This window comes from Mesitornis unicolor, unplaced genomic scaffold (assembly GCF_000695765.1).
Source record: "Mesitornis unicolor isolate BGI_N332 unplaced genomic scaffold, ASM69576v1 scaffold21062, whole genome shotgun sequence".
NCBI classification, from domain to species: Eukaryota; Metazoa; Chordata; class Aves; order Mesitornithiformes; family Mesitornithidae; genus Mesitornis; species Mesitornis unicolor.
The window spans coordinates 1-68,388 of record NW_010167442.1 but is presented as its reverse complement, the minus strand read 5'-3'; the positions used below and the strand labels follow the sequence as shown (position 1 = coordinate 68,388).

The 68,388-nt window shown below is 43.1% G+C and overlaps 1 protein-coding gene across 1 annotated transcript; it reads left to right on the top strand.

The window, feature by feature from the left end:
* The first annotated feature begins 25,120 nt into the window (after nt 1-25,120).
* On the top strand, nt 25,121-61,700 carry CLMP (CXADR-like membrane protein). Its single transcript, XM_010178704.1, is given in 8 exon segments — nt 25,121-25,470; nt 25,472-25,509; nt 55,789-55,946; nt 56,616-56,817; nt 57,642-57,809; nt 58,165-58,287; nt 59,846-59,987; nt 61,406-61,700. Coding segments are annotated over 8 exon segments (1,233 nt in total). The 5' UTR covers nt 25,121-25,363.
* Nucleotides 61,701-68,388: the final 6,688 nt, after the last annotated feature.

Sequence of the window (68,388 nt, the reverse complement as noted above, 5' to 3'; positions counted from 1 at the left end):
TGCTAAACAGTAAAACAGTTCCTCTTCAAAATAATCTAATGAGAAAGCTTCCAATGTGATGCCAGAAAAGCAATTGCATTGAGCATATGGGGAGAGCATCTGCCTCGAAAGCTCAAGCTTTCCTCGTCTTTCTAGAATATAAGCACAAGAAACATTACCCAGCCCCATTCTGGAAGCACCGAACCCTATTGGCTGTCACGAGTCTACATGGAGATGCAAACCCCAAAGCCACCACAGTTGACAACTCATAATGCCTTAAACTTCAAGACATGTGCTTAGGCAACAAGAGTTATTAAATACCTGGAGCATCAGCGTGACCATTCTTAAAAACTGGGCTGTTGATACCTATGCAAACCAAAGCAGTTTCTTACACCTTAGATGCCTTTTTTCTAACTCTCATTTCACAACAGTGAAGCTGAAAGAATGCGGCAACAGTCACAGCTGCTCCTACCTTTTCAATCAAGTCACTGAAACAGCTGATTATAATATTTTTCAACTCTTGTGGCCTCTGCCATGGGGTTATTTAAGCATGCCTACTCCGGATAGATATTTACAAACATAACTTAAATCTTTGCACCTTAAAATAGCTAGGGAGCAAAGAGTTCTCTGGATGTGTTAACTTTGGCATCTATTTTTATTGCCCAAATTATAAACCAAGGACACCAGCTAACTATAACAGTCACCAAAAGACTGATTACTTTAGCACCAGTAACATTTTGGGATTTGCAATGTTATAATAATTGTTCATCATTTATTTCCCTGTACTATATTGTTTCATAAAAAAAATCTTCTTAAGCATAGACACATACAGAGCGTATGATAAAGAAAAAACCCTTTCTTTCAATATTAATCTATTATTTCTTCAAGTCTTATACTGCAAGTACTTGCTTTTATCTGCCCAGAAGGAACCCTGCAGCTGTGAAGCAAATTCAAGTTCCAGAGATACCCAGTTTTTGCTATTAAATGCATTAGTAACCATGAGTTTTGGAAAGGAGAGAAACCATGTAACAAATGAATACAACTCAAAACCTGGAATGAAGTATTTGGCTAAAACATCATAACATTTGCAACCATAACGCTTAAACTCTGATTCACAGCAGTGAAGGGAATAACAGATAAACCTCAGATACTCGAACAAATCTCATTTTTCTAGGACCTACCCTTTCTCACAACCCTGCAGTTACTACTTCACTTCACACTCCTGCTTTTTTGGGACAGGAAAAAGGCAGCCACCAAAACCAAATGCTATTTGTAGCAGCAGAGGCAACTGGGAGGTCACTAGGACATCAAGGAAGCAAAAACTGTAGCAATAATATATTATTTACTGGTCAGAATAATAGAACAGGAAACTTGAACTCAGGCCTCTTGACCTCTAACAGCCAAGATCTAAGAGTCTCCTTTTTTTACCGCAGGAATTTTGCTAAACACCCTGAAGCCACAGCCTCAGCAGATAGCCCTCCAACACCCCCCAATCTGCGGGTCTTTCACGCCCAGCAGCATCTCACACACTCCCGGACCTCGGCACACAGGACAGATTCAGACAGGAAAAAGAAAAATTACCTATTTATAAGGTGCTGTATCCCGCACAACCACCCCTGAGAGCTGAGAAGAGGAAAGCAGAGGAGACTCCCTCAAGCACGAGGCGACCGCCAGGAGCTGCTTCCCGCCCTTGCCGCGAAGCGCACGCGAGACCCCCCCTCCGTGAAGCGGAGCCCACCCGCAGCGGTGGCCCCAGGATGAGGGGCCGCTCTCCGGGCGTGCTAAGGGGCGACCCCGGCCCTCCCCACCTTTTTCCTCTATAAACGGTGTAAAGTTACCTGGTTCCCGGAGAGGCGCTGCACCGCAGCATCCTCCCGAAGAAGAGAGGGGGCAGCAGATTGTAGGACCCCCGCGGAGCTTTCCTTACCGCGGCTGGGCAGGGCGGCACAGGTGAGTCCTCTCAGCTCATCACAAGGAGCAGAGGTCTCACAGCTGTGCCCAGGCTCCCCGCTAAGGGCAGGGGGAGGAAAAGCTTCAAAGCCACCCATTCCTCAGGCTTTTTTTACCCCACACCTTGCCTCCAGCAGTGACACTGCCTCACACACAGGTCGTCGAGCGGACCATTGCAGTCCTGCATCCCTCTGCTGCAGCATCTCTGGCAAACCACGTTCTTGCCAGGCTGAGCACCTACAACCCTCATATCTTGCCATCTTACAGGAAACCCTACTGACTGTTCATATAGGGAGTTTTTTTGGAGGGAAGGTTTCCAGCAAAATGCATTGATTGACCGCTAATGCCTTGGCTCAGAGACTGATCGTATTTTTCAGTAGCAATGTTTTTTGTTGGAATTCTCCATTACACTACACAAATATTTACCAAATGAAAAACCTTGGCTGGTTTTAACATAGTTTTTTCGTTTGGTTTGTGTTTGTTTGGTGTGAGTTTTTTCCTCCTTTGTTGCCACATTGCACCCCCGAACTAGCCACAAGTGAGTACAAACCTAGCCTACCCAAGATACAAGAGAGGAAAAAGGCTTGCATTATACCCATTGCCCTCCAAGCCTGCAGTTCCACAAGTGCCTTTCCAAGGCCCTCAGAGCACCCAGTGTTTCAGGGCACCTGCAGAGGAAATTAGTAGTTTTTCTAAATTGCTAAACAAGTATTCATATAGCTCTGTTTCTTATTTAAGTCAAAGCTGCTATTGGCACTGGGAAGGGTGAATAAAAGAATCATTTTTAGGTAAAGGTTACTGTAAGCTAGATGTGACCTGCTGTGTGCCACCTGGGGAGCCTTGACAGAGTCAGAAATAGAATTCTGCTGAATTCCTAATATCTTCCCTTAACTGTTTGATCATATTGCCATGAGCTTGTAACTTCTTGCAATGCATCCAAGCAGTAATAAGAGCCATGTCCAGCCAGAAACTAGAATAGAGCTAGTGTGTTACTGTTCCTTTTTCTTTTATTTTGGAAGAAAGGCAGGGGAAAGTTCCTATTTAAAAAAAAAAATCCTTCTTCCTTTCATTGATGCAGACATACAATTCCCTCCAGTCACTACAGGATGATGTGCACAACTTGAATTTTAAGCTTTCCAATAAAAGAAAATTGTATGCATGTTCATGACTCCATTACCTAGATCTACATTATCTGAACACCTGTGCTCCAAGGCTTACATTATTTACTCCTTGTTCACCAAATAGAAAGCATTAGTATTTCATAGTTTCCTGGGGTAATGTATTGTAGCCTGTTGAACAGCAAAGTAAAATATTCATAGCAATCATTCTGTGCAAGATCTATCAGCAAACAGCTCAGGGGAGGGAAAAAGATGTGGTGGCATTTGCCAGTGTTCCCATTCACTGCAACAACATGCTTCATCCAGCAAAAACAAAACCTAAACCAAAAAAGCCACACAAGATATGCTAGCAGCTTTTTTATTTACCACCTAGTTCAATTGTATTTTTAGGCCCCATTAACAGTGTTTGTATATACACTTGGGTCACACTGATCTTTTACCAAGACCATTTTCTAAGGTGAAATGCTCCAAAGAGCACAAGCATAGACTGTCTGTAGAGACAGAAAGTACAGAGTCACTCTCCTAAGACTTCTTGCTGTGATTCGCTTTTCAGCATGTCCTTCCTTCTGGATTTGTGCTTTGTTAGATACAGAACAACTTCCAGGCTGACAACAGGTTGGATAGCAGTAAGCAATAACTAAAATGTGTCTCCTAGAATTGAAAAGTCAAGGTTTTCAGCCAGTTTTCAGTACATAGAAAGAAAACTAGTAGGAGATTGAGCATCTGGGGGTCAGAACATGCAGCAGGCAAGACCAGCAGCACATTACTTCTGACAGGTTATGGCAGCAGCAGGTCTGCCAGACTAGAACAATCAAAATTAGATCCAGTACAAAGGCAACTTATGGACTTTCATATGAAGATCTCATGCTAAACCCTTTTTTCATAGCTACAGGCTCTGTACCAGACATAGAAGGATGAATTCTTTTTGCTGGTATTATCGAAACTCATGTTCATGCTGCAATCTTTCCCTGCTAGCCTTTATTACACAACCACATCCAGTGCATTCCCAAAGGCTAAATTTCCCATTTTATATCAGGCAGTGGCAGATGCCAATCTGAATGGGGAGAAGAACTGCTATCACATCATGTGGAGTGAGAATATGTGTTAGTTTGATAGTTTTCTGTCTTAGGCTCCAGCTCTTCTAGTCTCCTTTAGTAAATCCATGCCTTATCTAAGTTTATTTACATACAATGGAAAAGGCATGAGCTTTACTACATAAGCCATAATGTTGCCCTGTAAGAAACTGAGAGGCAAGAGAAAGGCATGGCATACTAAAGGGTGTTGGAGGGGAAGAGCTATCCTTAGAGTACCAAGATCGTAACATAAAAGCTATAACTGAGCTAGAGGCCTCCACCAGGACATAGACTTACCACACAGGAGGTAGTTTGTGTTATTTCCCCGGGAGACACACAGGATTTCCCATCCTGAACTGTCAGGTGGCATAGCGACACCACATTGAGAAGCTGCCACCCAGAGGTGGCTGCCACTGTGCATAAGTCTCAAGACACCTCTACAAAGTATTTTGGGATTGCGTTCAGGTGACAAGGTCGGTATAAATCCAAGTTTATATTCACTTCACCTACAAATCCCTCCTCTGTTTTCAGACCACCCGGGCATGTCAGGTCTCACTTACTGTGACCTCTACTGTGGTCAAGGAAAGCTTCTCTGTAAAGGATCTATCTACACAAACCTCACTGCACATCTAAGGGGTGCTCTGATTCATCTCGTTTGTGCTTTAGTCCATGGTTTTCTAGCCTGGAGAGCATATCCTTATGTGTCCTGGGCGGCAGAAATTTGTTCACTTTTTCATACTAACCTTACAAGCCACCTAATTTCAGAGCAAGCTGTTGACTTCCTTATTTCCATCAAGAATTTATGCTGCCTTCCACGTTCAATCAACATTTTCAAAGTGCAGCTTGAATTACTAACCATTTGGAAGGCAAACTGATTGCTACTGAGAACACCCGATTACTATAAATCATCTGTTCTCTAGCAAGACATTGCTGACAACTGGTAAGCCAGATTTCAGGACTGAATACCAGAAGCTAGCAGAACAGAAAAGGGAGTATTCAAAAACAGAGGCAGCAAACCACTTGACACAAGAGCATGATGCTATAAATACAAACTCATACCATTGTGCAGACATGCAAACATTCCTAAATGAAATATCTGCTTAACATCCTAACTCACACTACCTAGGCTGTTTTCATAAGTGAATATCACTGCTCAACTAGAGATGTCAAAGGTCTTTACAAGTTTCAGCTTTACTTGACAAAGCTCAGTCTTTTTTGCCACTGCTTTCATCCATACAGGAAAAGAGATCAGCACTTCAAACACAATCCCTTCACTCAGGGCTATTGCTGCACACTTCAGTTCTTAAGTTGGCTGACCACCCTTCCCACAGGTCCTCAGGGAAGATTCAAAAGCTCTAACAGACAGCATAATTTTACTAATCTGTAAAACAGCAGAAACTTTCCCTTTCAAGAAAAAGCATTCTCCTCAAAAACAGGAACTCCAGCATTTTCCCCCCAGCTTTCTGGCTCTTTCAGCCTGGAGAAGCCACTCAGATGTCAACCACAAAGCTCCACTGAACAGGATGTGGTAAGGTCTAGCCTATTTGCAGCATGCTAGCAATTGCTGGGTTATTTTAAGCTTTCAGTAATTGACTTAATTTGCATGCAGTATACTCTGTAGGGCAGGAATTATATTTTATTCAGTGTTTATACAGCACCTAGCCAAACAGATTCTTTAGCCATACTTAAGGCTCTTACATGCTAAAAGCTAATAGGAATAGATTTATGTACCCTACTGATGAACTCTCTCAAGCTTAGGGGATTAATACAGTACCTCAGGAGAGTTAGACCCGAGGTCTTTCAAGGTATTCTGAGTGAGAAGAGTCAACCAGATACCATTTTCAACCATTTACCCTTGAAAAAAAAAACCCTTTCTTGAGGACAAATGGAAAATTGTAATGATAGCGCCCATCAGATACGGCTTCTGTTCATCTGTTTCAGTGCTGACTACCACTTTTATGAAGCTGATATTCTGGCACTTATGATAGTGTGGGGAATAGATTAGCAAACTCAAACAACACTATTTCATACAAAACTTCTGCCAATGCTTCTTTAGCACTGTCACACTCTGCTCCCCCCTACACCCCATACCAGTGTACTTTCTACCACATCCCTCATTTTAGACACCTCTGCTCTAAACAAGTTCTCAACTGTGCTTCTGTCATACAGGAGAATCCACAGTCCTTATATGCCCTCTTACACCTTATTATGCAGTCTAGAGCACAAAACCCGTGTCTCTTGAATCCTTCTTATGCTAAACAATTCAGAAGACATATTTGCATACATTCGTGTGCATGCCATTCTTTCCCATAGTAGAATATAATTTCCCCACCAGCAACACACAACACATTGAGACTAGCTCTTAATTAGCATTGCCTAATAAGCACCTTCCAGCTTGAATTTGCTTTCCTCTATGCTAAATAGCACCCTTCCCAGCCAGTCTCACACAAAGGACTTTCAACCAAAAAGCAAATGATCGCCTGAAATCTTGTTAATTGCACCAGTCCTGGCTCCTCATTTTGCCTTTAGGGGATTTTGTTAGCATCCAGTAGCAGATAAAAGCATACACAGGTATTTGCAAAGAACATTGCTGTGACATCTGTGAGCAGCTGAAGCAGCCATCTGTTTTTCTGTACAATCTGTTTTACTGTATGCCTCTTAGTGCCCACCAAAATGTGCATGTATAGGAAATAGCCCTTCTACAAGTAGACATACCTGCAGGCCAGCCTGGTTTTGCCAGCATACACAACCCAGTAATTTGCTGTAAAGCATAAACCCTGGAGCATTTATCATGCAATGAAGAGCACATTTTACATATACATCACTCCTAACAAGAAGTCTTTTAAGCAGCAGTGGAAAGCAGCCACCGGTGCAGGTCACTGAAACACTGTAGAAGCGTGACAAGGCAATATTTTGTTTTGATGGAACAACCAAGATGGCAACACACTATCTGCTTTGAAATAAAGCCAAAACCAGCCCCAGACAAAGTACCACATGCCATTTAATACCAATAAGCATATGCCACCAGGACCTCACTCTTTCACACCACAAATACCTCTCATGTATTATATTGTCCACCAAAGTAATGTGGAAGAAATCCAGCATAAATAATGTCTCCTCAGACTTTATGGGTTTTATTTAAACCTCTTTATTCAAATGTTAACCTAGGCTAACCTTGCCTAACTTTCAAGACCAGATAAAAATCATGGCCTAGAAAAAATTTATCATGGAAAGCACCAAAAGAACATGCTTGTAATTGAAGTACACAGAAAAGAAAGATAAAAGCACTAGGGGAAAGACATTCAGTTTCTTTGGAGGCCTGGGAAGAAACATGTTTAAGCTTTAATGTGGTATGACATGAGTAGACTTAATAAACTGTTGTTAGATCATGAGCCAACCCACTGCATCCTCTTGACTAAATTCCTGTCAGGGACGAAGCACTAGGCTCTGGTCAAAGCTGCTTCTGTTGTTTCAAGCTGTTAAGTGCAGTGGGTTTACTGGGGCAATTTCTTTTATCTCTGCTTGTCCTGTATAGCCATTTCTTTATCTTCTGGATCAGCTCATGCAAAGACATAAGCTTCAACTATTGCTCTTTCCTCCTTACCTCACTAAACCTTGTCTTGCAACTCTTTCCGGACTTTTTGCTTACTAGGGTGTGTTTAGCAGATGCAGCAGCAACTGAAAATTGAAAGGCTCAGCAAGAGCTCCATCTACTGGGACACAGGGCAGGCCTCGGGCTCTGTTAGCACTTCGTCCCGATACAGGCAGTTTTGGTGTCTCTGAAAGTTAGGGCACTGATGCATACGTTCCGTATGTTCATACAGCTGCAAATCCAAGCCGCAGCCACCTGGGTAAGACAAAAACTAGATGTCTTGTACTTACTCAGGCTCTGAGCTCTACTGAAACTCGTTTTCGTTGTGTAATCTACTGGACTGAAATTATCTATACTTTCCAGAGCATTCACGATGGAAAGCTGATAAAAGAAAACTGCTTTGGTAAATGTGTTAAGTGTGGCTTCCAACCCCTGCTGAGAAGGGCTACATTTGAACTGAGGCTCCAGCTCTAAACTAGAACAAACATCTCCCAGCCAGCTAACCTCCTCCATTTACTTATTTCATATCTTCACATCTCCTTAGCATTTGTAGTTCCTATGCTAAATAGGTTTTCCGATGGACCCAACTCCTTGTCAGGCAGTGCTTATTCTGTGTATCAAGATAATCATTGATAGCGTGTAGAAACTGTTGGCAGTCTCCCCCAGGAATGCTTGTTATGAAATGAAAACAGAAGGGATGTTTCTGGTTTGCAGGCAACCCACAAGCTCATTTCACACACACTTGTTTCTCTTGACAGAAATCTAGTATTTCAGTGGCAGCATGAACTAGTAAGCAGGCATGTCTGGTTTTCTCCTCCCAGTCCTCTACATTTAAGGGGATTCTTTGCAAGATTCTGCAAGCATTTAGTTTAAAATGCAATGTTTTAGCACCATTTTTCCCTTTCAGAACCAGGTAGTTCTACAGTGAAACAATGGTAAAAATACAGAATTCTAAGGAAAATAGAAAAATAATGGTGCATGTACACAAATTTTTCAGGCCACAAACTCTTTTGGTTATCTTTCACAGCAAGAACATAATAAGCAGACAGAAATTCACAGGCTATTACTGACATTCTGCAAAACCTGTATAAATAATGTTCTTCTGTAAACTGGATCTATCACATTGCCAGCACACAAGGGGTTCAGCCCTAGCAAGGCATAGCTAGATTCCTAACAAGCCAAAGAGAGATAAGCAACAGAGGTGGAAAGATGAGGTGCTGCCTACAGTACTACTCAGTTAAATTACAACAAGTTGCCATGTGTCAGCTGCTAGGCAGCAGCTGAGTGGTTGGAGACATGTAGCCCACTGCAGTTCGACTAGGTGTGAATGACCAGGTTAGTGATACACATGGCTCAAACCCATGTGGCTCTGTTAGCCAAAGCCTCTTGGTGAAGTCCCTTTCTCTAATCACTTCCCCTTGAAAATAACAGAAAGCACAAGTCACTCCTTTCATAGATAAAATCTACGAGTCTTAAGCCATTGCACGTATTAACTGATATGAGACTCATAGCTTGAGCTCAAACAGTAGAGTTCTACCAGCATGCAAAACATGGGGAGCCTAGCTTTAGAAAGACAGTCATTTTATGAAGCTGGAAGATTTTTCAAGTTTTTTATTTCTCCACAAAAATACAGGAAGAAACCTAGTCAGTGGGGAGAAGGAATTTTTTTTCCCCCCTTCCACAAATGAGTAGAACAAATCCATGTAACTGCCCTGAACTCCGCTATTAACAGAATTGTTTTCTTCTGTCCATCACTGTCACAAGATATCACAGCGTGTAATAACAACTATTTGTTGATGCTGCAGGCCACAGAGTCCAAGTGTTCTGTCTACCACCCTTGCCTTTGAAAACACGCTGGATGTTTTCACTAGGAGGAAGAAAGGTATATCAACTGTTTTCACAAAAGGATTTATTTTGTTTGGTTTTAGGACTTGAGGACAGCACAGAAAATCAAGTGATCTCATTCTTCAGAAAGGCATCTCATCAATATTGGTACGTGGAAGGGTTACAGGACAGCCCCAGATACTACAAATATGTATTTCTTTGATATGTATTTGACAGAGGTGTCCAGAAATTCAAACTTGCTACCCACTGCTTTTAAAACTGCAAATTAAAATCCAAATAGGCCTTCACTTACTACGGCAGCAAAAAAATAACCTGTTGGAAATAACCACATAGCAACTGACTAAGTAAGTTGGAAAAAGTAATTTTTAACAAGAAAATTGTTGCTAATTAAGGCTGTATAATGGTAAGAGGAGTAAGTAGAACATTGGCAAAGGCAGATACCACCAGCCTTTCCACAGCAGTGGGAATATGCTCTGCTCTCTCATTTCCAGTCTTGTCCATCCAGTCCAACCGTTTCACATGGCCCACCATCCTTGCTACCAATCAAGCCCACGAGGTGGCATCGTTACTAAGAGAATAAAAACCTGGAGGTTCATTATTTCATAATCCATTAATCAACAGCCAAAAACAAAACCCCAAGCTTTTGCTGAAGTTGGAAACTGCATTTTCATGAAACAAAGCGACTTTTAATGCCAAGCTTTCCCATAGCCCAACACCGAGAAAGAAATAGAAACAGAGACAATATCTGTTCCACTTCTGCAGAGCACCTAATGTCAACATGTACAGCTCTGAGTTTTCAGTGCTACTGTAACTCAAACAACATTCAACTGCCCCCTCCGAGGGAGAGGATGAGACATGGAGGCTTACTTCAATATGATTTTTAGTTTTAAAAACAGCTACAGTCTGGACTTTAGTTTTAATAAACCTGTGTCTGTCATGCCAGAGAGCTTTCATCCTGTTGTACATCTCCTCTTCAGTCCTAATTTTTATAACAATAACATCAACAGAAGCGCTCCCATCAGTTTCATTGGTTTTGACATATGCCTCAATATTTAATGACTGGAATAGACCACTGTCTTCCTTCTCTATGTCCCTCGTTCCATTTCAAGTTACAAGTCTGAGATTTTTCCTATTCAAATTATAAATATGCTCTGATTTTCCGTTAAAATGCTATAGCCAGCAATTGCCGAGAAATGTTGCATTTCCATTTCGCTCAATAATACATGCGTACTTCTCTAGCAGAAAAAGCATAATAGCATTTCTTCCCTTCTCATGGTAGCAAGTTTAATGACTGCTCCAAAGAATGTCAAAACCCCCAAACCATGTACTGCAGGTATCTAATGTCAGCAAAAATTGTACTCACTACAAACCACTAGGTAACAACCAAAGTTAGAAGTCTACATTACCAATGTAACATCTAGTTATAGTGTAAGATTCACAGGTAGACACATCCCATATTACCCTGTCTTAACTCCAGAACACAGTCTAGCCATGATGATACCACTTTTGGATCAACTTGCACCTTCAAAACCTTCAGCTGATGCAAAGCTGAAATCAACGTTTGTTAGAAATCAGTCCTTGTCTTTACCTCACTTGTCTGAGCACTGGGTGCAAGTGGTACCCACTTAGATGATTTCCTCATTAGTACTAAACTAAAGGCACAAAATAGGGGAAAAATGTATCCCTAATAAACAGATTGTCTTACTGCTAAATAAGTAGAGATAAGGAAATGTCTTTATTTCCAAATCCACTAGACATTGATAGCCAGGCTGAACAAATTTCTAGTGTTTCCTGCAGAGCATGAAAGCTCCAAGAATCATTGGTTTCTGCTGCTAAAGATCATTCAGTCCTTCTCCAAGATCACTGTAATCAGTGTGACAGAGGAGAATCTGAAACAAGGTGACATTTTCTACTTCACTGTGCAAAACACAAAGTAGGAGTAGGTTGCATTCCCAAACTACCAGCAGTCACAAGCATCTTACCAACTGAAGGAAAAAATTTACAGACAAATACCACAGGCAGTATATGGTGCGTGTACACATGCATGAGTGGTGGAAGCCCTCTGAAAGATGGTGGATATGTCTTCTGTATAACAAATAACAGGCCCAAAATTTGTAGACATTTTTCCCCACTCAAGTCAAGTTTCTATTCTTCAAACACTAAAACAACAAAGCACATTAAGGGCTTTTCTCATCAGATGTCCTCCCCATGAAAGCAAGGCTATGAACACCTTCAGTGCGCTGTTCTTGTCTCTCCTCCCCATCATTTTCCAGTCTGGGAGTGCCTTTTCCCTGAGCCGCCATGGAAAAAAGAGTTCCCAGACAGGCCAAAACTCTGCTCCAAGAGGGGACTACTCCATGTACACATTAGAAATTGCTCTGTAAACACTAGTGGGGAAAGAAACATGAAATTATAGTCCTCCTTTCACTTAAGCATTGAAAGATCAAGCAAATAGCTCCACATAAACTACAGCTTCTATAGTAGAGCCAGGAAATGAACACTGATTGCAGGAGTCCTTATGAGGAGCGGCTGAGGGAGCTGGGGCTCTTTAGTTTGCAGAAGAGGAGACTGAGGGGAGACCTCATTCATGTTTATCAATATTTAAAGGGTGAGTGTCACGAGGATGGAGCCAGGCTCTTCTCGGTGACAAACAATGATAGGACAAGGGGTAACGGACACAAACTGGAACACAGGAGGTTCCACTTCAATTGGAGAAGAAACTTCTTCTCAGTGAGGGTGCCAGAGCACTGGCCCAGGCTGCCCAGAGAGGTTGTGGAGTCTCCTTCTCTGCAGACATTCAAAACCCGCCTGGACACCTTCCTGTGTAACCTCATCTGGGTGTTCCTGCTCCGGCAGGGGGATTGGACTGGATGAGCTTTGGAGGGTCCTTCCAATCCCTAACGGTCTGGGATTCTGTGTGATTCTGTGATTCTGTGAGTCCCAAGACTACTGCCCTTCTCCCAAGAATTACCTGTCCTGTATCATAAGGCACCCGAGATGTACACTTACAGCAAAAGTGAGCTAATGTAAAGACACAGATACACCTTGCTAACAGCAGCTTCTAGTTCTGTTCTCAACATAAACCAAGCAAACTTAGAGCAATAAAACCAAACGTAGACAGCCTTTTTCTCTGGCCTAAATTAGAGTGGATTTACTTGTAAAAACTGGGAATTCTAATTAAAACAAGGAACAAAACCTACCAATATTCTCAAGTTATACTGGTCAGCATCTAGTAACCAAGACTCCAACACAGAAGCTACAGGAAAACAAGAATGTTGATCGGCATCTGCCCAGCTAGAGGCACTAATCCTAACAGAGCATGATATGTGAATTATTCATTAAGCAACACTTCTCCTTCCTTTTAGCAGTTAGACACTGAAAAAACCACAGTATCTGTAACATTATCTGTAACAACTTGCATATCTGCCCGAAACATATTTTTCCTTTTAACAGGCTTCTAGTTATGTTCAGTAGAGTGTGGAACTTCTGCATTCAGATGTCAAGGGACAGCTCCCCATAGGTCTGGGTAGCCATATCAGACGCATGCAAGCCCAAAAGACTCAGCAAGCACCGTAGAATCCAATTTTTGAGAGACACATCCAGCCTTAAGTTCACATAGCAACATTGACATCACACTTTTGATGAGCAGATGAGACATTCGAGTTCATCTCCTGTCTTCCTTCTCTATTACATAAATGATTCAACCCTCTTTCCTCCCTTCAGACATCCAATCATTCCACTGCAGTGAGGTCATGTCAAATCTGCTACCGAATTATTCTGAGGAATGGATAAACTGAGGGCTGCAGAGCTGTCAATCTATAACTTTGAAAGAACATCCACTTTCAAGACAGCATCAGCCAACAGAATAAGCCACAAATCAGATCGTGATAGTGCAGAGAAGAGTCTACATTTTATAGCTCATCTCTGACTCCTAAAGATCAGGAGTATTTGCTGCTCCTTCCTTATCAACCTTTCCACTCCTCAGTGTTCCCTGAGCTGATTTCATATACAGTGTGGGAAATAGCACCAATTACAGACACTGATGCTCCCCAGCCTCTAACTACTCACTATTCCTACTCAAACTCATTGAAGCTGCAGTTCAAGTGAGGCAAAGTAAGGGATCAACTCACAGCCAACACTTCAGTATCAGTGAAGCCTTCAGTCAGAAGTGACTGAATAAAATACATGACAGGGAAAGTGACCTGCATAAAGAGGGAAGATACCATCACATTCATTATTGCTTGCACAGGATAAAGTTGTTCCAGCAGAAGGACACAGCTAGGCCCGCACCATACAGACTAGTAAAAATAAAACAGCTTTTCTGCAGCTTTTCTCTTCCTATCCAGCCCAGCAGAGTGACTGCAGGTGGAAGCCAAAGCAACAATCTTGCTCCCACTGTCCTTCTCTCCTGGAACTCAGGCAAAACCAGAGGATTAATAAGTCCAGTTATTCAGTCAAGTGAACAAAACCCTCCTGCCAAACAAAAGGTGATGGTACAGGAAAAACTAAGACTCAAAACAGCCAACTACAGGCAATAGAAAACCTGGTGCCAAAAACTACATGAAATACCCTTTTGACTGGAAGGCCAAAGTCACTTCTATTTAAACTTGGTGCTACTGTCAGATAAGGGTTAGATCATGGCCTGTTCCATCTCTTAGCAAAACCAGAAATGCCCCTCTTCAGGTAACTACAGCAGTATCTGTGATCAAGTGTCTCCTTTGCCCAGAAAATGAACTTCTCAGTGAATTATCTCACTGTTTTTCTTTTCAATATGAAGAATGGGATACAGGATAAGAGAAAAGCTACATCTGCATCTTTACAATGCCAGAACTTGCTTCCTCCCCAAGTGACAGACCACCCAGCATCCTCCTGATCAGAGGCAGCAGGGCACGAGTTCCTACAATTTATGTTCCAAAGAGCTTGTTGCTTTATCTCCCAGATATGTTATTTTGTCTTCGGTTCCAGACACGCTATGTACTTATGAAAGATATTTACATTTTGAAGGCATTTCTATTAACTGGGTTTTCTTTTTTCCTTGCTTTTTGAAGGTCAGTCATAAATAATTCAGAGGCACATACTGAAAGAACATGCAAAGCTCAGCTCTTTACATACACAAGAGTTAAGGGACCAAGTTTCCATTAATAGAGATTCATAGAGGTGGTAATCTATGTGCTATTAAATACAGTATGTAAATCTATAAGCACAGGAATAATGTAGCACTAAGTACAAAAACATATGAGGTACTTCAAGGAATTCAGTTTCAGTAATGCACAGGCATACTCTACCCTGTAACACGAGCAGATGTCGATAGGCCATCTTATCTAAATGCATAGTTATAAGCATAACTAAGCATACAGTGACTCACATTAAAACCTAAGAGTGTTTATGCTTTCTGAAATTTCACAGAAGCAACAACACGGGATGCCAGATAAAACACTGAGCCATGTACTTGTATGAAACAGTACTGAGTCATGAATAGACTAGACTAAAACAGTAGGTTTTATCTTCTTCCAGTTTCCCCAGCTCCATTGAGTTAAAATAGTTTATTTTTATAACCATCAAACACTGGGAGGCAGTTACAGCCTCTGGCTCAAGGAATCTCCAAATCACTCCTTGTAAAACGTCAGGGTGATGCAAAGGAGAAGGTCATACTGTGCTTGCCTGCTGCTTATACTCATCCGCTAAGCTTTCAATACCAACCAGCATCACAGAGAATACTGCAATTACTCAACTTCTGCCCTGATCAAGTACAGTTGTTTTATTCTGTAGATTTTATCTTCCACTAGGCAGGGAGAATATTCTTGTGCATGACCACAACTAAGGACTAGTAAGCAACCTTGCAGTAGTAGAATAGCATAGGATACAGTGCTAAAAGCATTGCTGTGTGCACCCTCTGCATGTGCTTTCTAGCCAGAGAAGGGGAATTAAAGCTCATATCGCTAGCTAAAATCTATCTGATGAAACAATCAAAATCTCACACACACACAGTAACTGGTTAAAACACATCATCTTCATCACACGCCTCAAGTCCTAAGACTGCATCTTACCCAAGTCATAGTCTGCAGGGTTGATTAGTTCTGTGAAATTTAGTACCATGACAAAAAAAGTGTTACCCAGGACAGGCCCGTCATGTATATATCAGAAGCAGGAAATGAGTCACCTGAATTTGGGATCTACTTTCTTGTAACATCTGTTCCTCATCTGGTGGTAGACTACTAAATAGCATGATACTGAGAATTAGCTTACATACAGGATACACATATTTGAACCTAATACACAAAAGAAGGTGCAGCTGGTAACCCATGAGGGGTTAGCCAAAGGATCTGACTGGTGAGCAGTTTTCTCCATGTGCACTGGAATAACGAGAGAAGGAAAATCCTGTTCAGTGTTTCTGGCAAAGGCACAGTATTCTGAATGACTAAACCAGCATGGGAGTGAACATCTTCAGCTGATGAGCAGCGTACAAATGAGATTTCTCCCCTACACCGCTTCTCCAAGCTGAAGAATTTCCATTTCTACCTTTAACCTCTCTGTCCTTCCCCCTCCTCTCCACCTTTTAAAAATATTTTGTATTTTAAGTTAGCTGCAGAAATGTAGTTTGGAGCTTTTCCAGGTTGCAGCCTTCAAGTCCCTGTCAGCAGAAGCCTGTGAGTTAAGAGAAAGAAATTTGCAAAAATCTGACACCTGCCACTTTCCATTGAGCTTTGGGTGAAAAATGTCCCTGGCCTCTTCCATTTTTAATGTCAGACTCAGCCTGGCGGAAAAGATTACCTCCAGGTAAAGTCATTCAGAACAGGAGTTTGTTTGCCAAGCCCCTCCTCTTTCACCACTCCACTGAAGTACCAGAACAGCCATGTGCACATAGGCTGAGCATTACTTTTCCAGTGGCAGCCTTCTATAGGGGAGGTGCATGCAGCCTGCACAGACAGGATTGCTGCCTCTGGGATTGTGTTTCTGAGGCTAGGACTCTAACGAGATCCTGATGAGATTCTCCTTTGCAGCAGTGGAGCAGGCCATCCCCTTTGCAATTCTTTCACCATAATACACAGCTCATCTCAAGGGCTGGAAGAGGTGCCAGAACTTCTCCATGTGGGAACCTCCGGCTTCCCAAATATTTAGCAGCCCTCAAATGCTCTTATTAGTCTTTGAGGGGGAAATCTCAGCTGGAAAAAGTCAGTTTCATCCCGAAAACCTATAGGACTATGCATTTTAGATCTTCCCATCCTCCTCCTGTGCTATATATCAGCACTACCAGAGCATTGCTGTGCAGCAAATAGGAAAGAAAAAAGCACATAAAGAGTTATGATAGTCCACTCTAGACAGAAAACTATTAATAACAGTTGTGACATGACGAAAGCAAGATTTTACCAGATATCAAAGCAGCTAGATAAGGCTCATTTCATTATTACTGGACTAATTACTTTCAAGAAACCTTGATGAGAAAATATGTCTTGCTACAGTTACCATCCCTGACAGTATATCAAACATCCACCAGCTTACCCTGCTTCCTTCCCTACGTATGCTTATTAGGGAACCTGCAGCCCTGCTACTCCTCCAGGACCTCTCCAGCCTGAAGCCAGGACACTCAGACCTGCCAGCCTTCCCTCTCAGACACCGAGGTGCCCCACAGAGAGGGCTTTGGGAAGTCTTACGCAGCTGCCCATCCCCCATTGAGCTTAATGGATTCCTTTAGAGCAACACAAAGTACGTATTTTTCATCAAATCATCAGGAACTTGCTTCAAGTGTCATTTTGAGCTGAATATTATAACCTGAATGTTCTAAAATAGAAGGAAATAAAAGCAAAAAAGATGTCATTCTTTCCTCACTAATGTCATAAGATACTGATGCTCTTTATTTATTGATGGGAGTGCTCTCACTCCAGTCTAGCAATCTCAACATCTTCATGAATATTTCCATGCATGCAGGAAGGAGATCCTTCTGCTTCTCTCCTTACTGCGGGGACCATGAAAACTGGTTTCCTTAGAAATGCTAGGCTATCGTAACTCAACTATCAAGAAACCTGAGCAAACCCATCTTGTCTCTCTGCTCTCCTTAAACGAGAACTTCTCATAATCAATAGAAACTCAGTTTCAAGTAGCCAGGAATACCCGTGAGAAACATTACTCAGTTAATAACATGTACATTTAAAACCATTTGTTTATCAGACCCACATTAGGAAGCAAAAAGACTCCTTCAGAACTTGATCGATCCTGGGTAGAGTCAGTCCAACACAACCATCTTAACACCTATACAAAAAATTCCAACAGGAACCAGGCTATAATACCTCAGAGTAGATGAAAAGAGAAATAGATAAGATGTCAGAATAGATTTTTCTTGTTAAACAACAGGAGACAGGAGCCTTACTCCACTTAGCAAGCTAAGGCAAGGGTCAAGACAGCTTCAGGTACTGCCTCTTGTGCGACAGATTGCTTGTACAGAAAGCAATTGCTCTCTAACATATTGGTCTGAGCAGTTATTAAATTACTCCTATTAACCATGGTCCTGAGTCTTCCAAGCTGCCCACTGATGTCGGAACAATTTGACTATCACTCAGACCAAAAGAGAGGAATGTGGTACCATGAGGAAGGAGTCAAGGGATTTTCTGCATTAGGCTGCAGCACTCACTGCTGTTTTTATTTCACTGCTTGAGCTCTTCTGAAGAACGGAGTGGGTTTCACCCAGTTGCAACTTGATAATAAAGGCAGAGCTGTAAAAGGAACTTTTAAGAAGGTTGCCTGGATTGGCGTCATAGGTTCCCATACTTTCTGTGTTCAAGATTTTGTATCACTTCTCAAAAGAGTCCTTTGGGCCTCTGGGTTTAAATAGCTTTGATTGGTGCAACAGGGACTGTCAGAAAAGGTTTAGCAACTGAGCAGTAAACCTTCCTCAGTGTCTTTTAGCCATGCAGAGTCAGTGTCATAGCCTCAGTGACCACACTGGCATTTTAATAGGAGCTGAAAGAACAGGTCTTGGAACCTTCACTCCTTGCAGCTCACATTAAATTAGTAATATACATTAAATGATTATCTTAGATGGCATTATTTAAACATAACCTCACAGGACATTTGCCTCAAGCAAAGTGCAACAGAAAAGCTGAGACATTATGCAGCTCATATATGCATGAGCGTACAACAGCATGTTTGCACATGTACACGTGCCCAGGCAAGTTCACAAGCTTCAGTGTTTTTTGAAGCATATGGACACACAGGGCACAAACCCAAACCCTTTAGGAGTCCATACTGAAAAGCCAGCATTTTATAATTGATGCAGTCATCTTTGACCAGGCTGGAGGCCTCCCATTTTCAAACTATCAGCACATGGCTATGCCTGAAAACCAGAACCATCAGTTTTCCTGGGTTAGGCAATCAGACTGCCCAGCCTACTATATACAGCAACCTCAAGGTCACTGCTAATTATTCATAAGCATATTTATAGAAAAAACCTCACAAAGCATTTCTTTTTTCTCCCCATAATTTTTTTAAGATACTTCTTTTCTAAGTCAGCACTTCTAAATAATCACTTTTAATACTGAAAGGAAAATCTTGTTTGCTAACCAAAACATGTTACATTTTGTCAGCCAAGCCAAAGGACATACTTTACTACACACAGCTGGCGATACTGTGTCATACAAACTGCATCCTATGATGGAAGTGGTCAAGTATGTAAGCTTCAGCCTGGTTGGTTATTAGCAGAAGAGAGCTTAAAAGAGCAGAAGTACTTGGACAGCAATTACCTGAAAGCAATTCAGAAGAGCAGTATGGCTTGCTATTCTGGAGCATGTTGTTATAAATCTGTTTAAAAGCAGCACTGATGTTTGTATTGAAAGTATCAAAATATTTGTTAAAAGCTGAGAAGAACAGAAAAGTCTAAAGTTCACCTTTTACCTTCAACGGTTTCATTTAAAAAGGCTTAAACATTTGGTTTTGGGGTAGAAAAAAAAATTCTCCTTCATTTTTCTGCAGGTCAGACTTGATCTCTATTAACCTTTATTGAGTTCTTTGAAGAAGGAAATTTCGAAAACATCAATACAGTGCTCATGATGAGCGGACTTATCACCATTTCACTTGAAGACAGACAGACACTCAAGCATAAAGAAAACAGCTGCAAGGAGTTTTGAAAGTTTTGAAATCAGTACTACAGGACCATACTTCAAACATAAAACACCAGTACTAGAGGACAGATTTTTATATCCGTTCAATGGCAGTAAACAACATTATCACTTTCTTTTGCTTCTAAGCATCTGAGCAGGTTTCTGGTTTACGTTTGGTTTCATCTATTCCTGAAAGAACTCAAACCCAGAATTAACACGGTGCTTTGTACTGTGAAAACACTTGGCAAACAAGCAAGCCTCCTATTTTTTATTTCACAATGCTTGAAGGCTCCAGCCAAGGCATTGATTCCATACAGTTAGTTACTATACTAGCAATTACTGTGCTATGTAAAAGCAGCAGAGAAGAAAAAGGCAAAAGAAAATTATGCAAAGGGATAACATGCTGAATATCACGTAATAGGTCAGTGACAGGGCTAGCAGGAAGCACTGAGTGTATCTGTGAACTCAAATGTGCCAAGATACTAAGCTATTTCTTTTTTAACAAAACAACTACATGCTGGGAAAAGAAAAGTGATTTTAAGAGTTGAATCTACTAAGACTTGTGTATCTGTCCCCATTAAGAGCTTCAATAGTGTAGAATCTTCTCCAACAGAAAGCAACCCCAACACAAAAAGCACTATCAAAAGTAGACTATTAACACTCAGGATTAACAAGCACTTACTGGAAAAACACCACAGTTGCCATAGCCTCCCTAAGCTAAGGTTGAGGCACAGTAACATCTAAACAATCTCACTCAATCCTTCTCCAGCATATTTTTTATATGTTTTCCTAGGTTTTACTTAATATAAAACTACAGTCACATAGTCAAACCATTCCCCAACACACAAAAATTGTACTTGCTTTAAAAGCACAAAACAAGAAGATCTTCCCAGAGATATTCTTTAAGTACTAACACCCAGCCACTACCTAGTAGCTCTTATAAAAACTACCACTCTACAACCTAGTAGCAGAAACTCAGACTACTTTGATTAACTGAAAGCTTCCCTAGTTTTCTAGGTAACACTGTATTTTACTAAGTATTATTTGCTTATTTCATTCAATCTTCTATAGAGCTACTCAAATAATGAACATAATACCATCTCAAGATTGAGCCCTTACGTGTTTAGCGTTTACTGCTTCAAACAGGTCAGTAGTGTCAAGCAAAGTCTTTTTCACTTCAAATAAAAACAAAGAAAAAACCAACCTGCCTACTAAAACCATCTTTTAATTAAAATAAGTTTATACTAAAATTTTTGAAAGCCCATGAGTTTTACTTAACATGCAGTAGAAACAGCAACTTTTCCTCTCTTCTTTTTTTTAGTCACTACTTTCACACACCTAAGCTAATTTAGTTAGCTTTTTCTCCAACATTTTTTATCACTATTATATATACATTAAAATATAAATTAAAACCAAACAAACAAAAAAAAACAGAAAAAAACTTTCAAACTTACAAAACTTTAAACTTTTTTCCAGTATGACTCCTCTTTTCTGCAATTAAACTTGTGTTCTGACTTTCTCTGTTTAATCTCAAAAGCTCCATACCTGTGTTCTGACCCTCCCTGTTTAATCTTATGTGCTTCATATCTGTAATTTGTAGATAGACTCTACTTGCCAATTTTCCAATCTCACAGCTGGGAAATTGAATCTCACAGCCGGAAAATGAAAGTTTCAAAGTTTTTGTTGTGCTCAGTTATTAGTTGTTGTAGCAACAATATAAAGTCAATGAAGATTCAAAATGCCCTTTTTTGTATTTGAGCCCTTCTTTACTTTTTGTTGCTTGTAATCGTAAGGGCATATTCTTGTAGAACGAACATAAAATTAAGCGTTGAGTAACAAGCTGTACAGACCCAGGCACTTCAAACCAGCTAGAGCTTTAAGGAGCTTTTTTTGTTGTTTGTTTTTTTCCTCAGCTACATTTACTGACAGTGTGAATCCTAAGGCTTGTTGAAGTGAGACTTTTTACTAACGTTAAATGACTAATAGTGCTTTTATGATCAATTATTGAAGCTTACTTGAGAGATGAGAGCTGCTTAAACAGCGGCTGGTTTATAAGTCAATATCTGAGTCCTGATAAAGCATAAAGCAACCTTTCTACCAGTGGCTTATTGCGAGAAGAAATCTGTGTGAAGGGTTTTATTTTCTACTCTGATAATCCTTGCTGCCTGTTTTCAGTTCTGTTGTTCAGAGACTGCTTTGTTTCTGTGGTTTGCTTTTCCTTTGTCAAGAGTGTTTTTTGTGCTTTTTTCGGTCGCAAAGCCAAAAGCAGAACAGAACATGGTTTTTGCCCAGGAGATTCAAAGTCCTTATCTAACTCTCCTGGTGGATGAACCCTGTTTTTCTACTGCCTGTGTTGGTAAGATGCTTAAATAATTTAAACTGTGTAACATGCTCGTATTGGGAGTCTTAGAGAACAGACTTAATAACAAATCAACACAAGATGGTAGCTGAGTAGCAACAGCCTCTGTTACTGCTATATAATAATGCTTCTGGAGGAAAACATGGTTTCTAGATACATTTGGGGCAATGGGGGTTTTGGAGCCGCTGTCGCTGGGTATATGCAGCACCACTTGGTGTTGAGATGGTAGTGCACAGCTCTGCAGCAATGAGGGGCAGCTACAACTCAAGGAACTGTAGGAGGAAGAGTAAGGTGAAAGGACCCCAAAAAAGCTGGTTTGTGGCCCATGAAGATTTCTACAGATTGTTTAATCTGAACCTATCCAAAACTTAAAGTCAGAGCCCATCAACAGGAACGCTGAAAACCTAACTCAGTCTATGAAGACTTTTTAGTCAGTGTTTTTCCTTAATGCTTATGATACCAAACATCAGTTGTTCTATTTGACTGTTCTCCCTGCTGAGAAGTGCACGATACTCAACTCCCATGCTGTGTTAGCCGTGTATAGTAACAGGTGAAAGCATTTTCAAGTCTACTAGAAGAATTTGCCTCTTCTGGAAAAATAACGTGTGGCGAGATAGAACCTATTCCCCCAAACACAATGAGCAAAAGTCCTAAAAGGATGTGCTGGTGTGAGTGGCATGGGTGTCCTTATATGTACTTACACCAGCCCTTACTATCCTGTCACTGGAGCTGTTAGGCTGAGTGAGATGCCCTTGCTATAATAGGTATGAACACCAGAGGGAGAATCCCCACTGAACCCCAAAGCAGAACTTGCTCTTGAGGAGCTTCCTGAAGGGGGTGAATGTAATGTGAGAACAGGCAATGGAATGCCTTGTCTGAGATAATAAAGAGGAGATTTTGCATGCATGGCTTCCTCCTGTTCTCCACATCCCCCCTCCTCCTCTGTGTACATCCTCGAACATCCCAGCTCCAGGGATTTCAGTGGAGGCTGGGCAGTGAGTGCGGGGTGACAACACTTCTCTCTGTCTTGGTTCCTGATGCATTGCTTCTATTAAAGCAAAGCAGCATGCTGGGTATTTACAGCATAGCTCGGGACGTCTTCTGTCAGACTCGTAATGCAGAGAGACAAGCTCAGTGCTGCTTGGTTTCTGGAGAGCGGGGGAAGGGATTAAATGCACTTTTCTCCATTGATTTATGTCTTGCACTGGAAATCAATGATGTTCTCTCAGACCCACTCAACTGTTTGAAAACCAGGAGCCTGTTTGGTCAAGTGTGTGAGGAAAAGTTCTGAAAGAATCAGCTCTTATGCTCTGTAGGAACTGTTATATTCACCTGATAAAGATTGCTTTTGTATCATCAGTCTTTATTAGCTGAATATATGGTTTAAAATATTTTCTCACTGTTACAGAGGGAGTAGTTGTTTTGGAGAGGAGGAGCCAAATGCAGCTCTTGTTTCCATCTGAGGCTGGGAGGGGCAAATTAAACTTTAATGAAATGGGATGCAGAAGGCTAATTTTCATCCATCTATTTCGCTCTGATGGGACCCATCTGAATCCTGGGTATGATTTTGTTCAGGGCAGCAGTGTTTGAAAAGCCTGTACTGTGATGAAGAGCCAAGGTACTGAATTCCTATAGATCTTCTAAGCACAGTGCCCCTCGTCGTGGACTTCACAAAGATTGCTGCATTTGTTTTCATCCCTGAAGAGGGATAGCAGTGTGCTATCCCTGATTTTGCAAGGGAGGTACATAGAAACTGCACGTAGATGGGGTTACACAAGGAGCTAATGAGAGAGGTGGTCTCAAACCACAGGCTGACAGCCTTACCTGTGGTCTGCTCTTTCTCTTGGGTCTTAGAAATACTTTCATAAGTGCCCCTAAGGGAAAGGATTTTTGTCCTATCTTCCAAGATGGGTAAATGGGTTTGATTTACGATCAGCTGTGTATGATGGATATTTCTTTGTGAATATGCCTATTCTTTAGAAAAATACACAGTTGCTGCTTATGCAGATGCACCTTAGCACATTAAACTAACTAGCTGGGGTCCTGGTATCTGTGGCAATGCCCAGATCAGCACAAGGTAGCCACCAAATGCTCACTCAGGTTTTTGAATGGCTCTACAACCACTTTAGAGTTACAGGTAGCCCCTGTTACTCTTTGTTAACACCCAAGGAGGCTAGGTGAAAGTGCTTTGCTTTTTGAAAAAGCAGATGTACCCTAGCCATACGGATATGAAGGTGTAAGCATGACCTGTATGTGTAAACTGCAATAGATCAGAACAGCTGTGTATGTGTACATTTGCAAAACATCACCGTTTCCATGGCCTTGCTGTGAGCAACAAGATTTATACATGTTTCACTACAGAATAAAAAAGTTCTGTTCTGGCTGGTTCAGCGCAGCAGATGGTCGGAGTCATCTTTTGTGATCCCTTCTCCTTACCACGTTTGATCCTTCTTACAAAAACGGAGAGGTTTGTCTTCACTGCTGTGATTACAGAAATGGAAAACGGTATCCGAGCTAGTTTTTTAAACTTGCTAACTGCACGAGGGTGGAGCTGAGGATGGACTGCCTTAAAAAGGCCTTTGGGAGCGAGTGGCAAGTTGCATCCCGCAGCAGTCACTAAACGTAGACAACCGATTTCTGCTTGAATTGGCTTTTTCTTCTTGTCAGTGTGGCACAGATAAATTGCAAAATCAAATCAATGTTTAGAATTTTTTTCTCTCCTAGAAACTCAAAAAGAAAACTATGAAGCAAATGGAGAAAGTCTTCTGGTAAGATTAAAAGCTTTGATTCTGACATTTACTAGCTACGAAGGAGAATAAAGATAATGTACACATGTGAGTGTGTTTATCATTCTGAAGAGCATGTGTGCTTTTTTCCGAGTCTTTCTCTAGCCCCTAAGTGATGAATCTGAATTTTTTTCCATGCTGTGTTTTTACTGCCTCCAAACTTAACTGTTTTGACACTAGAGAAATCCTCCCGCTTCTCCTCCAAAGGTAAATAGCTATGTTACTGCTAGAAATTAGTTCTACCTCACCCACATGACTGGTCTTCACTATTAATCCCAGCTGATGGCAGGGAGGGGCTCTTCTGGGAGGCAGCCATGTGGTGAACATTGAGCACAGTGTTTTCCCCTGCTTCTCTCCTTTTCTTTTCAGACGAGCAAAATTGTTCTATGCTGCCGTACATGTGAACTCCTTGCTGCACTGCCTCTGTCTCCTCTTTTCCAGAAACTCAAGGGCCTGAATTACCAGCTGCGGAGATCTAAAAGCTCTCACCGAATCCGGATGAAATATGAACAAGGAGATGAATAGCGGAAGGGAAGAAAGAGTGAAGTTGGTTATTTTTCTGGCACATGGATGCAATTACACTCGGTGCATTCCAGAGGCGTTCCTTTGAATCCTGTGCAGGTCTGCCTGCCGTTCCTGGGAGAAAGGAAGAAAAAGGGAGGAAAAGTCCCTCTTGCTTGGGGTCGGAATGTCTGCACTTCCAATTCTCTTTTTAGGTAGGTTGGCTTTTTGGTTTATTTAGTGTTTTTAATCAAACTTCCATGCGCCCTCTCTGCATGACTGAAATTCATTTCTGATGAGCTTCAGAAAGGGATTTGCAAAGAAAAAAACTTTTATGGAGAAGTCCAATTTCAGTGTTGTTTGGGTTCTGATGCTTTTCTCGCTGCTCTATTCATTAGCAGGTTGATAGCCAGAGATCTTTTAATAACCAGATTAATTTTTTAGAAGTGGTTGTTAAACAGACTCCTTTTGGAATGTGTGTTTCTTGTTTAAAGAAGGCAGCGCTTTTAAGCCACGAACTAGCGAGGGGCTTGAACCTCTGGCAAAACAAGGTGAACAAAATGTCTTTGTTTCAGGCACAGTGTCAAATTTGTTTAACTCTGTTTTGATTTGCTTGGGCACTTAACATTCAGATTTTAAAATAAAAAGGGGTTATTGTTTCCAATTGATGCCTATGATTAGAAACAGATGTGTTGAAGTACAAGAGGGAGGAGTTGGGGGGAAAAGGATGGGAGAAGGGAGATAAAGGGGGAAGGCAAGAAACGGGAAGAAAGAGCTGCTGAAAGAAGGGAAAGAAAAGAGGTAGACTGTTGGCTAAGAGAGGGGCAGAGAATGGCAAAGGAGACATTAAAGGAAGGGAAGGTGAAGGCAGAAGAGCGGCAGAGAGCCGTTTGTTGAAGCCATAGCCTGTGGAGAAAAGAGTTTGCAGCCCCAAGGTTTTTGAGGGAGCTTGCCTACAAGGCTGACTCAGAAGCAGCCTGAGTTTCTGCATCTCCAGAGGCAGCGTAATGTGATGAGTGAGCTTCTCTCTCCATTCTGCTCACCAGATCGTGCTGACAAGCAGACAGTTTTGAAATCTGGTGTGGCTGGGCAAAGACTCTGATTCCTGAGTCCTCCTGTCCCCCAAGAACCTGGGCATGGGTGTGAGAAAGTGGCTTGGTCTTTCATTCCCTGGGAAGAGTTGAGCCCCACAGGGTGGTGGACTGATGTGGCTGGGCACAGGTAGAATAGAGTTTTTGGAGGGCTAGAAAGGATAGCCCTGTTCCTGAAGTCTCGCATGGACCAGCCAGATTTCTAGACATCTGAAAGACAGGATGCATTTGTAGAGCTGCTGAATACGTTATAGAAAAGGCTTTTACTTTAGAGATTGCTGTTAGCAAAGATTTTATCTGTAGGAATGTGATGGGGGCTTGGCCATGCTGCCAAACGCAGGGGAGTGCAGGCAGCAGTTTGTCCCTCCTGCATATTTGCCTTGGCCATTTGTGTCTCAATATGGTGGAGGTGGCATTTAAAGAATACTCCAGGAGATGGCAAGGTGAGGCTTCTAGGTGTCTGGGCTGGGTCAGCCCTGCAGAAGTGGCCAGCAAAGCTGGTCTATGGAAATTAGGAAAGAGAAATGAAGGTTGCTTACCTCACTGGTGGAGACAAATGGAAACTGCATTTTTTGATCCACCAACCCTGTTCAGCTGATGAATCCTCTCATAAGTTGGAGGCTTGGAGCAAAAGGATTAAGCTGTTGCCACAGAAAAAGTGGGGTTTTTTCTATTATGTAATGTAACTTACCTTTTGCGTGACTAGTGCTGCTTTTATCTATAGAGCACAACGGGCTTTATGGTTGTTATTCTTAGGTCTTTGGTGTCTAAGCATCTCTCCGATGTTAGTAACACATAAACACGAAACTAATCACAGTCTCTGCCCTCACCCTTGAGTTGAGTTTCTCAGTCTGTCTGTGGGAGTTTTCCAAGCACTGGTGAAGGGAGGATAAGTGGCTATCCAAAGCTGGGTATGTTTTGTTTCCTGGTACTACAGAAGTCATTGAACTGCCCCTTGTCCATGCTTTATTTGTCTTGTCAACAGAACTTGGTCTTTCTGCTCTGTGACCAGCTTCATTCGCCAATATTGGAAGTATGTTTTGGGGAAAAGGAAGAATTGTGGTTCCCTGTTCCTATATCGCCCTGAAAACAAGGAGGCTGGGAACTCTCGCTTGCTCACTAGAGAAGTCTGATTGGTTTTCTGCAGTAGAAGGGTATAGAAGTGCCCACAATGGCTTGCTTCTCTTGCTGAAGTAAAAGATTAGTGTCGAAAAAGATCAAAGATCAAAAGATCCTTGAAAGGAAGGTTGCCTGGTTTGGGTTTTCATTATTAAACATACTAATAGCATGGCTAATATATACAGCCCTTTTTTGCACTCTGGGGCAGGTGAACAGCTGTGTGAGGAGACAGGAAACAGGAGCCAATTAGTTTTAAGGAGACTTTTAAAACAAGACAAGATGAAAGACTTTCCTAAATGTGGGCAAGAGCATGGCCATGCTTACTTCCCTAATAAAGGCTAGGTAAGTGAAGCAGGAAGGAGTGAGGAGTGGAAGATGACGGATGCTCATGTGTGTGCCTTCATGTAAGCGTGACATCTGATTCTCATCTCCCTCCACAGCTGGGCAGAATTGTCTCAAACTCCTTGTGTAGCACGCTGCACTTAAAAATCAAAATGGAAATTTCCAAAGGAAGTATCTGTGACTCTTCACTTCGGAGTGTAAAAACTTCAAAACACAAAGTTGCATTTCTCGGCCAGTAAATAAAAAACGGCAAATGCTTTCACTTAAATGTTTCATGGAATTGGTTTAAATTTTGAGGTGCTGGAAGTCTCCTTTGCCTTGTTTCACCCCCTCCAAGTCAATTTTGGATATTTTTAATGAAAATATTTTTCATTAAAGTAAAAAGCTAATTTTCCAATAATCAAATGTTAGTATGGGTAATGCTGGTATGCCTGGCTTTGACACTGGTATTACATGCTTTTTCTTCACTTGTTGGCTAGTGTGTGTGCTCTGCCCTTCAGAAACCAATGGGTTCGAAATCCAAAGCAGTAGATGTGCCAAGCCAGGTCACTCATCCAGCCTTCTGATGTCTGCAATTGGCACTAAACCTTCACCTTAGTGTTAGAGGTCGCTCACCACAATGCACATTTAGTCTGGTTTATGATTGGCACAGATGTGTTCAGTGCATTAGAATCTCTGTTATACGGGGGTGATGTTGCTATAGTGGGTGCAGCTGGAATAGCAGAAGTCCCTTTTGTGCCAATGTAGCTGAGCTCTGCCCTCTCAGGTCAAAGTCTCTCTTACAGCACTGTCCCAGGGGTATGCAGTTACTACATCGAACACCAAGACTCCGATTGTCTCATTGCACTGGGAAAAAGGTTATGGCACAGATCCTTCCAGTGCCTGTTGGCATGAGCAATTGAGTCTGACAGCATGCATTTGCCTAGGTATTCACCAGACTCCTAGCTTGAAAATCGGTGATGATATGGAAGCAGCTCTGCAGCATTCAGCAGTGGTAGGTCAGCCTGGGGCTGTGCTCTGGTATAATGACTCTGGCCTTCTCTCCTGCTTTAAGAGCACAGCCAACCTGCAGTGTGCCCTATCACATCTCCTTGAGATCCTTCTCCTGAAAGCCTTGCAATCCTACGCTCCAGCAAAGCTAAGAACCACTGCAATATTATTTAAATTTAAAAAGTACCCTTGCTCCCAGTGAGGTTACTGGGAAATTTTACATTTTAATGGAGTACTTCTGTCTGAAACTAGTAAAAAGCAAGTGAAACCTTAAGCAACCTGAAAACTAAGCTGATAGATCTTATATTTTTGCTGATTTTCCCTGTATTTCCCTAATTTCTCAGCAATAACTAATAGTACGTGATACACTTTGTGTTTCCTAGTTTTCTCACAGCTCCATCTGTTGCCTTTGCCTGTTTGCTTCATGGTGTACTTAGAAGTTTGGTGGGACAAGGATTTTGACCCGTGTTTTTACAGCACTTCAAAACTAAGCCCTGGCTCAGGGGTGGAGTACCAAGAGAAAAATGTGTAGCTGTGAATAGGGCTGTTGTGGTGATTTTGCCGTGAATTTCACCTTTGTCATTGGATTCTGAAGGAATGCAGGTAACTTGGTGTATTTAGCTGAAAAGGCTATTCTCCCAAGGACAGCTTCATATCACTGAAAACTGACAGCTCATTTCTGTCATGAAAACTCCAGAAGCAGTCAACAAAACATCAACCGTATGCAAGATTGAGCCTGTTACAGTAGTGTGAATTTAGTTGTAGGACAGGGCAAAGAGCTCTTTAATAGAACACTACTCTGAGAATACCTAAGGAAAGGGAGCAAAGAAAAGCAGTGTGTCCATTTGGCACTCCGGGGGGAATTCAGAGGAGCCAGACATAATTGAGTTGCTATCTGGCAGGATATCAGGGTTAGCACTCCTTGTGAGGCACGAAATTTCTTCTAAAGCCAGGGACAGTTTGCATCAAATATTTTCTGTCAAGATGCTTGACAAGAAATGGCCTATTTTTCTCTGGTAGTACTTTGTTTTTATGAAATAGTTTGGATTTTTAGCATCTTAAAAAAAAATGTTTGTTCTGGGGGGGGTTATTTTTATCCTTTCTGGTTTTTCCATTTTACCATAAGGAAGAAAAGGAGGGAAAAAAGGTAATCTTCCAGAGTGAGGAAAAGCAGCATGCCAAAATTGAGTTGAAATACTGAAGATTAATTCATTTCATGGGAAATGGAGCCAGAGGGGAGGCAACTCGTTTGAATTTCCCATGGAAAATAATGGGTGTTTTGCCTTTGTGCCCATCCTGGACCTTGTCTCCTCTTTGTCTCCTCCACTAGAATTAGTGGTCTGTTTCTGTGGGGTACCCTGGCCCACTTCAGAAGGACATTTTGTGGAAGAGCAGCACAAGCTTCCCAGAAATGTCATTGCACAACTGGCTTGGAGATATCCTGGTGTTTATCCTCAGGACCACAACAAATGCCCCTGTTTTCCTCAAGGCAAACACAGGGCTTTTTAGGGAACCTAGCAGGTTTGCAATCTGGGATTCGTTTGAGCTTTCAGGAACTGCCTGAAAAGAAATGTAAACAGTCACTGACAAAGCCTTATGTGTATTTGAGAAATCTCTTCTGTGTGCTTGCTATGCCATACTAAATGATTGCAAGCGTGTGTCTAGTACCAATGAGGTGGGGTGCTGCAAGCTGCTTTCTGTGCCTTTTCTCTTCAGTAAGAGCCCCACAGACTTTTAAACTAAAAGTCTTAAATTATACCTTCACCTGTAATTTAATTATACCTTAAATTTCTAGCTAAATCAGTCCCTTGTGTTAACCAAGGCAGTAGTCATTGCTTGTGTGCCTGTAATGTATTTTATACACTTGCAGAGAAATCTTCTCATGTGCATGCAATACTGTGCATATCTCCCATGCAGTAATGTGTTAGAAAAGAGGCTACTTTGGGTGCAGTGGGAACTTGGCGGTGCCCAGACTAAAAGATGAATGAGTCTTCTTTCTTCTTTTTTTTTCCTTTCTTCCCCAAAGCTGTTTCTTAATCTGTTTTTAGAAACGGTTAGTTTATAGAAGCAGCCCAGCAAAAAGCCAAGGGTGAAGTCAGGTCACTGAGGTCTGCGAATAGATACTCAAATGACAGGATAGCGGAGGATGCAGAAATGGCTCTGCAGGAAGCACAACAATGGAAAATGTGTGAAGTGATGAAGCCAAGTCAACAGAGGTGAGGAGAGTGGATTTCTGTTTTGTTCATCTCTTAGATTCTCTTCTCCCTTTAATCTGCTTCTTCAGTATTGCTGAGTGGAGTAACAGCCCACCAGGGGTTCAACCCTTGCCTAAACCATGCTTTTCCCTGGGCAGAAAACAGAGAAGGTGCATGCAGTAGTGACTGGGAGGTGCAGCAGTGGGTTAGCAACCCAGAATAAAGCTGGTCCCTTTTCCCAGAAGCTCACTGTCCAAGCAAAGCACCATTGCTAGGCTTTTCTCAAGCCACGTTTTTGGTACCTTGGTTTCCTCATGTGACTCATTAGGTAGCTCTGACTTTTCTTTGCACAAGTTGCAAAGAGGACTGAGCAATTGTAAGAGACATCGAAGGTGGTGAATGTGATAGATCATGAAACAAGTCCCATCATCTTCTGCTCCTATATCTTATCTAGGAAAGCATTTGACAGTTGGAAAAGGCAAATGTTGTAACTTGGTATTTCCCTTAATGGGCCAGACCTAAATTAAGGATGTCAGAATTGCTGTCCTGCAAGGATCGATACACACTACAGTATATTTTCAGCCTGTCTTTTTTCCTGTTTAGCTGACATCCATTTTTGTAGCTGGAAAATGAGTATGAAGCCATAGTGTGTGTGACTCGTTCCCGACTGACTAGGTAGAAAGGTTGAAGTTTAGCTCAGTGCCTGCAGTTTAATTGCCTTTGGTAGGAAAAGGTCAGTGAAAATTTGTTGTGCTTATAATTGCATTGGCAGAAGAGAGACTGCTCTCCTGGAAACAGTCTTTTGAAATGGAGCGTGCACAGTTAGAGGCAACTGATGACCATGACTAGACTGCATTTGGTCTACCATAATACTGCGCTGCTGCTGCTTTTGTAGCATGCTTTGTGGTAAGTGTCATACTTGTATAAAGCTTTGGGTAGCCCATCTAATCTAGCTGGGTCATATTGGGTAAAGAAGCATATAAAGCCCATCTAACAGAGGAGAAAGCTAAGGCATAGATGGAGGCACACTGCTTAAAGGCAAGGTAGCAGTTGTTACATGTCTAGAACCTTTGCAGCACTGACTTAAAGCCGTTTTCTTCTTAATATGTCCTCAAATGTGGGTAGAAGCAGTGATGAGCAGATCACTGACGAACATCTACCAGGTACAATTTATCAAGCTGAGATCCTTGAGCTGCCATCTGCAGGGATGACTTCTAAGCAACGTGAAGGTTTAACTGATTCTTACTTTGTAATAAGATACTTGAGAAAGTATTAATGATTCTTTAGTATCAATGTGCTGAAATACTCCACTCATGGTGTGAATGACTGCTGTGTTACCAGAAGAACCCTCATGGAAAGGAAATACTGGGCTTTGCGTGTTTAGTGACTGAATTACTTTGTTCTTCATAGGAAAGGAAAATCTAGGCTTTCTAGCTAGCATATACCTGTGGAGTGATCGCTTGCAGTTAAGGTGCTGAGCTGCTTGGCAGAGCAGAACCTGGAAGCCCTGGAAGCTACACTAAATGACAGGTAGGAGTCCCCGTAGCTTTTGATAAATGGGAATATTTGTCTGCCTTCAAGCATGTACCCCAGCATTCACTGAAAATCAAACTGCTCCTTATCATCTTTTAACTAGCAGCAATTGTATAGTAACTCTGGCAATATTGTATTCACTGCCTCTCAAAAGCTGTTTTGTAGAGGGAAATTATGTGCTTTGCTGGAGTATGTGAAGGTAAAACAAAACCCAACAGCTCAGGAAAGCATTAGGGAGTGGTTTGTGCATATGCTGGGAATCTGGATGCAGTTCTCTGCTCTGTTCTAGATCTTAGCAAGTCACATCTGTCCCTCTGTAGCTCTTTCCCCTGCCTTGTGCTTTTTACTCCTTGGCTATTTAGGCTGTACGTTCTTTTGAGCAGAGATTCTTTCCTTACATGCCTGGATGGTATTTAGTACAAACCGTGCTGGTAAGAGGCCTTTCCAGAACTGGTGTGTGAAAAAAAAAAATAAGTAGCTCCATTCCCTTCCCCTCTCTGTGTCTCAGCAAAAATACTGGAATTAGGTGGTTTTCCAGTATGTGGAATATTTGAGATGCATGCTGACCGAGTCTTATAGCTCAGACTGCTTCGGCTATTGTTTTGCTTTTTAAGGGCTTGATAAAATTTTAAAGGCAATAGAAATGTTTAGTGCAGATAAAGCTTTACCTGTAGGGCAGGGCTGCAGATGTCGAGAAACGGTGGGGTGTTTTTGTGTGTGCAGGGGGAAGTGTTTCATATAACACAGCAAGCCTTGAATATTGAACTAAAACAGTGTCAGGCGCTTCTTTTTTTTTTTGTTGGAAAAAAATATTGCAGGGTTTCAACCTTGAAGGCAAATCACTTTATGACTTCATTGTTTAAATTTAGGTTTTGTTTTGCGGGGGGATCGTTAGACTTGAAGCAAAAGCCTTATAGCCCAGGGACTGTCACTTCTGATTACTTCCAGTGACACTTCCAATTATTTCCAATCACAATTCCAGGGACAAGAGGAAAAAGGAGCCACATTCGCCAATATCGGGGGCTTTTTTTCTGAACAAAGGACCATTTATCAAACCTCTACAGAAAAAAGGTACAGAGCCAGATCTGGGACTCTGCTGCGGTAGGGTAATTCCAGAGCAAATCTGCTGAAGTGAGACTTGAGGCCAGTGTCTGGCAGGGTGCTGGGAATCATGCGGATCCTGCCTTGTTGAGTAATATTAAGGAAATTGCTTCATTTTCCCCAGGCATTAACTGGCACTAGGACTAATTTCAGCGTAGCAACACGCAGCTTCAGTGAACGTCTGCTAAATGCTCTGTGGGTCTTGTAAGACATGAGCACGCGAAAGCACTGCTCGTGGAAAGCAAACAGCTTAGTGTGCTCAAAATGGGAAGAAGCAAGAGTCTGCTGAGGGAACTTTGACTGACTTCTAGGTACATGGAGTGAAGATCTTGCTGCACTGTGTTTTACCCACTTCTGAGCCTATGAGCTATTGCATCCTTCCAAAAAAAATGAAGCAAGACATGGTTGCTAATGGAAGCCGGAGCACTACCTAATTTTCAGATGTCTCTGGTAGCATTACTTCAGACTGCTGAAGTGTAAAAACAATCTTAAAATCGTGTCACAGCTTTCGATTGCACTTAGTGAAGCCTTTCATTTCCTTAGTCATACTGCACTGAGCTGTGAGTGAAGTTGGGCCTGCTGAGTGTAGGGGTTATTATTAGCAACTGCTTGCTTTTATTTGCTTTATAGTAGTTTTCAAAGGCCCCAGCTAAGATCAGGGCTCTGCAAACACTGGGGAAATAGTTTTAAGTTGTACTAATAGGTGATGAGCAGCAGACCTGGTCTGACATTAGGAGCCAGATAGCGAGGAACTTGAGTCAGTTTGCAGTGGGAGTTGCATGCTGGACCTTGGCAGATTTCAAAAGCAGCATCAAATGAGTGCTTAGCTTCCTGTGGTGACTGAGGATCCAGGACCCTCTACTTTTAAAGCAGCAATGATATATGTCAGTGATCTGGCTGAATGTAGTTCTGGTGGTGACCGATAACTGCCATAAATCCCTTGTTGTACCTCAACAAGGTGGTGGTAGTGTTCCTCAGTTTTGTGTGTTTATTCTGCTCTGCCTGGGGATGGATGTCACTGAGAGCTGCCTGTGCCAGCTCCATCTGTTTTCCTGTAAGGGAAGACTCGTGTCTTTCTGTAGAACTGATGCTGCTGTGACACAAAAAACACTGGGTATTATTTGCCACTTGAGCACAAAGACCACATAGGTTTTGTCAGCAAATTCAATTCCAGATGAACAATTTAGCATTATTCTTGTTCCGAGACCTTTGAAGTATTTCTGGTCATCAGTTCTGATGCTTTTGTGGCATTTTCTGTTTAGATGCCTGGAGAAGGTATGTTCCATTGCAGGCGCCCATCACAGGATGTGACTGAGGTGGCACTTGCAGAGAGCTTGGTGTTACTTCCCTAGGAGACTAAGCATTTCACATAAGGAACTGTTTTACTGAAACCATCCCATCTGGATAGATGTTTCCCCAGTACAGCTTTGTCTTGTTCTCCTGTGGTCTGTGCTGTGGGCAAAACCTCTCCGTTTCCATTGTTTCAAGCTCTTGCTTGGCGACAAAGGAAATTTCAACCAGACAAAGCATAGCTTTTGTGTTGACAAATGCTGTGATTTTTACAATTTCTTTTCCAAAGGGGAATTTCAAGCAATTGCGAGTGCTTTCTGGTCAAAGCAGCATTCAGGATGTCTAGATTCCGTTCTTGGTTTGGCCAGTGACTCAGGGATGTGGTAATTCAGGTTCCATTTTTAAGTGCCTGTTTTGAGTGTCTCCATTTCAAGTGTTGTAAAGGGTCAGTATTTCTGAAGGTGCAAGTCTAGGGACACACGAGCTTGGTCACGCTAAGTACGTGCTCTCAGGTGCCCTTTAAGTATTGTAAGTTTTGGGGACGTGTTTGAAACGCTGGTTTCAACTGCTCTGTGCCTCAGCTGCTGTTCTGCAGGATATGTGTAAGAGCACTCACAAACATAGCAACCTTTCCCTCATGAGATGTAAAGTGCTTTGAAATCACACAGAAACGGAGCTGCAAGAGTCCAAAGTGATAGTCTGTTAAGACATGCCAGGCAGTAGTTTAATGGGTGAAGATAATGTTGCATTTCGGGAGTCTTCCCATCAGTGCCACTCAGTGTGGCAAATGGATCCCAGCTTATCTGGCTTTTGTCAGAGCTCCTTCCATGTAGCCCAAGGCTACCCCTGGAGTCAGCAGCAGAGACAATTCTGCAGCTGTTAGTTAATTCAGACCCAATATGACCTGGTACAAGAAAAGTTCAAAACTCTGAGCTCCTCTGCTCTGAACTTAATGATCCTGCATTTCACAATACTTTCCCCCCCTCTAATTACTTGAGCTTGCGGTCTTTTTCCTATTTAGTAATGCCCTGGGCATGTTGCTTCCATTGTGGGATATCAATGAATACATTCCCATTAGTAAAAGGCATTCAATGCAGTGGAGGCTGCAGTGGTTTTATTCTTTCGAGTTGTCATCAGCAAGCATCATTCCCTGCCTCATATCCTCTTCTGTGAAAGCACCAGGAGAGAGGTGGGACGCCAAAACCAGAATGTGAATGGAACAAACTGGGCCTTATTGCACCAGAGGGAAGTATTTAGGATGAAATGAAGGGCTCTTTGTTGCCTGTTTGCACCGTTCCCTACAACACTGCAGGCTTGCATAGCAATCAACAATGTCTTAAACCTAGTTTTTTTGGCTGTTTGCTGTCTAAAGCCACGTTAGCATCTATTCAAGTAATTCAAGAGCATAAATTCATGTAGTGAGAAGGCAGAGAAGTTGGGAACCCAAGATATTTGGCTGTCTAAACAACCATTCAGGTGGGATGCTGAGGTTGCTCACTTATTGTGGGCTACTGTATATTTGGCTTGTTGTAGCCAGATCACAAAGCAGTGTCCGCTAGTGAGTTTATTATACTTTGCTCATGGTCTGAACTATGAGCAGCTCTGTAGCGTGCGGTTAGAATTGTTGGACATCTCAGTACCTCTGGATTTCAGCACATTAAAGCCACGGAAGAAAATGTAACAGAAATCTGTCTTACATGCACACCTGAGAAAGCTTTGAGGTGTCCTGATATACACACAGTGACAGGCATTTTCAAGCAGTGTTGCAGAAAGAACTCTGCCCCTCTTCAAAGTAAAGTTAGAAGGAAAATTAGGGCAGTGTTGAAGATGGCCAGAGTATATTGGAGGGCAGAAGATTTCATTGTTATTATTCATTTTAATCACTCGAGTAAAATCTCTCTTCCAGAAAGACAGTTGTGGCAGTGTCATAGTGGGGTGAAAAATCTCTCTGCTGAAAGCACCTGATGTAGTGATTCTGGCACAGGAACATCTTGAGCCCTTGGAAGGGAAATTAATTTCCTGTTCCTTGGAGGAAGGAGCTTGTTCAGGGAGAAATTGGCACTGCTTTTCCATCCTTGCAGCTGATTTAAATGCATCTTCATTATTTATGATCAACTTGTAAAAGCAGAATGGAAAAAAAAAAGATAGCAAATAAATTGTTTTTCTAAACCATCTGTATGGAGTAGATCAGAACTGAGCTCCCTCAAAGATGTTTTCTAGCACCCTTTCAGTATGGATCTGCCTGGCAGGATGATCTAATTGCCCTGGATTTAGGAGGTTTGTGTCATTCTTGACTTTCATTGAGTATGTCCATGTCTCTTCATCCCTTTGTGCCTTAGTGTTCCTGCCTCAGTCAGTATCATTTCTGTTATCATTTATTAGGGCCATAACTGCTATAGTTCATGTGTGATCTCCTCATTACTAAAATTTGATAATCTTATCAGCAAGTGAAGAGTGCATGATGGGGTGGAGGCTGTCAAAGGGTCTGTGATTTGCTCTCTGGATAAGGTCTCTAAGTAGCCAGGTTTAGACTGGGTCTGAGTTATAGGGGAAAGGACAATATTAACTGTATATTCCTGATCTTGAGGGAACAGCCCTGCTCATTGCTTTAAATCATTCTGGGGCTTTATTTTTCTGTGTCAGCACTGTCAGAGCCTATAAAGCTCAAGCAAAAGAGGCCATCCTGCCCTACCGAGAGAAGGACTTAAAGTGAGGAATCCCCTTCAGCAAGGATGTGGCAAGCAGACTGACAATGTAAAAGAAAGAAAAAATATCCTGAGCCAATGTGCATAAAATTAGGGCCTGATTATGATGCAGAATTAAAAATAAAACATGAAGAATTCCACCAGTACAGGGAGCTGGTTGAGCTCCACCATGGGCAGCACTTACAGCCAACCATGCATTATAACTACAGTAATTGAGCAGGTAATGATTGTGCATGCTTTATACATACCCACCATCAGTTATGTAGCAGACTTGATGTAGCAGATAAATGTGATTTCTGCAGACATTTTAAATAGCAGCCACTGTTCGTATATTCTCTACATGCCTCTCCGATTCAGTAGTACATAATATATGAACATGCAGGGTAGATGCCAGGAAAAATGTCTTAGGCAGCTGTGAGAGATTAAAAATGCTGAACATTAGACTTGCACCAGTCCTGAGCTGTGCTATGAATGTTGAGACGGGTTGGTCTTATGGGCAGAGGAGCTCTAATCGTTACCTGGTTTTCAGGTCTCCTGGAAGACTGAGCAAGACAATTCCCTTGCTGTGGAGCTAGAGACTTTCTGTAAGAAGTACAGTGTGACTGATGCATGGGAAATGGCATATGAAGCTTGGTAGTACCTTTATAGCAAGACAGAACTGTTTGTAAGGAGAAGAGATTGGAAGACAGGAAGCTGTAGGTTTGCTCCCAGCTCCAGTGGTGACTCTGTAGTCTATTGGAATGAAAACTTTTCACTGGTAAGGTTCAGATCTGTTGTCTGTTAACTTGTCTCATCTCCACTGTAATCCCAATAGGTGGTTTTACACGTCCTTTTAGAGCCTTAGCTTCCTGATTGGTAAAAAGGAAAATGTCTCATAATGCACTTTATGGTCTTCAGACAAAGCAATGCAGAGTATTGGCAAATATTTTGATTGTTTATCAGCCTTCCTTTTCCAAAAAGCTTATAGCTGCTGTCTGTTTGCGTTTGTATTTCGTGCCACTGGGATGTAACTGTGCTCCGACAGAGCCAGCTCTTTCAACATTTAGGGAAGAAGACTTTGAAATCTTCAGGAGCCATACAAGTCCTTACTGCGTTTCTTTATAAATTTTGTAGGAAATACACTCAGCCATAGTTCCTAAAAGAGGAAATGCTTGAGTCCTGTCTCCTGTGTTTAGAATAAACAGAATCCAGATAATTTAATCTAAAATGAAAATGTTCTTTTGAGGATAAACAGCCTGCATAAAACATTTCTGAGCGGAGGCATGACAATGCCCCTCCCCTTGCTCCATCCCCCCCAAACAGCAGTTTCTATCCTGAAGGATGCCAGAAGCAGCTGGCTGAACAAAGGGAATTGGCCTCACCACAAACCAGACTGTAAATCTTACTCAGGATACTGTGTTATGCCTGCTCCAACCGTGCTGGTACCTATAATCATCCCAAATGATCCTTGGGGATCAATGGAGACCCTGCAAGTGGGCACATCTTCTTTGGCTTATTCTGTGTAAATATAACATTGCATGGCAGACAGGCACTTTGGGTTTGTTTCTAGATGTTAATGAGGGCCAGATGCAGACACTTGTGTGGTCTGGGGCCGATGAACTGCTGTTATCTTCAGTATGGAGCCATTTGATTGATCTTTCCCTTTCCTACTAGGCAAACATAATAAACTATTTTCAGTGTTATGAGGCTGTTGCAACTTTTCCAGTTGCTGAGCTCGCTGGGCTAAAAAAACACAGGAGACAGAGGCTGGAAGGGTAAACCTCAGGCTTGAACCAAGGAAATGAGAGGTGTATATCTCCTGTCACTCCAGATATGGCAACCAAAGAGCAAATAGGCATGTTAATTGTCAGTGCGAGATTCACACATTAAAACTGTGTCTTGGACAGAATGGCAGCATCTAATATGCATGTGTTACAGAATAAGAGGTACAACAAGGGTTAGGACACCCACTTAGCCTGTTATCTTGTTTCCAGTTATTATTAGAAGCTGGTCTAAAAGGAAGAATACAAGAACAGGATACAAAAGGGACTCTTCCCTGGCCAGATTTTTCCTTATATTTGTAGCCAGCAAATGGCTAATGTACCCATTTAGCCATGCTTCCTACTGTGGCCCATAGGTTTGCCACAGTTATTCATGCCCTCGATGCAGTTCTGTGAGCTGTTGCAATTGCATCAGACTCTGACAGACGCCTTGGAAACTCTACATTAACCCTAAGAAGTATTTTACTGCAGTGAGTCAGACGACTCCTGCCCGAGAGCAAACATAGGAATGAAGAGCTAGGAATTGCTGGACCAGATGAGACTGACAGTTTATCTAAATTACTGGTTCACTCCACAATGGTCTGGTATCAGATGGAGGTGGAAGAAAACCCATAACTGACAGTATGTGGAATCACATGCTGATGTGAGAAACTTACTGCTGAGTATTAGGCAGTTAGTGGGAAGTTAGCCCACTGGGACTGCAAATTATTTTAAGTGCATGGCAGAAGTATTATGTGCACAGTGCTATTTAGCATATGCATATCCTTGACATGATGTACCCAGCTTGCCATGGAAAAGAGGGAACCAACCTATGGAGGAAACTTGCCTAAGTTGTGCTTCAGTGTGAGTTTATTGAGATTTTATTAGAAAACTTGTCTCATGGCCAATATCTGAGTATAAAGGCATGGATGCTGGCTGGGTGTATAGGTTTGAACTGCTGAACTTCAGTGAATCTGAGTTGGCTGTAATAGAGAAGACAGGCTGGAGTTGAATCAAAAATAGGCTGGGGAACCTGTTGAGGAATGTGAGCTTTGACTTTGTGGAGTTTCATGTAGCCTCAGGTGTTTCTGTGAAGAGCTGGCTTTCCAGATCTCCCCACAGCCATGCTCTTTTCCTCTGGCTGGTTCAGGACAGAAGAAATGTGTAAGTAATTGCAATGAGGTGCTTTGTTTAGGAGCTCGTGCCTGGAGAGTCTTGCTTTGTCTGGGTCAGGGTAAAGGTCCCTGCAGTAAGCCCCTGGCACAAGGCTGCTTTTCAGCTTATTGAAACGATGCAGCCAAGCAGGGTTTAGCTCAAGGAAGGAATGTGAACTGTCTGAGACTGGGAGATGACTGTGGGCTATGCTTGCTGTCAGATACACACAGAGCTCTGTCAGAATATGCTGTCTGGCATCCTGGCACCTCTCCTGTTTTACCTGATTACCTTTTATAGTAAATATTTTTTTTATTAGCACCAGGTGTGAACACAGACACAAGGATGACATGATAGACACTTCACCCAGATCAAGAGGCAGGGCGCTGCGATTGATTCCCTAAAAAGAGGGAGAAAATTGAACTTATCAGATTGTGTAAATCCCACCCTCAGTTCTGAATGAGCCCTGGATCCTAACATCAACTGACAGCTGGTTCATGCTAAATCTCCCCCTTCCCGGATGGAGCCCAAGATCAGGACAGCCCCCGCTATCTTTAATAGACAACTCTTCTCAGAGGGCTCTGATCTAGAACTCGAGGAGCTTTAAGAGCTGGTGGCTAGAAGTTGAACCTTAACAAATGCAGGATAGAAGCTAAGATTCAAGACATTATCAGGGAGCTCAATGTGTCACTGAAGCAGTCTGTTGGTGGAAGAAGTAGGGCTATTTTTTTGGAAAGAGATGCCAATAGAACTGCAAGCTGTCAAATTGTGCAGACATCACGGTGAGGTGGTGTTCTGTGGTCTCTGCTGTACTGCAAAGTTGGGTGATCAACACTCATCTATTCTGGCTTTGAAAATCTATTAATGTTGCATTTCCTTCTTACAATTGTGTTACGGATTGAGGCTTAATTTGGTAACATTGATGGAACTATGCACTTAAAATCTCCCATTGAACCGTCATGAGCTTAAAATATGCATTCTGAAGTAAAAATGTAGTACTTCCACAGAGCTGCATAGTGCATTACCATTAAGTGAGGTGGCAAGTGCAAATGTGTGTCGACAAGTGTATACCAATAATGGCTGGACCACGTCAGTTCTTAGACTCTCAAAGTAGGTGTCTTTCTTCCTCTCCAGTTTCTTTGTTTTCTTAGTTTGTTAATATCTTTTCTTCTCCATCTAAGCTTCGTATGAGAATAGAGGCCTCACTTATCCCCAGTCTTGTAATTTATTCTAAAGATAAGTAAAAGGCCTCTTTTGTTGTTTCGAGAAACCGCGTGGGGTTTGAGGCTTTGTCAAACTCTCCAGCTATTTTGAAAAATGCTTAACAAACAGAAGCTCACGTATCAATTTTTCCTGTTTATACCCACAGGTTTTTTCCAGCCTGTATCAAGTCTTCAAAAACAATTTACTTTCCAGATATGCAGTAGCTATTCAAATGTTGCAAGCATCAAGAAGAGGGGGCTTAAATTGCTTTTCTGAGTAGCAGCAACAGGCAATTACTATGCATATATAGGTATAGAGTATGATCTGTCATTGTTCCCCTTTTTGTATAGGCTCTGTGCCGTTTCTTTTCCCGTCTGTCTGCTCATTCTCAGACTCTACCAGAGAGTGCATAAAACCAGAGTAATTTGCATCAAAGTACAGGTTTTAAAACTTGCAACACTTGAATGGCTTTGCAGTTATGTGAGGAGTTAACATCCCTGTTGGCTTGTAAAAGATCTTTAGCTGTCCAGTTTTTCCTCAGCCACTTAAGATTGTAAGTCTGAATCCCTCTTCTTTGAGTTTCATCACCAGTCCCAACTTGCCTATTGACTATTCTTTTATACATAAATTTTAAGATGCCCAGAATCATGACTGTCCTTGTTATTCTCTACTCTCAGCAGCATCTAAACAAAATATATCTTTGTCTAATATAATTAATATCAAGCTTCATGTCTAACAGACAACTTCAATTAGCCAAACTATGTAGTCAGAAGAAGAGGAGTAGAAGCAAATTTTGACTAAGTAGTAATTTGGCCCTAAACATGGAAGCCTCAAATGCTCTATTTCTCAGCTGCCTTGGCCTTTCAAATAGTCATATTCACCACATCAAGAGCCTTGCAATAGCAGGGAGGCACCAAGCTGCTGCTTGTTTGTCGCGTTTATTTTTGATTGTTTATTTATTTCATCTTAAAAGTTCTTTGGGGGAATCTCTTATCAGCTCTAAAATGTGGTTGCACTAGTAAATAAGAAGCAGTGACATTAAAAGTAATTGACATTAAAATGTTGTGACATTAAAATTAATCATGTTTGATGGATGTTAGAGACTGAATCCGCAAGGCTCCCGGGTTCATGTTTTAGCAAGTTTTGACATTCATTCTCCCCCTCGGTTCCTGTAGCGGTTACACAACTGCCTTCCCCACCCGCTGCTCCCGAAACCTTGTGCAGGGAGGGGACGTTGGTTCGGGTAGCAGAAGGGGTTTTCTTGGAATTCACTGCTTGGTAGCTCGGGGTAAAATAGCTCTTCTGTTCTCTGTCCAGTAAACCAGTGTCAGGTTCTCAAAGCAGCACTGGTGACACTGGTTTCCTAATTGGCAACATTAAGTTGAAAATGAAGAGGACCACTGGGATGTTTGTGACAAAGCTGATGGAGTTGTTCTGGGGTGTTGGTTCCCTGCTGTTCCAGGCAGAAGAAGCCTTGCAAGAAAACCTGGCTCTTGCAGTGTGAACAGGGATTTTTCTGTTGCCATTTTTAGTAATAATGGGAAAATATTTGGGTTTTGTAACAATCGTGCAAGGTTCAGAAGGCAACGCTGTCGGTTGCCAGTTCTGCTCATGTGGCACCAGCATGAAGTGTAAAAGAACTGACAGTGTTTGTCTTCGGGATCTGGAGTTTCTCAAAGAGCTGGAAGGGACTGTGGTATAACCTGACACCTGTATTTTACAGCCAAGTCCTTTAGCAGCAGCCAGGAACATGATGAGTGTTAGGAATGGCCGATGGCTGGTCGCTGTTCCCATGCTTCATTTGTGAAGCAAGGATCAGGTGAAACAATAGCAGCCTGCTCTTTTTCCTCTGGATGCCTGAAGCTTACCTAGAGACGTTCCCCGCAGGCAGGGTGCGAGAGGGAGACATGCAGCATTTCTTCTTTCCAGTATAACATTTTCCAACTTCCTTTTTTAGCAATGTGGAGCTTGAAGGGGCCTCAGAAAAATGAACCGATGCATTGGGCAAGAAGCCAGCTACCTCCTTGCAGCTTCAGCTCTGTGCTGGCTTCACTTTCTGTCCTATTTGGAAACTAGAAGTAATGAACTGACACGAGCTGACTCTTTTTTTTTTTTTCCTTTCCCACTGTGGTCTGTACAGGACGCCAGTCTTTGTGAAAGTCAGCACAGTGGGCTTATAGCCTTTTTCCATGGCCTTTTCTTGGCACTGAGCGGTCACTTGTGTGAGATTCAGTGTAGCTTCTATAAGAAGCAAAAAGGCTGTGCCATAAGTTAATTTAGCTTTAGTAAAGCTTGGCATGGTGAGCACTGAGAACTCCTACCTTCTGCAAACAGCCAGACAAGAGGTGTTTCCAGTGTGTAGTTTGATTTGGATGGACCTTGTGAATCTTATTCCCAACTCTGCCACTGATTCCTTGTGACCTTGGTCAGTCTTGTTTTGTCCCTAGTTATCCATGAGCAAATTGAGCTGTCAATATCTGCTGCAAAAAGCAGCTTGCAAACTGAAAACAATGATATTTAGGAGCTTCGCTGTGGGGCTGTGAAAAGAACACAGATATCTTAGGGTGGGAGCATCAGTGGGAGAGTCGTGATTATGTCCATGTAATTGTAAAATGTGCACAAGTCGCACTGTGGGGCACCAGTGGGGAAAGGTGATGTCAAGGATGTTTTTGCTTGTGCAATATGACACTGGTTATCTGTGGATGAAGTCCATAAGGCTTAAAAAAAATAAGGTTTTATAGACTTCATTGAATATAGTATTTCCTTTTCTTTACACCTTTCTATTTCTTGTTGGTGATAGATGGGCTCGAGTAGCCGCAATTTCTGGATGTGCAAGGTAAAGTACAAACACATTACAGCTGAGGTTTTTTGATGGCTCGTTTGCAGAAGGGCTGAAGACCTGAAGCTGTGCATGCCCTCAGTGAAGGGTATGAGGGTGAACAGCAGCTTGGGGAGGCAGAGAAAGACCGGAGTGCTCTGTTTAGACACAGTGCTTTTAGCTGGTCTTCCTTCTGACTGAAAACGCCTTTTTAAAGCAGGGGGAAGAGGCTATGTCAGCTCCTATTAAAGAAAACAGATTTTTCCTCCAGAAGCCACACCAGCAGTAAACCCATAAGTACTGCAGAGACTAGCCAAATATTTTGGAGTCTTTCTGTGGCAATTCTGGCTCAAGAACATAGGTAATTTTTGAAGACAAAATGAACCCATTGAAACATTGAACAGCAATAATAGAAGTAGTTGATTTCAACTTGCAGGAAAGCCTATTTTGTGGCTTTTGCAGAGAGGATACCTTTCTGCAGACCTGGATTTATACACATTTCCAGGGTCACCAATGGGATATGGAGAGAAAAACAGCAAACTGAAGTGTTTGAGCTCCCCAGTCCTTGCTTTAATTCCCCAAAACAGAGCATTGACAGACAAAGTACTGTGCAAATATGAATGTTTTACCTTAGCACATTTGCTTTGTGATCAAGAAACATTATCAGGTAATGTACCTGATCAGTAACAACAGCTTGGTTTTTTAATACCACGTGGAGAGAGATTTTTTGGAAAAGCTGATATTGCAGTGAAACTGGAGACAGCTGTGACCTGCTCACTGATACTGTCAGCAGTTTAAAAAAAAAAGGTTGAATTCATCAAATAAATTATGTGCTTAGTTATCCCCACAGACCACACATGCTAGGAGAGCTGGGGCTTGCTGTAAATGTGGCTGACAGATGGCTGCCAGCCATTACAAAGGGCTTAACCATGGCAGAGCCCACCGCCCTGACCCAGCAGCTGTATACACAGTTTGGGTCGTGGCTGCTGAAACCACCCTGGCCCTTAAGAGCTTCTCCATGGTGAAGACAGTGGGAGAGGAGCAGCATATGCTGCTTTTTTAATGGGCAGTCTGGAAGTTGCAGTGAAGCAGGAAGGCCTAAGGCTTAGGGAGTGTGACTTGAGTCTCTTGGGTCTCTCCTTGACCTGTTGTGAGACTTTGCGCTTGTCACAGAGTAGTATAAATCGGAAGGGATTTCTGGAGGTCCCTGGCTCAAAGCAGGGTCAGCTTACATCAGGCTGCTCAGGAGTTCAGCCAGTTCAGTTTTGAATAGCTCCAAGAGTGCTGATTCCACAATCTGAGCCCTTGTTTCAGTGGCTGACTGTTCTTATACGGCATTTTTTCCTAATATCTGATCAGAGTTCCCCTTTTTAAGAACTTGTCTGTTGTCTCTCATCCACTCACTGTGCACTTCTGAGGAGACTGGCTCTGATTTCTCTAATTTTGTTCCCTCTGTAAGCTTTACATATACATCCCTGAGGCGTGCAGGTTTTCTTACATAAATTGAAAAGGACAGAAGTGAGGTGCAGAGAAGCTGTAGCTTGTCCCGAAAACCTTACTTCTGCATCAGGGCTTGAGGTCTTTTTCTTGCTTGAGCTTTTTCATCAGAAAGCTTAGATGAGTTTTCAGGTCCCTTTCGACCCCTGCATTGTAAAGCAGCTCTGATGAAACTGAGATATCAGGAGTTTGCAGTAGGTGCTACAGATACAATTTGTTGTCCCCAGCAGCAGTTTTAGAAGTGGCTCTGACAGAAGATGTATCCACGTTTTGGTCACAATAGAATCCAAAATAGTTGTTCACAAGATAGGAATAATGTGGTATAGTCTGGTTTTGTTAAAAAGGCTGATCTTATCTCAAACACTTTATTTCTTCATCTTCTGCTTTATGATAAGTCAGAACTGTTGATAGAAACACTTCTTGATGTCGGGGAAATCAGTTGGTCGAGTTGTGGTAGGGACCTCAGTCTGAACGAGGACACAGAAAAAGTTCAGTGATGCTTCTAAGTTGGTCAGAGCTCTTAGATAAACTGAAAAAGAGGGTGGAAATTCAGAGTCCCAGTGGTGGAGCTGGTCATATGTGCTACCCATTCCTCGTAGGCTTACTTCTGTATACTTCACCTGACCTTTACAGTATGTTTCTTGAGAAGATGCCTGACCTTTTCACATCCAATTAGCAGATTTGTTCAGCTGTTGCCTGAATCCCATTTTTACCCTCTGCCCCCCTCCAAACCCTTCCTCCTGCTCAGCATCTTGGAAACATTGTGCTTGCTCACCAGAGCTCGATGATGTACGGTAGCTCTCAGACAGGGCTTTTTTGCTCTCGGAAGGCTGATACCCAATGCCTGTTTTTACAAAGGGCTCTGCCTCTCCAGTCTTACTTGGGGCATCCCTCACTTTAGGGAAGGGACATGTGCCAGAGGAGAACCAGATTGCTCTTTTGAGCAAAGGTCACAGGAATATTTGGCAGGCATGGTGCTTGCATGTTCTCATTCAGGGTTTCCCCTAGCAATGGCCCTAGGCTTCTGCAGATTTTAGTGCTTTGCAGAGCCCTTGGTATTTGCAAACATGCAAAATATATGTAACACACATTTCAGCTGCTGGCATCGGAGCCCTATGGTGAGCAGAGAAGAAAGTCTGCTTCCCTCCCAGTCTTGTTCCTATTGCAGAGGCAGTTGATGATATGACCATTAGAAATGAATTAGTTCAGTGTGGTTTAGCTCTGATAGATTGAGCTGTTTAATTCTGGAACAAACAGTATCCCTCCCTGCTGTCCCCCCTGCCAGCAGTTTGCAGTTGTATTTAGCTCAAGTAATACCAAAACTGTGTTTTAGTCTTTCCACCTGCATGTTTGAAAGCCTGTAAAACTGATTTTAAAAGTCAGTACTTTGAGCATGCTTCTATTCGAGGGATGTGAAATGGATCTGCTTTCTGGCGTAGTCCTTGTGCCTTTTCCAAGCATTTCACATGGTAACCTAACTCATGCTTTGAACTTTAAAAATAAGACTACGGTTTTGATAAATCTGCACCAAGATTAAAAAAAGAAACAGGTTTATAAGACAGCTGAAAACCAATAAACCATGTGCTTCTCCACTTGTTTTTAAAGGTTCCAAAACTTTCACAGAAGAAAAAAAGAGTAATTCTTCATTTTCTTATATTGTTAGGTTGCAGCCATGCTGCTGCACTTAACCAACGTGATTAATGTAACTTTATTGTGTAGTCATGTCCTTTTTTAGGGTTGTAGCCTGTTGTCAAGTGGAATGGATACAGAAGTCAGAATTTGGCCCTCAGCTCACCCTCTGCAGTCCTGCGGGTAGAGGAATCCTCTTCCTCAGACTCCACCGTCTCTGGCTTTTGTCAGTGCACAAGAACGCCTTAGGTTCAGCTGCGCTCCTGACAGTCACTGAAAACAAACATATATATGCAAGAATCTATCATACTTTGTATTTTGCGTTAAATAACATTGCTGTATTTCCTGAATCTGACTATTCAATCCTTTCCTGAACTTCAGAATCACTTGCAGCAGCTGTGCAGTGTTGCTGTCAGTTGAAATAGGAGTTGTGCTCCGCTCTGGAAAGCTGTCCCTCTGAAGGGAGAATGCTTTCCAAATTATGCCTGACTCTTCTACAGTCAATGCGAGTTCTCACGAGTGTAGTATTCAATCTGGTCTTTGGTTTGGAAATGTTACTAGGAAGAACCCTGGGATCCTTTGGAACACAGGGCCTCACCAAATACAAGACTTTCTTCAGTACAACGTGAACTAATACTCAGCGTGCAAAGACTTAGTGAATTGTCAGCTTTCTAAAATGCAGTTGGTGGGCATCTCTTCCAGCATTTACAGTTTGGTCTGCATTCCCTGGTAATCCCCACTTGCTCAATTTGTAGCTCTGATTCAGAAAGTGGGAATTACAGAGCTCCGCCTCTACTCATCTGAGACCTTAGAGTCCATGTCCAGATGCCGTAACTCCTGGTAACAGTGAGGGGAAAAAAATAGAGAGATAAAAGATATATTTGTTCTCAGAGTCTGCTCGCAGCTGGTATGCTGTTGTGCCAAACTCTAGGAAAGATGCAGGGAGGGAACTGAATCATAGTGATAAGATACTTAAGAACCGGATCCTCCTTTACTCTTCCTTCTGGTTCATAGTGAAGCTAGTGCAAGTATAAGGATTTAAAGAATTTACTGAACCCTCTGGTGGGTTCAGCAAATACAAAGTAATTGATGCGAGCTCCTATAGCATTGGTGAGAAATAGCAGCTGCAGACAGCTGGGTAGGCAGCATGTGTAGCATAACTTTTAGAGAGTTAAGCTGCTGTTGTTCCTGGTCCTGTGCTCAGACCTGCACCCTGTATTCATCCCAAAAGTGTTGCAGAGTTTAACGTATCTTTCACAAGACTTCTGGGGGTGATGGGGAGGAGCTGCTGCTGCTGTTCATTTTGTGCCCTAGGGTAGGCTGTAGCTAAGGATTTGAGATTGAGTGAATACGAGAATATGAAAAGTGACAGAGTGCTAATACATTAGGCATTCATTTTGTATCATATTAGTAGTGCTTGTAGTGGATAAGTGAGATGTCAGAGCATGTTATGTGCTATTACAAGTACGCAACTGAACGTCTCATTGAGGAAACGTGGACGTGCTGAACAGGGTCTGAAGTCTGCACCTTAAAACCACATCGAATTTCATTGAAAATATCTGTGAGAGGAAAGATGCAAGAAGTTTACTTGTGAGTACCTTCTGGGTTTCTGGATACCTTTTGTGGCAAGCTTAAAACAAGTTTAATTTCTATGATAAAAAGTAGCAGAAAAGCACGATCCATGCAGTGCTTTCTGATTAACATCTTACACTGATGCTGAGGGGAAAAAAGGAGAGGGAATCCTCACTACAAGAACCTTTATCAACCTCTCAAGTCTCTTCCTCTCTCCCTGAATTTCAGAGTTAGCTCAGCTGATGCAACCTACTCCTTGGATTTTGCAATCTCTGAAGATCTGACGGACAAATACTATTCTGAAAACAGTTTTGTTGCTGTCTCTTCTGGTTTGTATTCTGGATTCTGCTTGGTGTCTGCCGTGGGCAGATAACTTCATTCCTGTGCGCCTTCATTTTTATGTCTGAACTGACAGCAGCAATAGGATCACTGGAAGACTCAGGCCTGAGCATACTTTTCAGACAGAAGGCACCCTAGAAACTATTACCGAAACAATCTTCTCATACTTTCAAGCCTCATTTGCAACTAGGCAAAAGGAGTGAAATTTCTGATGTTTAGGGGTGGAATATGTCCTGTTCTCTTGCATTCCTCAGTACAAAGCTTTTAAAATACACAAAGCAGCCCAGAGATTCTTGCAGGGAAAGGGAATATCAGGCAGCCATAGGTGCCTCAGCCCCCAAGGAATCTGTGATATGTACTGACAAGCTCTCTGTACAGATCTAGTCCACGCAGCTTGAAATCACCAGCTGCATAACTGAAAGGCTTATCTGAGCTGTGTTACTGTAAACAGAAGACACCTGCACCATTTTACCAATAAAATTGCTTGGTCTAAAGGCGAAGGGACTTAACACATTCCCCTGTACAAACACTCTGTGAACCATTAAATAGGAAGATGCGGTTCTGATGCCTTGTTTTCTGTTCTTTGGTCTCCAGGGATGTAAACCCAGCATCCCCTACTTGTGCTTGATTTTAAAACGCAATGAGAAAAAGGACAGCCATGGTACGTACAGAGCTATTGGCTGCCTGCAAAAATCCTCAGGTAATGGAAAGCTTCAATGTTTTTCCAACATTCCAAAGTCTCTCCAGGTTTTGGATTCAATTCTGTGTTTTGGTGCTGAAGGTGAACTTTCTGTTGTCGTTTTTAGGGACAGAATTTTAACTCTTATTCTAGCAATGTATAGGTAAGATGGTTAGATTGCACGTGGCCGCTGGGAACTGCAGGATCAGTCTTTAATCCATCTCTAATCTTTAAGAAACCCTGAGTTTTCCCCAGGGAATGTTGCACCCTTGCTGCCGGGGCTGTTTCTGAGACCTAGACCTGCCCTGGGCGAACCATCACATTTGTGCCTAGGGGCAGTGTGAAGACACAGTGCATTTAAACGCATGTGTACTGCTACTCTGCTGGTAACAGCCATCCCTCAGATCCCGTCCCTGGCTCATCCAAGACTGCCCAGGGAAGGACTGGTGCCCAACTCCTGCCTGTGCTGCTGCATCTGGTGATATTTCTGTTGGCAGGAGCCTGTGTATCACCAGCTAAATTCTAGCCCCTTCCTGCACTCTTGCTTTAGTTATAAAAATATATATTAAAATATAAAAATTGGAGGCTTTACTTAGTGAAATGTTGCTTTTTCTGTTCTTCTTGGGCTTTCTTAGCTCCTCAGCAGTTTCAATTCCAACTGCTTCACGTCACCACTTGGAAACTCGACAGCGTGCAGGACTCTTCCCCCTTTGCTTTCTGTTTGAACAGCCTCCTCAAACCTCAGCCCCAAGCACATCTGGTTCCAGTTACAGAGAACCTCTGCAATGCTATGTGGCTATGGATGGGGATAGGCTGACCTCTTTATTTTAACACAGCGAGCCTGTTCCTGCGGGAGCTGACTGTTAGCTCACATTTTTCTTATTTGAGATGCTTTTGCTTCACAACCACATTCCTGAAATCAAAGGGAGGCGGAGGGGAGCAGGCTGCAGGCAGCATGCACTGGGGGCCAGGTCCTGGTCACTTGGAGCACTCGCGCTCTCGGGAGAAGGCAACCTTTGGCCTTTATGTCTCTGCCAGCCAAGCAATACAGAAAGCAGATGTCCCAGAGCACAGCCTCGGCTGAGTTTAATTATCCTTAGGAGACTTCAACCACCCCCGGCTTCTCCTCCGCTGTGCAAAGAATGCAAAATAGTGGTCTGTAAGAAGACACCATTTTCTATTTATTTTGGCCTAAAATGCTGTCAGGGTAACTAGCTGTTAGGGCTAGCATGGTCTGAGGGTGAGCAGGGAGCGTTGACCTTGTGGGTTCTCCTTACAGCTCCGGAACAAACTAACATAGCTACGCTCTGTCTTATTTACCCACAGCAGAAATGGGGGAAAAGTGTCAAAGGGGAGATAAAAGCCTTAATGTGCATGTGTCTGTCATTATTGAACAGTAATAGTGGGAGAAAAATGTTTGGTTTCTCAATAGAGAGCTTAATTTTAAAGCCTGATAAGCCTGAAATACTTAACTGTAGAACTAGTGTCTGTGGTGTCCAGCACTCGGCTGATCTCAGCTTCGAAGATGCTCAAGCATCTCTGAAAGTCTTAATCAAGATGTAATTCTTTGGCCATAAATGTAGTTGTCAGCCTCCTATTTAAACATATATAATTCTAAATCTGCTTATTGTAAAGTGCTCAGATTTTGCTCATTACCACTAGGCGATCTAGAACGTGATCTAGAATGTGTGATAAGGCCAAATACCCCATCCTGGTTTGCTTAGCGCTTGCTTGCATTGCACATGAGATGGTTCCTTTCCTCTACATCCATTGCAAAGGGGAGACTTTTCTGAAATTCAAACCCTCTTATTAACATACATTCAATTTCAGTAGTCCTTCAAGTGTTGAAATGGGTTCTGGGAAGTGCTTTAAGACTGAAATCTTTGCATGAGAAAAACGCAGGATATTGTTCACACTTTTTATTTTTCTTTACAATCTGTTACTGAGAGGGCTAAAAATCCCTTTGTGTGCCCTGGCCCGATCTGTGCCCTTCTGCTGGTAAATCTGTGCTTGTGCAGTTTGGGTACTGCCCGTTTTGGTGTGCTAGCTTTGGTATTGTTTTAAATATTTGCTGCTCTATAATTCTAGGATATGTAAAACATCAGTGAGGGATGAAAGACAATAATCTTTCTCCTTTGTGAGTTACTGTCCTCTGAACAATAGAGCAAACATTTAGACACGACAGTGCTCTCCTCCTCCCCAGATACAGAACATCGCATTGCCCTGTGGTGCGTCAGCGAGCCTGGCGCTGCACCCAGTGCTTTTTTTTCAGGCCCACGGCCAATGCTTTCAAAACGCTGCAGCCGCAAAAAGCGTTAGGGTTCCTGCTCTGCAGGAAAAACAAACCGATTCCCTCTGAAGTCATGGGACACGGGCTGAATAAAGCTGAAAGCAGCAATCCCCAGCTTGTGATAAAGAGCCTCACACAGGATGTGGAAAGGGAAGAGGTTTTGGGGGGTAAGAACTGCGGAGCCTACATAGATGTGGCATTACTGAGCGAGACTTTTGGATATCGCTTCTGGGAAAATCGTCTATTGTCTCCATCCATTGTGTGCTGGAGCCAGGTCCTCAGGCGCTGTCTGAGCAGGCTCTGCCCCCGTGTGGCTGCAAAGCTCTTCAAGCGGAAAAGGAGCCCCTGGTGCACCCCTCCAGGAGCGCAGAGGTGCACGCTGCTTTTGCAAACCAGCCACTGCGTGTCCTGGCCAGTACGTGGAGGTGTTTGCTGCTCTAAGGGCTTGTCCCTCACTCTCTTTTTAGTGCTTATTTAAATTAAACTTAAACTGAGGGGCGGGGAATTAATGGTAAAAGCATTATCAGCAAAATCTCATTTCTTTGACCTGTTCTTGCTAGGTCTCGTCTACACAAATACAAGAGAACTTCATAGGGTATTTCTTCTTTGTTGAGTAATAAAACACTTAACCTCGATGGGACTTGAAAATGTTCTCTACTTCCTTTTTCTTTCCGAGGCACATGCTGTAAATTCCAGCACACACCTAAAAGTGAATTTACATCACTGCTTGCTACAGTGAGACCCCATCCAAACTATTGTAAAGGCGTGAGACTGGAATGAAAAGAAAGTGAGGGTTTTGTCTAGAACACCTGCAAAACTTACACATTTCCTTGTTTGTGGGGATTATTAAAGAAGTAATAAGGGCTAAGAGGGCAAATCTGTGTTGTGTGGTTTTTTTTAAGACAGATGTGTTATGGGAAAGTAGGCAATGTGCATGACAATCTGGTTGTCAGTTCAATGGTGAACCAGCTCCAAATTATCTCCGATTGCATGACTGAAAAAACAAAGGGTGCTTTAGAAACCTGCAGTCACTGTCTCACTGGATGTCTCCCCGATCTTGCTCCATTTACATCCGCCTATAGGCACAGGGCCCTTTCTCAAATCCAGAGCATGTTCGCTGGGGGCAACAAGAACAGAGCAAAGCCTGAGCTCTCCTAAAAACAGTCTGTCCAAGCCAGAAAGAAATGAAAATGATGCTTGTTGTACTCTCCCGAAAGGTGACTTATAAATTCTGATCAAGGCTTTTAATATACAACTACATTTTAAAATGTAGAATACCCTATGAGTTGTGCAGAAAACCTCAGTGCTCCGCAGGACTTGAAAATGTTGTAAATGTTATCTGAATGCTCGCTATTGTGGTGCTTAAATTAAACTTATTGATCAGTCATCTAACGAGTGTCAGCGTGTTAATGAAGGCAGCCCGCAGCAATGTGGGCTGTAAGAGAAAGCAGGCGTTCATCTTAGGCAGAATGTATAATTGTATTTGGCAGATGGAGCTTTGAGACCAGTGAATCCAGTGATAAACTGGATTAGATTTCCCTTTTAAGAAAGCAGCTAATGTGGCTGAAAAGGAGCTTTCACTCTTATCGATTCCTGTGGACATCCACGCAGGGAAGGAAAGCTTAATACTCTACAAGACTTCACCTGTCTTAAAGTTCTGGATGTTTTATACATGTGCATGCACATCATAGATGGTGCCTTTTATAAAAGTGCTTGGCAAGTGTTGATTAAGTATCAGAAGCTAAGGAGCCAGCTGAGGGATGGTCATACTGCAACTCGGAGGCAGATCTGAGGATGGGATGGGGAACAGAATTAATGCTAAAAGGTAAAGGAAAGGGTTTGGTTTGGTTTGGTTTTCACTTAAAGGTAAAGGAAAAGTTAAAGTTCCACTATTTAAATACAAGCATAGGAATAAATTTAGCCGATGTAACTAGAGCTTCTTACACTCTTGCCAGTAATCTTGCTACGTAACCACAGGATCGTGTGTTCAGTACCACGTGTGACTTCCCAGCGCTGCCAGCTCTCACAGTTTCCATCAGGTTCACAGCAGTTGGTCCAAGGAGCAAGGTATTTCCTCTTGCCTCATTTCACAGGGAAAAATAAATGCTTATAGGCTTTCTTCTTGCTCAGCAAAACTTAAGAACAACTTAACTGCATTCTAAAGATCCATACACAAAAAGCAGGGAGCATTTATGCCCCAGAAATCCCCATGGAAACTTAGTTGGAACATTTTTTATTTGGCATCATAGGATAGCTGGGTGGTCCCTGACCTAAACACCTGTAATTATCCATACCTCTGATCTTTTGGGTCAGTTTCAATTGAGGTTGAACTCACTATGATGAGTCCATGTGATACCAAAAGTTGGATGGAGATGGGCAAAGCCAAGAATCCACCCCTGCTTTTGATCGGTTCTAGCAGGGATGCGGTATGGAAAGAAATGGCGTGTTTCAGGGGCTAAGGCAGCTCTGGCTGAACGTGGATTTATTTTCCGCGGTGCACCACCTCCTGGTCCAGGTTTGAGGGAGTTCCCTGCGTTTTGGGTGTTACTGGCCGACATTCGGAAGGCTCTGCTTCCCTCTAGTGATTCCGCTTGGCAATTTCATCTTTTTTTTTAAATAAAAGCAAGCCTGACAAACCCTTTTTGACAACTTATGATTTATTTTGGCGTTGCTATTCAAAGACACTTCACTTGCCTACTTGTACCGTGCCTTTCTTAAGGTTAACCCTCTTGTTCCCAGGTTGGTCTCTTATTTCCAGTGCTGAAATGCATCCAACAAACGTTATCCAGCATTAGGGAAGAGAGACTAAGCTTTGTCAGAATTATATAGGAATAGTGATGAGCTCTGAAGGTCTTCTGCATGGAAATATTGCTTATAAATTACCACAATAAAAGGTGAAGGCAAAACCAAGGAGGTTATCTGAAATTTTGAGTGCATAGAGGATGTGGGTGCAGCTTTAGTATTGACAGCTCTGGAGTGTGAAGCCATCTGTTCTTCATGCTTAAATATTAGTGTGAAACTAACTGCCTATGTATGTATAGATGTCTTCTTTCATCAGCTGCAATCTGTCCAGGAAGCCAAGCTGTTGGGTTTTCTTTGGTGCTATGAAGCAAATGCGGAAGCATCCAGGGAAACTTAAAGTAGCAGCACTTGTCAATGCAGAGATGCATCCTTAATCCTGGCCTCTGACCACCGGCTTCTGTCTTTCAGCTTCCTGCTCCGTTTGGCTGTCCAAGGCGCAGACTGAATTTAAGAGAGTGGCTGAAGAGAACGTCACTTTGCCCTGTCACCACCGCCTGGGCCTCCTGGAGCAAGGGAGCCTGGATATTGAGTGGCTGCTGCACATTTCCGAAACAGTACAAAAAGCGGTAGGTTCAGCCACGGTTAAGCATCTGCTGAGAAAATAGTCTTATTTCTATGCTGACAGCAGCAGCAGCCATTGATTTAAAGACACTTCCGTGGTGATCTTTGCAAGTTATTCTGGTGAAGTAAGCAGTGTTTAGAAAACACAGCTGATTTATACTTTGTAAATCTCTCTAAATAAAAGTTATTTGATATTCGTGCATGCTGCATTGGAACAGGTTGTGTTACAATTGAGTTTTCTTTAAACTGAGACTGTTATGTAGGCAGCCATCGCTGGATAAACTTCAGAATTGCCCTTCAGGTCTTCAAAAATGACTTTGGATTTTCTAGGCCTGGTTTTTGAAACCTTGGTTTTAGGAAAAAATGTAGTAGGTTAGTACTTATAAAGATCACATCTGCAATAACTTAAATTAGCTAGCTAAAACCAGCCAAAATTAAAGACCGCTTTTATATATTGTAGCATGAACTGACTCTATTTTGACGCTAGTATAAATGGTCTAGTATAAATCTCTAGCATGTATGATACAGTTTACGTATCAGTCTCAGATTTGACTTCCAGGTTTAATTTTCTACCCTGCCACAGGCCTCCTGTGTGACCCTTGGCAGGTCACAGAGCGTTAGTCTGTGAAAGGAAAATTACAGCTGGCTGCTTGGTGACTGTGTCTGCTCCCCAGGTGATCACTTACTCTGGAGGACGTGTTTACGATGACCTGAATGAGGAACAGAAAGGGCGCGTTTCCTTCACGTCCAACTTCCTTGCTGGAGATGCATCCTTACAAATCATATTCCTGCAGTCCAGCGACGCGGGGAAGTACATATGTAAGGTTAAAAATGCTGGGCAGTACGAATGGGCTCGCATCACCCTGAAGGTTGTAGGTAAGGTCATTTTATTCTTCCCAAGGAAAAAAAAAATCGCTAGACTCACTTCCTGGAGAGAGATTTATTTCAGCAGGGTATAAAGACATGTCATGATCAGGTTTCACTGTCCAACTCCATATCTGCCTTTGCATTTCTTGGCAAAGGACAGGACACAGAAAGAGCCTAAGGAACTGTTTTGAGGTAAGTATAACCACCTCCAAAATGATATGAATGGTTCTTTCCAAATTACCTCTATGATCTCATCACCCAAACTGGACTGATATTTTAGCTTAGCTGGCAATCGCCTTGTCCAGATCTCCTGCTGAGGACTCGGGCTGGGTTCATGTCCCACGACCCCAGACTGATCCAAGTCAGTGGAGGTGACAAATAAGGTGCTGGGATTAGCATTTCTCTGCCCTGATTTCAGTTTATCGGCTGGCTTTTTCACGTACACTGTCATCCTGCGGAAGAAGTGCCAGATGCTATGGGGAGAAGGAAGGAATGGAGAAGTAGGGAGAGGGAAAGGATGTTTTCTAAGTAGTACCAAGAAGAGAAAAGCAGTGATACAGCTCCACTGATACGAGTATCCATGAGGCAAACTGCCCCAGAGTATTACAATATATCATTTCTCTGTCTGAGCTAGCCAGCTCCACTTCTTAGACTATGAAGTTGCACGCAGTTGGAGCTCAGGTCCTCTAGCAAACATCTCTGGTGTAATTCCTTAATGCACTTCAGAGTAGGCAGCGCTTGAAAGCTGCTTAAATTACTTTTGCCAAATAAAGGCTTTTCCACTGAGAAAACAGTCTGCTGTATTTGCATGACCTGTCTTCTGCTTCTCCTAGAAAAACCTTCCAAGCCCAAATGCTGGCTAGAAGGGGAGCTGTCGGAAGGCAAGGAACTGTCCTTGCAGTGCCGTTCTGCTTCTGGCACTGCACCCATCTCCTACCGCTGGCAGCGCATAAACGAGGAAGACGAGAGGGCTGAACATCTCCCGCCTACATCGAGAGTCAGTAAGTCAGGTTGTTTCCTCTTAGAGATCTCTGCACTCAAGGCCAGATAACTGCTCACATGTACAGTCGTGTGCCTGCTTTTTGAATGGGGATCACTTGGTGGCAGTGACAGCAATGCTGTAACAGCACCTCTCGCTGCTGCAGCTGGATGTTGTGATGTGCTCCACCCTGAACAGGGAAGTGCACAGGGAGTTTGTTCAGTGGTTTTGCTGAAGGTTGACAAATTGTTTTGTGAGGCGTCATTGATCATGAACTGATTTGATCCGGAAGTTCAATTTGTACTGCAGTGTCCTACCTACTGTTAAGGTTTCTTAGTCTTCCTTGGTTAATCCCGGTGTTGTTTTTCCCGTTTCAGACATCTCTAATCCCGGGCAAGTCCTACTGAAGAATCTTACGCAGATGAGCACAGGGTTATACCAGTGCATCGCCACCAACGAGGCTGGACAAGAAAGCTGCGTCATTCAGGTGACAGTGCAGCGTAAGTATTGGCACATAAGTCGTATTTGCACCTCTCTATGAGCAGTGCTTCTTCACAGACTGTGCCACACCTTAGCACTTTCACACTTGGATCACACGAAGTAGTTCTTATTTATTGCAGTCTTCTGCATAGCCTAAAGAGGTAAATACATCATTTGGGCTCAGATGATCTGTTAGAAATGTTGATTTTGAGAACGACTAATGAAATACGAGGGGGGAAAAAAAGGGTGAGTTAGAGGTTGCAGAGTCTTTAGCTTTTGAGGTACTTCTGGCTGGAGCGGTGACATTCAAGCATAAAATCTCCATGGGGATGCCCCATCATTCCAATTCCACATGACTTATCTGTTGCACTTCAGCCAGTGAACTACCCAAAGGCAGCTGGAAAGGCTGCATTACATGAAGTAATGTGCAGAATGAAAAGCAACTTTTCACACAGTTTGGTTTTAATCCAGATGTAATAAATTCTGTCCTGAACACAGGTTAAAATCCATGTCCTACCTGATTAACCCCATCGAGGGTGTGTGCTTGTTTAGGTATCTGTGTCTTTGCTTAGGCACGCAAGGAAAAGGGCTGCATTTAGCACCAGCACCGAGGGCAAATCCAAACAATACCGGTTAGGAGGCTTTTACGTGCAGCTCCCAAGGGAGATCAGCAGGAGGATGGCTGGATCTGCTGCGATAAAAGGCTGTTAATAGCGAGGTCTCTTCTGTGGAGATTCCACAGCTTTGGAATTTCTCTGCCCAGCCAGACCTGAAATAACTGGAATATGGAAATGTAGCAAGGAAAACCTGTTTGCCTCAGGCATCTAAAGTAAAAGCAGCTTTTATGCCAATTGAACTGAATTGGTTTAAAACCTTGCTTTGGTTTGTTAAACCCTCCATAGGGACGAGCTTAAAGGAAGCAATTTTCAGCCAAATCCAATCTAACAACTCTTATAAAAAGAAGTTGTCATAAAGTATCAACTAAGAGCCCATGTACTCTAAGAAGCGTTCTCTCATTAACTTTATTATTTTGGATGAAAAATGCTTTGCACCTGGACAGTACGGTCTTCCTTTCCTCCCTCCTCTCCACTCCCCTCAGGCCAATTTTTTTCCCCAGTTGAATAATTCATTCTGCAGGCGGATTGTAACAATTTCAGGGGGAGTTGAAGGGGTGAAAAAAAATCGCATGGGGAAACACTCATAGTCCAAACACTCCTCTGTCTCTGGGAAGCTGGTATTTTGTTTCACATGTGAGCTGTCCTGTCTCTGTACTTTCTGTGGTTCTCTGCTCTTATGAGAGGGTTTTTCCTCCTCGTTTCAATTCTGACCCACAGTTGAAGGCAAAGCACTTGTGATCCCACCCTTCCAGAGATGAATACTTTCCTCACTGTTAGAAAGGTTTAGAAACAATGCCTGAAGGTAAACTGGTTCAGCTTCTGCGTGGAGACACGCCTAAATAAGTAGACTAATGCCTTCTGTGCTGATTTTTACCCAGTGCTGTAAGTTGTAGTGTGGAGCAGAATCTCGCCATGTTACCATAGTGAGAGTTTACCAACACATTTGTTTTCTGGACAACAGACGCACAAAATATTGGCATGATTGCTGGAGCGGTTTGCGGCGTGGTAGTGGGACTATCCCTGCTTTTCCTGGTGGTGAGGCTGACGATAAGGAGGAAAGAAAAGAAGAGATATGAGGAAGAGGAGGCACCAAACGAAATCAGGTAACGCCTTTTTATTTAATCCCCCACCTCCCACCCTTCCTTCTTTCAGTTTCACACATCTTTCCACTACAGTTTTAAGTAATCTGGGTGTGAGTGTCCTTAAAGGTTTTTCTAAAGATATTTCTAAAAATATCAGTGCCAAATTTCTTGTGAATACTTTCCAGAAAATTAGATAGATTAAAATGTCTTCCTCCTGCACCTCCCCGACAGATTAGCATAAAACTCAACAAAATATTCCCTCTCACACTTGCAGTTTCAGCAGTTTAAAGCATGTGCATAATCCTCTCCAGTATTAAATTCAAGCTACTTGTCCGTTGTGATTCTGAGAGGTTTTTTGAGGTTTGTTGGGTTTTGGTGGTGCTTTTTCCTTTACAATCGCAGTTTCTGTTGGGAATGCTGCGAGGCAGGCAGGTTCTCAGGCTTTCTTGAGTCTTCTGAACAACTGCGCTTCTGGATTTAGCTCGGGATGAAAACGCCCTGAGCTGCTGTGTGCAGTTGAGCAGCCCTGCCCCGAGCGGGTGTACCAAGACTGCTGACGGGTGTTCGTGAACTCATCTGTTGCGTGCACGTGAGGCCTGCCACGTAACTCCCATAAGCAGAGATTGGCCTCCAGCCAGTCGAGCCCAAACTTCTCAGGAAGGAAAGCGCTGGGAAAAGATATTTCCAGGAATGAGTTTTAGCTGCTCCTGCCCTTGAAGAAACCCCTTGCCTTGTTCCACCCTTATGTCTATTTGTAAAACACCGCCTGCCCTCATACGACACCTCCGTATCACTGGGCATCTCCATAATCCATTCAGCAGCTGATTACTCTGCCTGATGGTCAAGTTGCCAGCAGAAAGGTAATCCCTGCTGATTTCTTCCCTTCCCTTTTTCCTGTTCTCTTTGCTTTCAAATCTTGCATGTCTTTTTATTTTTGGTTTGAGCTTCAACCTCTTGTATCACCTTTTCTCTCATGGCTGTTACCTCTTCTGTCTCTCTCTGGGCCCAGTTCTTGCACTTCTTTCACCACCCAATCTCTTTTTTTAAAACTAGAAGAACTGGTCCCAGCTAGCCCTGTCTAGGTCACTTGTCACTATGGGTAAGGATTACAGAGCAGACAGCTCTGTCTGAACTGTTTGCACTGACACTTGGCATTGGTTCCGCAGACCTCAAAGCCGCACACAAAGAGCCCATCGTGTGCAGTATGAATTCTAAATCCATTTGACCGGTGGCTCCGCTGAGCAATAGAGAGTTCAGTCCACAAAGCTGCATAGCACAGAATTCAGAAAACTCTGTACCTTGCTCAAACTGCTGGATAAATACGCCTCGGTGATTTGCAGCTTCAGTGTGTAACTACTTATTGCAGCAGCAATTCAGTCTGGCAAATTGTGTGTTTCTGGTCTGGTGGTATTTGAGCCCTGTCCTCTGTTTGATTGCAGAGAAGATGCAGAGGCACCCAAGGCCCATCTCGTCAAGCCCAGCTCCTCTTCCTCTGGTTCCAGGAGCTCACGCTCAGGTTCCTCCTCGACCAGGTCGACAGCCAACAGTGCCTCTCGCAGCCAACGGACTTTGTCAACCGAAGCTACTCCCCATCTCACCCCTCCCCAGTACAGCCAGAGGGAGATGGAAGGAAAAGAAATGGAGCCAAAGAAAGTCGACTACGCGAACCTGATGAAGATGGGAGCCACGCTGGTCATGGTGCCTGCCCAGAGCCGAGCGTTTCAGACCGTGTGACTGCTCACCAGCTGTCTGCAGACTCCTGCTGTCCAGAAGCACTTCACACACCACCAGCCACATAGGAACTGTTAGATTAGCTAGTTATCTTCCAGGTCAGCTTAATTTTCATCACTTGTGATTATTCACGCCACAAGAAGCCCTCCCGCTCGACTCTTTCTTACATCTTCCAGCACTGAGGTTCTGATACGGAATATTTAGGTTTTTTTAAAGAAAGATACATTTGAGGGAAAAGGGAGCCTTCTTTTTAAATGATCTTTTTTTTGGAAATGGCACACTGAGCATTTTAAAACTACCACAGCTAAGTGCTGTGCGAATGAAATGAAGCCAAACCTCAGGATTTTTTAAAAGGGATCAACAGAGACATAAAGACACATAATATTCCAGAGAGGTTTCGTGGGGAGGGAAAAGTCTCTTGGACGTGTTTTGGAGAACTTTCTCAAAGATGCATTGTCTTAACTGAAGGTTTTGAGGCAGACTCGCTGCTGGTGTTCAGCCCCAAAGGGAACTGAGGTTCACGTTCTCTGCATTCGCTCTTCTAGTGAGGTACTTTTGGAGGCTGTAACCAAAGTGGAAATGAAAGGATGACTCAAAAAGGTCAAGAGATGCAGTATTAAGGCATGTGTCTGAACTAACCCCTGCACTAAAGAGAAAGGACCCTTTACGTCAAGGAAACAGAGGTGCTTTAATTGCCCAAATAAACTTAATGATGCGCCCACAGAGATAGGGCCAGGAGCCCGACTCTGCTTTCATGGTCAGCACTGCAAAGCTGCAGTAACTCCACTGGAGTGGGATCTGTGGCAAATGAGCCTTAGTGTGAAGAGAATTGGGCACTGACTCCAGAATGCAGGCAGTACCTCCAAAGTGAGGGCCACTAATCTACCAAAAAGCCTGGACAGAGCATTTGGAAGATATTTTTGGTACCGCCAGGTTGCGAATTCACCAGTTTTGGGGAGCATGCTGTAGCCATGCTATAGAAGCCTTATGGAGAGCTCTTCCCAAGACTGAACGAACAGCATTCTTGAGCTGACCTCCAGGCATTCAGGTAAGACCAAAGGGTAGGCTGACGTAGCACATAGCGAGGAAAATACACCAGGGAGAGGTAAACACAAAGCTGCTTCCATTAGAAAATAGTTGTGTACAGTGCCCCATTTATACACCGAATGCTGAGCCACACGCTGTTGTGGAGATTTAAACCTTAGGACAACTTTTAAAATTGCAAGAATCATAAAAATATTTTCTGTGATTAAATTAGCCAGAATAAACATTTCCAAGGAATATAAGGTCTTATATTTCAGGTTGAAGGCTAATAGGAAACGATGGGAGATAGGGACAGGCTTCCTCTGGAGGCAGATCTGTCATTTATATTTCCCTCTGAAGAACTTGGCTCTGACCACTGCTGCACACAAGGCACTGAGCTTGTAGGTTCTAGATCCCTGTATTCCTGGACTGATGATTTTATTTTTAAAAAAATTAAGGTGGATTGTTGGATTTTCTTTCATTTGAGAGGTGGGAGGTTTTCTGCAATTTGTGGAGTGAGTTTACAGGAGATGGATCAGCACAAAAGAACCACAAATCTATAATTCTTTCACTCCAGGGACTGTCATTAATCTCCTTTTCTGACCGAGACCCAGAGTTTTAGCTCCTTTTCTTGAGATCTTAGACAATGTGATCTAAGCCAAGCCCTGCTTGGGCTACTTCTTTATGGGAAATAGTTTTTAAACTTGCCCTATACTACCTGGGAACTTCTTTTCCTAGGAGCAGCCACCCGTTTTCATCACATGTACCAAAATTTCACTTGCTCTCTGTACCCTAGAGCCAACCCTTGGCAGCACAAAGTGCTGATCTGTTGTGCAGGGAATGCAGTCTTGAGTCACAGATTTAAATAAGAGAGACATCTGGTATTAGGTGTTTGATAAGCTGCCACTTTTGTGACAGCTCCTGGCGTTGGATCTTGTCTCATTTTACCCAGACAGTTTCCATGGGTACTCTAGAGGGGCACGTTCCTGGATCTGCTGTGTTTTGGTGGATTTGGTAGTGGCTGTCACTGCTTGGAAGCAGCAGCTGTACGTGTCTGTGATTCCTCTGCAGCTGCTCTTTTCCTGGACCCTGAAGGCTTAGGCTCTCCAAAGCTCTGACAAGGTGCTCCAGAGCTGGGGAAGTCCCGAAGAGCATCAGCAGGACTGCTGAAATAGCCTGTGGCTCCTTCTGTGGTTACTTATTGTGCTTAATGCTACCTGTGTTGCATCTGAGGATGCTTGTTCTATGCATCTAAAAACAGGAGTGTTTTTTTTAAGTAAAGACATGCCTGAGCAACCAGAAGTGTATTACCACAAAATAAGGGTAACCGTTTCAAACAGCCAAGCTGTCTACAACCCAAGCACTAAACACTGCAGGTTAAGCTTTGAGTCACGGGCCAGAGTTGCAATTAGCAGGGAGGGGGATGCTCTGCCTGCAGCCTGGAGGCCGCTTGCTGCTCCTGGCAGTCTCTTTCCTGGAGGCCTTTGGGCTGCAGGACAGATCAGCAGCGGCAGCTCTCTCCTGGTCTCTAGGTCTCCTGGAGCAGAGAGGTCACTTGTTGTCGTATGAGCCATGAAATGTTTGTGGGCCTTGGGGAAAAGGTATTAGTGGGAGGAAACGGCTGAAGCCCAGCGTGTGTGATCACCCTCGGCTGTTCCTAGCCCTGTAGGGAAGCAGGCAGTACCTGTGTACCTGTGCCCGCTGTCCGGGTGCGCGCACACTGTCCTGTGTTGTACAAACTGGCAGAGAAAGCACCGTGGCCATCTCCTGCCATGAAACAAAGATGCAAAGGTGCGTGTGGCCCTGGTTTAGGAAGTGCGGGCACCGCAGTGATTTAAAACCACCGAGTCTAAAACACTGCTGTGCTCTTCGGAGCACACACACATCGGTGATCTCCCAGGCGAACACAGAGCCAATTCTGCACTGCAGTTGCTAGCGTGAAGCCCAACGGGAAATGTTCATTACTCAAAGGAAATACGAGAAAGAGATCATTTGAGAGGTAGCCTGTTTTCAAAGGGACGTTTTCTAAGCTCCGGATGATGCTGTCAGGAGTTGCACAAGGGAAGCAAATGAACCCTAAGCCAAACTCTATTTTGTAAAATAGTGTACTTAAAGCATTTACTGTCATATACCAGTTATTCCTAGTGTGATTAAATGCATACAAATGCTATGTAGCTTTCTTTTGTTTCTCAGCAGCTAAACCAAGCTTACATCTCTTCTACCTGCTATAATTGGTGTACTTGTACTGTGTCTGAACAACTCAGAGGAAAGCAAATATTTATTATTGATTCCTTTGAATCATGGTTTTATAATTTTTTTTTGGTTTGGTTGTTTTATAAATAAATGTGCTGCAGCTGAAGTGCTGCAGCTCAACGAAACTCGTGCTATGCTCCGTCGTCTGTGCTGTGATGTGTTACATGCTGTCAGGCTGAATCCAAGGCAAAAAAAAAAAGCATGGAGTCAAAAATACCATTTCTAAGCTAACAAGGACTACGTGCTTATTTGTGTAGAAAGAGTGGGGAAGCTGGCCTTTATTCCTGGCTATTTTTTCAGCCTAAATTATGTGGCATGCTATGAAATACGTGAAACCTTGGGTGTATTGAAGTCAATGGTGTTTTGACTTCCATGCGGTTATTTCTCCTGAGATATTTTGGCTGAGGACGTAGGTGCTTCAAACTCATACAGTAAACAGTGCCAGCGCAGACACAGCACAGACACACAACCCCGGTGACTCTGCCCTCCCACTCCCGCATCCGCAACCTTATTTCTGAACCACCTTGCAGTTTATTTCCTCAACTGGGCGTGAGATGGCAATGAAACCTTGAGCAAGGAAGAGCTGTGTTCAGACAGCTGAGATCCCCTCTGCAGATAAAGGCTTTGAACCAGCTAGCAGGAATCTCCACGCGGGGAGATGTAGGTGGAATTTCAGGGTAACCGTGGTTGATTTCTCTCGCAGTGGCTCAGCCTTCTTTCCCCGGGGGTGTTTTGCGCAGAGGTCTCCCAGCATCAGCAACCTTCTTCTCTACTGAAATCTGGGAGTGAAAATTGCAACATAATTGCACGGTATTTAAAACAAAACGCAGTGACAACACAGTGGTCTCATAGGTGTGTCCCGTCTGTCCCTGATTTGTGAGGAAACACCATTACTGGCTCCTTCCTGAGCTGATGACACCCAAAACCCTGATTAGGCGAGAGCGTTTTGACAGGAGTTGTGCAATTGTGTGCTTTTGTACAGGATCGGGACCCTTGGGTTATTCTGAAGCTGGATCAGTTTGTACTGACGCGGTGAAGGGGAGAACGCTGTGGGAAAGGGAAGAACCGCCTCAGAAATGTGCGATTTTCCAACTTCAGCCAGGCCAGTGCAGATGCAAGTGTTGTATAAATAAACCGTATGCTGTTGTGAATAGGAAGGGTGCCTTTGATAATCTCTGCTCTCTTCCCAGTTCTGTTTGAAACTCTTAAAGAAGCAGCAGTGCTTTATCTCAATACTAAACTGGCTTCCAAAAATACTGTTGGAATTCATAATTATTAAAAAACCCACTCAACACACACAATACAGAACACAGAATCCCAGACCGTTAGGGATTGGAAGGGACCTCCAAAGCTCATCCAGTCCAATCCCCCTGCCGGAGCAGGAACACCCAGATGAGGTTACACAGGAAGGCGTCCAGGCGGGTTTTGAATGTCTGCAGAGAAGGAGACTTCACAACCTCTCTGGGCAGCCTGGTCCAGTGCTCTGTCACCCTCACTGAGAAGAAGTTTCTTCTCAAATTTAAGCAGAACCTCCTGTGTTCCAGTTTGTGTCCGTTACCCCTTGTCCTATCGTTTGTCACCGAGAAGAGCCTGGCTCCATCCTCGTGACACTCACCCTTTAAATATTGATAAACATGAATGAGGTCTCCCCTCAGTCTCCTCTTCTGCAAACTAAAGAGCCCCAGCTCCCTGGGTCTGTCAGTGTTCAGCCTCCTGGGCTTCAATCTTTCTGGTATACAGTAAATGAGCTACTTTTGTCCAGTATGTTAACAGCCTTTAATTTCTAAAGTAATGAGTCATTTGGAAACTGCCCTCCTCCCTGCACTGACTCACTGTTGTCTCAGGCTGCCTTCACTTGCTATCAGTCTGCTGTGCGAAGCATGGTTGCACATCGAAATGTCACTGTTTAATTTCAAGATGCAGGTAGTGCTATTCTTAGGTCCTACTGAAATTCCACCCATGATTTAAAAAAAGACAAAGCCAAAAACACAACCAAAAAGCAAAGGCGATCCCTTTGCTAACAGCACGGCTCCCGTGAGACTTGGGTGTGCAATGTATTGAGAGCAAGCGAGCGCTGTGTGGCTCCTGAGAAGCATCTCCTGTGTAGTCAGAGAGTTGAGTGCTCCAGCTCCTGTACTCCGGACATGGTGGGGTGCACTTTGCATGCCGTACCTGGTCAGATACAGGGTGATGGTTTGTATTGACTGCCCTTATCTTTAAAGGCACAGGAGAATGACAGGCAGCACTCTAGGATATGGAGACCTGTTCCTTTTCCTGCTGCCCCTCCTGTCTCTAACCTTGTACGCCCAAGGTCTGACTCCAGACTACACCTTCTCACCCAAAGGCTCTAACCCTGTGTGTGTCAGAGCAAGAAGAGGAGCCACAAACTATTGCTTGATGTGAGTGACGTCCCATGGGTCAGCACAGCCACCGCATCCACACAGGAGCCTGGTGGTGCATGGCAGTGAGGATCTGCCCGTCAGGGGTCTGATAATGAGTTACCAACAGCTGATTTGGGATAACTGCATCACATTCCCTAGCAGAGGTCACTCAAAATTGCTGTGAAAGAGACATTAACACCCATCTGTCTTGGCACACAGATATGCACAGTAAGCAAACTATTGCTTGATTGGGATAAGGCTGAAAAGAGAGATTTGTTAGGGCCCTCCTCCCAATACTGGACTTTTAAGCAGCTCCTGTGCCCCTTTTCCCACTGCCTCAGGTCTCAGAGGCTGGCTAGGATGTGAGTTTGCTGTAGCCCTGCTCGACTTTGCCACTCAGCATGTAATGCCATGTAAACATTTGATGTAATTCACAGCACTCCTGCTGGGGCCTGGCCTTACGCGATTTATGACCTCTGATCAGCTTTCAGCTTTCAGCCCAAGGCGCTGACACCAACTAAATGGCTGCGCTTGTCCATCTGCTCGCTTGATCCCCAAGGATGCCCAACAGCCACGTTTTTTCCACTGTTCAGACCCTCCACTTCCTTTCCATTTCAGTCAAGGAGCAGGGCTGACATACTAAGGGGTGTCACCTTGTCCCTTAGCTTGGTTTGGTGCGTTAGGATTGATTATGGGTGGAGATATATATATATATATGGGGAATGTCACCCTAAAACCATGCAGACAACGTTGGTTTCCTCTGCCTGGGCATGGGGAGAAATCAGAGCACGTTGCCTTTTGCTTTGTTGTACAGAACATGGAGGATTAGAGCAGCAATGCGCTGCTGGGGTGGATTATCCTGCCGAGGGAGATTTACTGAATTTTAAAAAAAAAAAAAGCCGTAAGGAAGCATTAGGAGAGGAGCTGTGAGCATCCAAATGGGAACTGCCGCCATTCCTCCCGGGGCGGAGGGGCATCACCCAGGGCTCTGCCTCAGGGAAGGCCTTCAACACCCATCATTAAGCCAAACACTC